The 71,735-nt window shown below is 38.4% G+C and overlaps 4 protein-coding genes across 10 annotated transcripts; 1 reads left to right on the plus strand and 3 right to left on the minus strand.

Moving 5' to 3' along the window:
- Positions 1-17,962: 17,962 nt before the first annotated feature.
- Positions 17,963-19,036, plus strand: LOC132277494 (uncharacterized). Its single transcript, XM_059779350.1, has one exon. It carries the CDS (start codon positions 17,963-17,965, stop codon positions 19,034-19,036), a length of 1,074 nt encoding a protein of 357 aa, XP_059635333.1.
- Positions 19,037-26,651: 7,615 nt separating this feature from the next.
- LOC132306599 (equilibrative nucleotide transporter 3-like) lies at positions 26,652-29,745 on the minus strand. Of its 4 annotated transcripts, none has more exons than XM_059804070.1 (10): positions 29,594-29,745; positions 29,223-29,278; positions 29,041-29,145; positions 28,659-28,817; positions 28,348-28,510; positions 28,181-28,258; positions 27,933-28,096; positions 27,668-27,831; positions 27,122-27,380; positions 26,652-27,027 (listed from the first exon to the last, which is right to left on the minus strand). In XM_059804070.1, exons 2-10 carry the CDS (start codon positions 29,262-29,264, stop codon positions 26,917-26,919), a joined length of 1,245 nt encoding a protein of 414 aa, XP_059660053.1. In that variant the 5' UTR covers positions 29,265-29,278; positions 29,594-29,745; the 3' UTR covers positions 26,652-26,916. The 4 variants fall into 4 exon arrangements, with proteins under 4 accessions (XP_059660053.1, XP_059660045.1, XP_059660038.1 ...); XM_059804062.1 differs by having other exon boundaries at positions 28,181-28,286; positions 28,367-28,510; positions 28,659-28,814; positions 29,594-29,744; XM_059804055.1 differs by having other exon boundaries at positions 28,181-28,286; positions 28,367-28,510; positions 29,594-29,743.
- Positions 29,746-42,224: 12,479 nt separating this feature from the next.
- On the minus strand, positions 42,225-45,332 carry LOC132306577 (equilibrative nucleotide transporter 3-like). 4 transcript variants are annotated; one of them, XM_059804034.1, is made up of 9 exons: positions 45,170-45,332; positions 44,618-44,722; positions 44,236-44,394; positions 43,941-44,084; positions 43,754-43,859; positions 43,506-43,669; positions 43,241-43,404; positions 42,695-42,953; positions 42,225-42,600 (listed from the first exon to the last, which is right to left on the minus strand). In XM_059804034.1, exons 2-9 carry the CDS (start codon positions 44,705-44,707, stop codon positions 42,490-42,492), a joined length of 1,197 nt encoding a protein of 398 aa, XP_059660017.1. In that variant the 5' UTR covers positions 44,708-44,722; positions 45,170-45,332; the 3' UTR covers positions 42,225-42,489. The 4 variants fall into 4 exon arrangements, with proteins under 4 accessions (XP_059660017.1, XP_059660008.1, XP_059659999.1 ...); XM_059804025.1 differs by lacking the exon at positions 45,170-45,332 and adding an exon at positions 44,800-45,163 and having other exon boundaries at positions 44,236-44,391; XM_059804016.1 differs by lacking the exon at positions 45,170-45,332 and adding an exon at positions 44,800-45,163.
- Positions 45,333-57,701: 12,369 nt separating this feature from the next.
- On the minus strand, positions 57,702-59,366 carry LOC132277505 (uncharacterized). Its single transcript, XM_059779360.1, has 2 exons — positions 58,842-59,366; positions 57,702-58,760 (listed from the first exon to the last, which is right to left on the minus strand). The coding sequence occupies exons 1-2, from the start codon at positions 59,364-59,366 to the stop codon at positions 57,702-57,704; spliced, it is 1,584 nt and encodes a 527-aa protein (XP_059635343.1).
- Positions 59,367-71,735: the final 12,369 nt, after the last annotated feature.

Consider the following 71,735-nt stretch of genomic DNA (forward strand, 5'->3'; position numbering starts at 1 on the left):
CGCTTAAGGGGTTTAAATGTGCACTTTTCAGTGCTCATCACACCCCCAAACTTAAATATTGCTAGTCCCTAACAATGAACTACAAAGTAAAGGAATGAAATGAACAACTAACTAACTATGAACTAGAAAGTAATAAATTGATAACACCATTTTTGTAGGGAACAGGATTGCATTTAGCACATGCAACAAGCCATTTAAACCCCTAGGTTACCCCTAGTGGACGAGTGAAGTCTCGTGAGGGTTTCCAGTAATGATACCCATAAACATTAAACTCATTATCACAAAAGATGCACCAATATTGCAAACAAGTATTGGGAGAAAACTACCTCAAGTATGCAATTTTTCAACCATTTCCAAGCAATCTCCCAAAATTTCAACATCAAGCAAACAAGTATGGTCCTTCACACATCAAGACAATAATAATGCAAATCAAAACAACTCTAGAATTCTTTTTGAGTGGACCGGCATCAAATATGTTGTTATCTTAGCCAACTAAAGAAATGATCACATCCTTACCCTCAAACTAGCACACAAATCTAGTACCGATCATCAAGACAAAAAGTGAACCTTTTATTAAAGCTTTATTGTTCTAGGTGCACTTATTTTTTTCACTTGATTTTTTTTTTTTTTTTTTTTTTACGATCAAAGATGGAAGCATGGTGCAATGTGTTGATCTATTAAGCTTTCTAGCGATCCATGAGGTCGAGCGTTAGGTCAATGACTCCCAAACCAGACGGCTTTAGGGCATTAGGTGTTCAAACACCCCTACGGACTTACAAGCTCAAATCAACTAGGCTACAAATCAAGATAACCTCCATCTAATCATTTCCCACTTCTCACATTTTGGGAGAAATCCTTACTTTTTTATTGCTTTTGTAACTTTTTTTTTTTTTAGTTTAACTATTAACCTAGAGTTTGGGCCTTCCACCTTTCGGCGTGAGAAATTCAGTGCTTGATGAGGCTAGAATCCCGGCTACTTAGTGAAAAGGGGTTGTTATCCACCTTTATCAAGAATGAAAGCTTTCAATGCACTATTAGCCCAATTGGGATATAACCAATTCAATAATCAACAAAGCATGTACCCCACAAATCAATGATAATGTGCGTTTGTGCTAGTGTAGAATCCTGGAGCGAATCTCAAAACAATCACAAGATCAAGATGATGTGGACCACAAGTGCAAACAAGATATCAATCTTTTGAAAAATTTACTCCTAAATGGCATCCACGAGGCATACAATAAGTATTGGACTCTCAAGTCAAGTAATTTTTAAATTTTAAATAATATAGTCCTCAAAAGATCAAAATCATTGCAAACATCGATCCCAAATCTCTATCATGCAATTAAAGCTCAATTTTAAGTAGAATGCAACAAGACACCTTACCCCCAAACTTAAACCGCACATTGTCCTCAATGTGCAATGAAAACAATGGAAATGATGGAAAGAGTATACCGTGGTGGCAAAAGCATGAAGCCCCGTAGTGATCCACTTCGAAAGACGTCTCCCCCAAACTTGGAATCAACAACCTACTTGAATAACCACACTAGCAAACTCACATCAAATATCAAATGGGATAAGAATAATCAAGCATTCTAAGGCAATATATCACAAGATGAAAGAGAGATATGAGATCAAGCCCTACCTAAAGCATAAAGTATGCATGACTACACATAAGGGCACAATGGTGAAATTTTTTTATATTTTCTTTTTATGAAAGCAAGTATATACAAAATGCAAGAAAAATAAAGAATAAAATGCAAAAACAAAATGCAAAAAGAAAAATAAAGAAGACAAAATGCAATGAAAGAATATGTACAATGCAAGAAATGAAAAATAATATGTACAATGTAAGTATATACAAAATTTTCTTACATTTAGTTTTTCATTTTTTTTTATTTTTTTATTTTTTTATTTTTATGGCATAACAAGTATGCACACACATACAAAAATAAAACAATAAACATGCAAGAAATGAAAATGTAAGGAAATAAGGGATGCAAAAATTTGTTTTTATTTATTTAAGAAAGTATGTATAATGAAATAAAATGCAAGAAAAATAAAGAAATAAAAATGCAAACGAACATGAACTATACAAGATATAAAAGACACAATGTGTCATGTGGGTGCTAAGCTTAACGTCTCTAGCAAGACAGAATGCTACATTGAAAAACTGTTTTTTTTTATTAATATTATTATTTTTTTGTTATTTTTTATTTGAAATTAAAAATTAAGAAAAATTAAAAATTAAAGTTAAACAAAATATTTTTGGATTTTTTTGGAAATAAGATAAAAGGAAAAAAAATAAAATAAAAGAAAAAAAATATATTTTTGGGATTTTTTTTTTAAAAAAAAAAAAAAGTTTGAAATAAAAATAAATCTTGAAATTAAAAATGAAAATAAAATAAAATAAAAATCTTTTTGGAGTTTTCAAAAATAAAATAAAATAAACAAAAATATTTTGTATTTTTAACAAATTTTAAAACTTTTTTTTTTTTTTTTTTTGTTTTTATAAGAGAAAAGAGAGTAAATAAAATAAAAGAACTAACAAAAGTCAAAGGAGTTGAAAAATAAAATAAAATAAAAATAGAAAGAAGAAAAAATCAAAAATTCAAAGTAGCAAAGCTGTGATCGATCTTGACTTGGATCGATCATACTATGATCGATCTATGCTCGCACGATGGGATAGATAGTATGAAATTTGCAGTGCTTTGAAATTTTTTCTAAATATGGAATCTCGATCGATCATGAGGGCTCTTGGATTGATCGAACATAAAGTTCAAACGATCAGACAGAGAGCTGAAATATGCAAGTTTTCTTCGAACGATGGAACAGAGAGGTAAAAATATGCAGAGATGATGTTCGATCAATCGAAGGTGCTCTTGTGATCGATCGAACTGGCACCAAATGCCTTATTTTGAGATGAAAGTGCATAAAATCCTATGTTAAGCCCCAATGATGGTAACAAAAATAGAGATTGAAAAATGGATGGAAGAATGTACACAAGAACGAAAAATAAAAATAAATAATAAAAAGAAATGGGAGAGGAATAGAGTTGAAAACTCTACGAATACTAGTGTTTAACGTCTCTGACAAAACGGTGGGTCAACTCACTAATCAAAAGAATCAAAAATCGGATATGAAACATCCTTATTGATCCTCTTTTCACTTTTCTCATTTAATGTCCTACTTACAACAATGAAATCATCCTCCAAAAGAATGACTTGAAAAGAAATGAAAGAGATGATATTGTTTCTTTCATCTACGGTCTTGAAAACAAAATCAATCATGGTTAGCCTTGCCTCAATTTTGTGCTCTTGAAGTGTATTCAAAGAATCACTTCCTTTGTGAATTAGCAAGTCAATGTCTTTCAAAGACTCATTTGGAATATCAAGGAACACCTTCTCTTTATCATTTTTCTCCTCCTCAAAAATCACCATCTCCTCACCTTCCAAATTAGCTAAGGAGTCCATTAGAGAGTTCACTTCATTTTTAGAGCTTTCAAAGTCAAAACCACAATTTTCATACATTTCCAAAAGACATGTCTCAAAAGGGTCATTAGAGATAATAGAAGGAAGGCTCTCTTTTACGAGTTCCTCCTCCTTCTCTCCTACCTCAAGTGTGGTCAATATCTCCTCACTCTCTAAAGTAGCAATGTCAGAGATAAAATCATAATCAAAACAAGGAAAGTCCTCATTTATCATGTTATGCACTATTGGATTAGCCACTAACTCACTTGCCACTTCCTCCTCTATATAAGATAGAGTGCTAGGCATTAGCTCACTTACCTCATCCTCCTCTTCACTCTTATCATCCTCATCTATATACATTGAAGTTCTTGCCATTTTTTCATTTGCCCCTTCCTCCTCCTCTTGATGAGAAAGAGTACTTGCAATTTGCTCAACTTGAGCTTCAAGATTGGCTAAAGTTTGAGAATGAGAATTAATAAGTGGAGTTTGTGAAATATGCACATCAAGTAAAGCTAACACTTTTTCTTCAAATCCGGGTGAGTACCTAGAAGGTGATGAATTTGGTTCTTCATAAAATGGTAGGGGAGGGTAATAGTCATAAGAAGGATTAAATGAGTGATCAAGTCCATAATAAGATGATGCATGAAATGAATTGGACTCAATCTCAAAAGGATTAAAATATGATGGAGGAGCATAAGGTGAAGGGATATAATTTCCCCTCAAACTTGGGTCAAACAATTCCTCCATTCACAATCAAAATCCAAATGCAAGAAAAAAATTGGCCTCCACAAGGGCCTATTCTTGGACTTAAAATAAAGCAATGGAATAAGCCTCAACAAGGGCTATCACAAACATGCAAAGAAGTGCACAATTAAACTACGAGATTTTTAAGAAATGCTCACAAAGGTCCTTAAGCAACATCAAATCCAATCCTAGCTTTAAGCTCCAATAATTGCTTCAAGTTCTAAAGTTTGCCTTTCTTGTAATCAAGTACCTAATTGACAAATATTAATGAGAAATAGAGAAAAGAATATACGATGGAAAATAAAATAAAAATAGCAGCAATCAAATGAACACTATTGTCTAGTTTAATTCCAACAAAATCGTTAATACCACCACTACTACTAACGTAGCAAGAGTGAGTAGGGATCATCCCAAGAGATTATACGTGTTGGAATTTAACTTCAACTCCAGCGTATCAAAAAATTGCAAAGAGAGATATTGGTTTGATTAAACTAAGGTGCAATGAAATTAAAATGCAATTAAGGTAAAACTAAGTTGAGATAAGGATTTAAGAGATATGAAGAGAGGTCTTAGGGTGCTGGAATCATCACTAAGCTCATGTAATTAACCACTTGCTTTCCATTAATGGGGAATACATTGTTGTGAAAAAAATGTGACTACCAATTGCAATATTAAGCATGGACCATCAAATTAAAGAATGAATTGTCTACTTAAACTAAGTGTAGTACAACCCATCAATTCTAAGTATGACCCATCAAACTAGTTACAATTGTAGCACACATCAATCTAGAGAATCATGGAATTTGTAATAATAAGCCATGAAATATCAAATCAAGTATAGATTGTCTACCTACCTACAAGCATGAATTAAATTGTAGAACAACCCATCAAACATAAGAATAATCCATCAAATTAATTGACAAACCCATCTAATAAAAATCATGTCTAGCTATCACTAGATCCTTAATTAATTACACATAGACATGCAACCAACATGGAGAAACTAGTGTAGAGATTAATTCCCAAATAATCACACATAAGACAACATGTAATCAAATAGAGAATCAATAGAAAGAATTAATCCATATGAATAATGTGAGACATAATTCCTAATTTAATCACATATAGACATGTAAATAAACTAGAGAATTAATAGGAAGAATTAAATCATAAAAATCATAGAAATATACCAAGATTTATGAAATTTACAAGGCTAGAACACTAATCACAACAATATATGTAAATCCCCAAAAATAGAAATACAAGGGTTTAGATTACACAAGACTTAGGGCTCATCCAAGCCCTAAGTTTAGATCTAGCCAATTATGGAGGAGGTAGAAGTGGTCATAAAACCCTCAAGGGCAAGCTCCAAACATGGCTCCATATTCTTCTTCCTCTTCTTTTTCTTCTTCTTTGAAGCGAGAGAGAGAGAGAGAGAGTGGATCTAGAGATGGGTTCTTGAGATATGCCTCCACTTCCCTCTTTTCTTCTAAACCTAATCTCTAACTTTTCTAGAGAGAGAAATTAAAATTACAATGTAAAAGTATGGATCTCTCAACAAAAATGATTTAATTTCTCATAAATACAAGGCTTTGGGAGCCCAAAAATGTGAGAACTCAGCCCTAGAATCGCCCCCTTGAAGCTCTGCTTGAGTTGGAGCGAAATGAGATTCAGATCTATTTTTTAATAACTTTCGCGAACAGTTCGATCGATCCAACTTTTATTTTCGATCGATTAGAGAAAATTCGATTGATCCAACTTTTGATCGATATGGTTCGATCGATCCAACTTTGATCGATCTCAGAAATAAGTTGGATGGATCCAACTTGGCAGTTTTTCAGCATCAGCCTCCTTTCGCTCCAAATTCTCACTAAAGCTTAGTTTGACTTCAAAAAGGTTGTAAGAAGCCATTTTTAGCCCGTTTTAACATTATTGACCTGAAATAGACAAAAACACAAATAAGTACTAAAATGGGTAAATAAAGATACATGAATAGACTAAAATACCCTCGCTTAAGGGGTTTAAATGCGCACTTTTCAGCGCTCATCAATATGAATCTGAACGGTCAAGTAATTTAATACCTTAGCATGCAAAATATTATATAGTTATTTTATCTTTAATAATAGGTAAACATGTGTAATCTTATAACTACAGTTAAATATTAACTTCCTCGAAGTGCTCATCTAGAATGAAATAACAGTCCACAAATATCGACTCAATCCAAATCTTCCATAGTCATTGTGTCATAAGTACAAAATAATTACACTACAAATACTAAGGATTAAACAATCTTAGTACTAGAATCATTTTCTGCTTCTTTAATTCAGACTTATGCAATGTTATTCTGTGTCCTTGACCAGACCATTGACCATGTTTAAATCTAATCATAAATGACTACAACAGTACTAACATCACAGGCTTCATATATAGGTCCAATTCACGGTTGATGACTCTACTCCGATCAGGAACGATGATAGGAGGTGAGAGTTCTAATCCACAGGAGAATGACCAGCAAACAAAGCTCGACGAATTGATGAGCATGATCGAAGCTCTGAGAAGAAAGAATGCGGAATTGAGAGCTAGAATGGATCGTCAGGAAATTTCGGCTATTTCACGACTACCTCCGGCAGGAGAGAAAATTCTGCAACTGAATATTGCTCACCAGGGAGAGCAGGAAAGAAATGCTCACTTGAATCTTCACCGCGAAGATATCCAGCCAAAAGATTTACCGCTAAATGTTCATCATGTGGAAAATCAAGAGGGATCTGTCCATTTGGATCCACATCATAAACGGATCAGGCAAGAAGAAGCCATAGAGATCGATCCGCACCGTGAACGGATCTGGCGAGAAAAAGCCACGTTGTTCAATCCTTATCACAAGAAGTTTAGGCGAGAAGAGGCAATAGAGTTCAATCGCAGTAAAGAAACGTCGCCATGGCAGAGGGAGTTAACGGAAGAAAGGTCATTCGATCCTCCTTACCAACCGTCAATGGCCACGTATGCATTTTGTGTTTGTCTTGACTACGTACATCTTTCTCCCTTATTAGAACCCGTTTTTAGCCATTTTTTGAGTTCGTTTGAGGTCAAGTTAGGATTTTGGTAGGTCCTCCTTGGAGTTTTATGTTCACGGTGTTGTCCCCGACAAAACTCCGAAATATTGTCGGATTCGGAACCGTTTCATTTTGGTGGCTTTTGAGATTTTCATTTCAAATTGAGATAGGGGATGTCTTAGGTTTATATTTATGTTGTATTGATTGTTATATAAGCATATACAACTTGTAAGCATGCCTTTGTTCAAGTTTTAGAATTTAATTTAATTATTTTCTATATTTAAGATTTAATTCTCATGAAGGTGTGTACCTTAGAATTAAATTGTGACGTGCTAGTAAATTAGGCCTTGGTATGTATATCAACATATATTAAATTGGGAGCATTTGAATAAGAAATGCAAATTTTATTTAATATTTATCTTTTATGAAAGATTAATTCACATAGTTGTAACAAATATAAAATCAACTTGTAATGTGATTTTAAAATAGGCCTTGGTATGTTCTTCAACCTATGTAAAATTGAGGACATTTGGAGTTATTTGGAAATCTAGAGAAAATTAATTAATGAGTTTCACTAATTTTATTTTAAGTGTTTTAATCCCTTGATTCGATATTTGATGTGATATATGTGAAGACTATGCTATGTCCCTTAACATATATTAATTTGAGATTATTTAAGATTGATTTGAAATCTAGGGAATTTAATTATTTTAGTTAATTAAATTCTATCTACTTGTTTCATGGATTTAACTATGTCTTTGAAATTGGTTCTATGTTTAAATCAAGGAATTGGACTTACCATGATATAGGATATCATTGTCTTGCATGACTTGTTTAAATATATCTTGTGTAGGTATATAACTTGTTAGAATATTACAATTGTTTACCTTGAAAGCTAGTTACTAAATTGTAGCTTATTTAGTACTTGTTTCTTAGGATGGTAATTTGGTTCGATTGTTGTAAAATATTCTTATTTTGGGTATAAATTGCATATTGAGGACATGACATGTCATATGCTATATAGACTTGAATTCTAGAATATGGTTTGTATGGATTCAACCTTACTTGTGCATGGAATGTGGTAACTTGCATTTGATTTTGTATAAGTTTTGAACTTATTGATTTTGGAAAGCTTATAAGGACACAATTTATATGATGGTTAGGTTTTGGCTCTAGTACGTGGACAAGTGTCCTCTAAGTCATAAGTGCGTACTAGGTGGTACCTTATGGGTCGTAATTACCTGAAAATACTTGCTTGGTCTAGGGACCGCATGTCCTAGTCTTTCCACTATTTGATTTCGCATTTAAATTCAAGTTGTTAATCATGGATTACTTATAGCTTGAGAATTGATGCTTGCTTTGGATATTTGAATCCTATTTAGTATACTTGAACTTGTATACTTGCTCCGTGAGTTTAAATTTCATTTAGTATACTTGTGCCGTGTATACTTGTCTTATGTGTATTTTGTTTAGCTTAGTATACTTGTGTTTGTATACTTGATTTACAAGTACTCTATATATGTCGAATACTTATGTATGTGTGTTAGATATTGCTTATCTTGTTTAACATGATTTAAGGTACTTTAACATGTATTTTTGTATGTCGTGTATTATGTTTTAATACGGTTTAGTGTACTTGAGCATGTGTACTTGTATGCCATAGTTCATTTTGATTACATGAGTAGTTCAGGATGATCCCCGAAGTCTCACTTGACATAGACGTTAGGTGGCATGAGCCCCTTTAACATGTTTCACCTTAAGGTGATAGAATTGTAAAATGCTAGGTCGATGCATGCTCATTTTCTACGAGTAACTTTATGTTACTCACCCCGAAGTTACTGGGGATTTGTTTCAGGTACGAAGGCTTGGTTCGTGATGCTCATCATTCCTTGGATGACTTGTAGTTTTTAAAATTCCCATTTCATGCAAATGTTAGCATGAAATGTCATTTTGTAGTTTTATATATCAAAACTTGTATCATTGATTTCAAATATGTAATGTGTACCTTAGTATACTTTTTGAATGCTTATTTTGTATATATGACATGAAGCCAAGGGCCATTAATTCTAAAGTTTACAGATATGTTTTTAAAACTTGAAATTTTAGTACTTGGTACTATTCATCGACTTTTTTTTGAAAAATGTGTTGATCGATCCGAAACTTCCTAGGGTCTTATGGGTGTATTTTAAGATTGCATTTTCAATTTAGGCAATTTAAAAAGCTCCCGAAGCCCCATTTCCTTTCCTTTGGCAGCAGTTCGGAAAGATTTTAAACTTCTTGACCTGATTTTCTTGGGGGTATTCTGGGCATTTTACAGTGTATTTTCTTTGTTTCCGTCATAATGTCGGGTAGAAAACTTGATTTTTGGGGGGGTTTCTTCTTCGTGTTTTTCCAGAAAAATTCGTTTGATGACCCGTTTTTGCTCTCAGTTTTGGACAGATCTTGTAGTAACTTTTTGACCCTCTTGATCTCTTCAGATCTAGGGGCATTTTGGGTATTTCATAGTGAGTTTTTTTTTTCTTTTTCCTCCACACGGTCGGGTAGAAAACTCAATTTTAGTGAGGGTTTCTTCTTCGTGTTTTTTCAGAAAAAGTCATTTCGGAACCTCGTTTCGACTCTCAGTTCTGGATGGAACTTTTCTTCCCCTAACATGTCATAGTGTTTGTTGGGGTGCTCGTGGGGTGCTCGTAGGGTGCTCATCTCGACGTCTTTACGTCAACTTTGTTTTCGCTCGTTCTCCTTTGTCCGGACTCCAAATCGAGTGAACTTATTTTTGAACTTGACTAATTTTTTGCTATCTTTCTAACGGTGTGCTCGGTTTCACCCAGATCATCCTGGATAATTACCAGTTTACCCTTTTAGCCTTAAGTGCTCGTTTTTCTTTGTTTTGCCCTTTTTCCTTTGCCCGGACTCCGAATCATGCGATTCTTGAGTCCATCTTGATTATTTTTTTGTTTTCTTTCTAGCGGTATGCTTGATTGCATCAGAATCCATAGTTTTAGAAATGACTATTTTGCCCTTAGGGCTATTTTTGCTCAGTTTTTCTTGCTTTCCGCTTCCGCTACTTTTTTTGAGTTCCGTGACTTCATGGGAAGTCATGGATGTGTTTCGGGAATGATATACATTCTAGGGACGTCATTTCCATGTAAAATGACCATTTTACCCTTGGGGGCTTAATTGTTATTTTTCTGATCTTTTACTTTCGCGTCAATTCTCATTGAGTTCCACGACCTCATGGAAAGTTATCAAAGTGTCTTAGAGGTATGTTGTGCCTCGAGATACTGTTGTCTTGTTTCTTGCTTCTGTATTCTGGATTTGTTATCAGATCTACGTTCGGTTCATCACAGGACGTGTTGGCCTAAAAACTAGGGCCGCCACATGAAGCTTTATGTCAGATCTCTTTCAGTAGCTCGTACTGACAATTCTACCATACCAATGTGCTCTACCCACTTCCTATTGAACCCCAACAGTGGATTTTTGGTGGCTTTGAGCTTTTCTAGCTTTATCTCAAGCCAATCAAACGTTATTCTTAGCATAATGTTCGCGCTGCACCCCGGATCAATTAAGACTCTTCGCACCAGGCACTCTGCCACTGTCAAGCTAACGACCAGAGGATATTCATGAGGGATCTGAACTCGCAGTACATCCGTTCTGTCAAACTTTATTTGAAGTGATGTGCTCTACTGGTGCTGAGCATTTACACTACATATCATTTTTTTCATTTGTGCTTGACGGAGGCACATTTGGAGCAGTTCTTCTGACTCCTCGGTCGGCTGAGGTAAGCCATGAATTGCATTTATTATCTGAACAAGCTTAAAATATCTACCATACTCTTGACGAGGTTGAACCTGGTGAGGAAAGCTTAGAGATGTTCATCTTCGTGCTATTTCATTATAAACAGGCTTAAAATATCTTTGGCCAGACGTTTGTTCCCATAATACTGGCTTATGAATCTGTCACACAGGTCTCGAAAGCTATCCACTGAGCCTCTTGGCAAATTCTTGAACCAATTGAATGCCGGTCCGGTCGGGCTTGTAAGAAAGCACTTACACATTAAAGGATCATTCTCCGTGTTAAGAGCCATTTTCAATTGAATATGGTAAACGTGATCGATCGGATCGCTCGTTCCATCAAACAAAATGAAATTTGGCATGGAAAAAATCCTCGGATTCGGAGCATTCAGGATCTCGTCTGTAAACAGTGAATTAACTGTTTGTGCTACAGAGCGGAGGGCTTTATTCTCCCTCAAAACCTTGGGAGTGTTTTTGATTAACAGACTTCTTGTCCGAGCTCTTATAGTCATACAGGGGAGGAAGTTTTAATTAAGAGAAGAAGGGAGGCAACCCCCCTTGGGCTGCCATGGCAGCTGCTGGTTGTGTATGAAGAGAGGAGAAGGTCAAAAATGAAATGCCTTACCCCACTTTTATAGGGAAACCCTAAAAGTGCCCCGAAAGGGCCTTACTGGGTCCGAAAAAGTAGAATTTGAGCAGACGCACTCAAATGACAACACTCCATGAACAAAAAAGAACTAAAATGAGAAAATATAAATAACGAAAGAAACGGTGTCGAAAACCGAGTCCCGAGCAGAGAGATATGTCCCGAACAAGTTCGACGGCAATTAGGGTCTGAAACCCTAAAACTGGGGAAAAACGACCAGAAGGCAATTCTAAGAGTACACGACTCGACAAAAAGTGAAAATGAATCCCGTACGAGTTTCCAGGTTCAAAACAAGGCATTTTTGTAATACTTTCATTAATTACACAATGGCCCCTCCAAAAAGTGAAAACTGCACTAATGACCCAGAATAAAAATATCTTGCAAAAATATTTTGTTAAAAACCCTAAAATAAAATATCTTTAAAATATATTTATGAAAAACACCCCAAGAAAAGAAAAAGATTTTGAAAAACTATGCATCCATGCCCCTATGGACACCGGGAGCAACTAGAGTACTTTACTCCAAAAGTAAAGATACGTATTTCATGGAAACCACTTAGAATGAAGATACGTGAAGTCAAAAACCAACTCCAAATATAGAAATTTAGGTTCTGCCAACAAAGTAACAAACGGGGAAAAGACAAAATAGGGAAAAGGACGAAAAGTTAATAGTGTCGAAAAACGAAAAATGTGAAAATGACTCGGTCCTTAAAGGAAGTTGTCCATCCAAAGGAAAGAGTCTCAGAAATCATTTCCGAGCACTTGAGACAACACTAAGTGACAAGAAACTGAACTCAAAAAAGAAATTTTCATGAAAAAAAATTCATCCGTAAAATTCTAAGGAAAAAGGAAATAACTGGGGCATTACAACCTACCCTCCGTAAAGAGATTTCGTCCCTGAAATCAGGAACATTCTCAGAAGAACTGAACAAGGACCATACACAAGGTCACACCGAGGAATAGATCATAAAGTACCCAAGGACAATTCCAAAGGTCTCAAGGTTAACGAAAAAACATGAAACCACGAACCGTGAGACACCTCTCCAACGAATTGACTTACTAACCCAATGTCAACCACCCAAAAGAGATCGAGACAACTACATAATGAAACAAGGAACACAACCAAAAGCAACATGGCAGCACGAATAGTGACTAGAACCCGCCCACAATGTACCCAAGGTGCGGTAGCATCGACAGCATCAAGTGCCCGCCCACACTCACATTACTAGCTAAGTAATGCGAGGTAGCATCGACGGCAACTAACACTCACCCACACACAACCTGTATGGTAGCATAACAGTATAAAGCCCTAATTCGTCATTTGCCCCCAACAAGCTTACCCGTGAAACCTATCGATACAAATGACATCAATGTCAAACAATCATTACCAAAAGCACCACGGGAACCAGGCATTCTGTGAGAGTTGCGATATGGTCCAAAATGTCCAGCTGGACCATTCTGGCTAATCCAAAACTCTGACAACAATGTCTAGGCGCCACTACACTTAAGGCCTTAAATCCTCAATACTGGAAAAGTAATAATCCCAAGTCTCAAAACATCGTTGCCAACCACACCAATCAAGAATCCAAAACCTAACGAGTCTATACCCTCAAGCCAATGGATTGGACTTTACAAAATTAAACAACATCACCTCCACCCTAGTCACAATAACTCCTAACAAGACAATGCACCCAAAATCCTCCACGTCATCCTAAAGCTGACCTACTACAAGGCTACGACTAGGAATTAAGACATTGAATTAAGCTCACACACACAATCCCGATAACCAAGGTCATACAACCCCAAGCACAGTGCGGAATGAGAAAAAGGAATAAACTAATAAAGGAATTAGTCATGAAACATATATATACGTATGCAAGTATACATTCACAAGTATACTAAGAAATATCAAAATGGAAATACAATATATGTGTAAAAGTATACATCCCCAGGTATACTAAGCAGTACTAAATCCATGGTAGACAAGTATATAGGCTCAGGTATACTAAACCAAAATGAACTGAAATAAACAACGTGCAAGCATACTAGGTACAAGTATACTAAATGTAAATAAAAGTCCACACACCATACAACTAAACACATAGTGTACAAGGGCAATCAAGTATGTTACCTATCACATAGAGGTCCAGTATTAGAGACACGCTACACATCACCTATGACGCTAGCATGACAAGCAGATATAGTAAATAGTCACATCCCCTAACATATTTCTAAGGCATGCGCAAAACAACAAGGCATATAAACATATAGGAATGACTATACAAATAACAATCCCATAAAATCAGAAGCAAGAAGGGACAAAATGCCTCTCAAAAGGATGAATTTTCCAAAAAGAAATCTCAAAAACCCGGATGAGTCCAATCCCTCACCGCGAGGAAATGAATCATCTTCCAGAATGGATACGATGGTCCCTGAAACAAAAGTCTACAAGTCTTTCTCAAGACTGGCTCAAACACAAGGTGGAATCCTAATGCCACACAAAACAAACAACGATGTAAGGGATAGTTCCAACACTAACCATTAAGAGACACCAACAAGAGAACTCACCTCAAGATGCCAATGAGTTCGATGAGAACTCCACAGGATCCTATCGGGACCCTAAACACAAAATTCCAAGTCTACAAGGACGAGGGAGAGTAATTAATTGCACCAATGCAATTAATTACACGAAACCACTCACACCCCAACCTTAACTCGTAAGAGCTATCCAAGGCAAGACAAGAAGATATCCTAGGTCAACGCACCTATCAAATCCCTAACCATCACTTTAAAAAGAAAAGACATGAGGACCTCACCATCGAGGCTCATGAAAACAAATATCCCAATTCCCAAGGAAGGACTCGAGTCAATCCGACCTATCGTCCCATGACGCTAGAAATAAGACCCCAATGATATCATCACATCAAGGTCACCACGAAACTTCAAGAAATGATGCCCTAGCATCAATCTCAATCAACCAAGCTAGGACAACCCGTAATGCCTAAACAAGACACAAAAGTAAGCAGTTGACACGTAACATACCAATAAACTACATATTCACACAAGTAGTAAGGCCACATAAGGCAAGTCAATGTATGCATCATACAATCAAGCTAAGGATGACAAACACATGCAATACGCTAAGGCAAATAAGCATAACCCACATGCTAAGTAGACAAGCGTAGATTGAGATACTAAAACAGACAGCTGACAAGCATATATAGTATGCCAAGGCAGACAAGTACATACAATAAGCTAAAACTTACAAGTATATATATAATGTACTAAAGTAAATAAACACATGTATCATGCTGAGACAGTTACAGTAAACTTCTAAACATACGTCCATATAAGCACGTAAACATGTTATCAAGAAGTAACTAAAAACATAGAGTATGGCAACACAAGCATAATATGCACCCAAAACCTATCATCCTAAGGTTTTTGAACCTAGGAGCTCTGATACCACCTGTAGCAGCCCTATAATGAACCGAACGTAGATCCGATAATAAATCCAGAATGCGGAAGCAAGAAACAAGACAACGGTCTTCTAAGGCACAACACACCTCTAAGACACTTTGATGACCTTCCATGAGGTCGTGGAACTCAATGAGAACAGACGCGAAAACAAAAGATCAGAAAAATAACAATTAAGCCCCCAGGGGCAAAATAGTCATTTTACATGAAAATGACGTCCCTAGAATGTATATCATTCCCGAAACACATTCATGACTTTCCATGAAGTCATGGAACTAAAAAAAAAAGTAGCGAAAACGGAAAGCAAGAAAAACTAAGCAAAAATAGCCCCAAGGGCAAAATAGTCATTTCTAAAACTATGGATTCGGGTGCCATCGAGTACACCACTGAAAAGATAATGAAAAACTAATCAAGATGGACTCAAGAATCGCATGATTCGGAGTTCGGACGAAGAAGAAACGGCATGACAAAGAAAAACGAGCACTTAAGGCTAAAAAGGTAAACTGGTAATTATCCAGGAAGATCTGGGTGTAACCGAGCACACCGTTGGAACAATAGAAAAAAATTAGTCAAGTTCAATGGAAGAAACGGCGTCGAAAATCTAGTCCCGAGCAGAGAGATATGCCCCGAACAAGTTCGGCGGCAACCGGGGCCAGAAACCCTAAAACTGGGGGAAAACGACCAGAAGACAATTCTAAGAGTACACGACTCGATGAAAAGTGAAAATAAATCCCGTACGAGTATCCAGGTTCAAAACAAGGCATTTTTGTAATACTTTCATTAATTGCACAAAAGCCCCTCCAAAAAGTGAAAACTGCACTAATGACCCAGAATGAAAATATCTTCCAAAAATATTTTCTTAAAAATCCCTAAAATAAAATATCTTCAAAAGATATTTATGAAAAAACCCCAAGCAAAGAAAAAGATTTTGAAAAACTATGTATCCATGCCCCTATGGACACCGGGAACAACCAAAGTACTTTACTCCAAAAGTAAAGATACGTATTTCATGGAAACCACTTAGAATGAAGATATGTGAAGTCAAAAACCAACTCCGAATACAGAAAGTAAGGTTCTGCCAACCAAGTGACAAATAGGGAAAAGGACGAAAAGTGAATAGTATCAAAAAACGAAAAATGTGAAAATGACTCGGTCCTTAAAGGAAGTTGTCAATCCAAAGGAAAGAGTCTCGGAAACTATTTTCGAGTACCTGAGATGACACTAAGTGACAAAAAACCGAACTCAGAAAAGAAATTTCAACCAAAAAAAATTCATCCGTATAATTCTGAGGAAAAAGGAAAGGAAAGAAATGACCGGGTCATTACAGCTTTGAGGTCGTCGAGATCCATCCATCTTACAATCCCTTGATGGGAAGAGGGCAGATTCACAGGTCCAGGGTGTCCCGTCGACTTTGCACCAGGTGATGAGATGCTTGAGCCCGAATGGGAGTAAGGTAATTGACATCCATGGGGACCAGGTCGCGGCCAAAGAGTGTTATTCTGTAACGCTAAAAGTTACTGGGAAGGGAAAAGCTCCAGCCTAATCTGATTGCCCAAGATAACAATTACAGGGGCCTCTACCCAAAAAGGCTGGGGAGGAGGAAGAGCCTTTGGTTCTTACCGAAGAGCCCCTCGTTGATATGCAGATAGATCCTTACAGGCCGAAAAAAATTACAAGGGTAGGGTTAAGGCTTACAAAGGAGGAGGATAGCAGTTAATTAATTTCCTATCCCAGAACGCAGATGTGTTTACCTTAAGCCATTCAGATATACCTAGAATCAATCCCTCTGCATCTTGTCATTCCTTCAATATTAATCCGAAAGCCAAATCTGTAAAACAAAAGCAGAGGAGGTTCGACCCAGAACACAATCAAGTCATAGCTGATGAAATTGACAGATTGTTAGAGGCAGGATTCATCAGAGATAGAGAGTTTGATAGAAAGCACTTGGCTCTCAAATGTGGTTATAGTGTAGAAGAAGAATGGGAAATAGAGAGTTTGTATTGATTTTACCAATCTGAACAAAGCTTGTCTAAATGATAGTTTTCTGTTACAAAAGATTGATCAAATGGTGGATGCCACTACTGGGTACGAATGGTTAACTTTTTTGTACGCCTATTCAGGCTATAATCAAATCCCTATAGATCCGAATGATGAGGACAAAACTTCCTTTGTCACCAAACGAGGGATTTACTGCTACAGAGTCATGCCGTTCGGATTAAAAAATGCTTGAGCCACTTACCAAAGGCTAGTCAGCAAAATTTTTAAAAATCAAATAAGTATAAAGAGCAAGAAGGAGGACCATCATTTGAAACATTTGCAAAATGTGTTCGGAGTATTGAGGAAGTATGGTATGAAGCTTAATTAACCAAATGCTCGTTCAGTGTGGGTTCTGGGCAGTTCCTTGGACATGTGGTAAACAACAGAGGGATTGAAGTTAGCCCAGCCCAAGCAGAAGCTCTAATAAAAAATGCAGAACCAAGAATAGTTAAGGAGGTGCAAGCGCTCACCGGATGAATAGCCACACTGAGTCGATTTATTTCTAAGCTGTTAGATCACTGTAAACTATTTTTCGATACAATAACAGGCCATGGAAGGCAAGCCTAGGGGAAGAGCAGCAACATGCACTAACCAGTTTGAAAAAATATATGTGGAACCTTCCAGTCTTATCTACCCCAGAACCAAGTGAAAAACTTTTCATGTACCTTAACATATCTAGTACTGCAACAAGTGTCGTTTTGGTGTAGTGTGAAAGGGTAAGCAGTTCTCAGTGTTTTATGTTAGCAAAACAATGGTTGAGCCGGAAAGAAGATACTCAAAGGCTGAACGAGTGTTACTATCATTGGTGAATACGAAAAAGAAACTCAGGCATTATTTTGAATCCCATCCTATCATTGTTCTGACCACTTTTCCTATAAAGGTGATCTTGCATAAGTTAGATCTGTTTAGGAGAATGACAAAATGGGCCATAGAGTTGAGTTCATTTGACATAACGTATGAACCCAGAACGGGAATAAAAAGACAAGCCGTGGCTGATTTCCTGCTCAAATATGATGTGGAAGATATAGAAGAAGACCTTGAAAGCTTTTCATGGAAGCTTCTCGTTGATGGCTTCTCAAATCAAATGGGTGCAGGAATTGGGATCAAACTGCAGACACCAGAAGGCATCACGCTGAGTCAAGCAATTAGACTTGAGTTCCAAGCAACCAATAATGAAGTAGAGTATGAAGCATTGCTGGTAGGATTGAAGTTTGCCAAAGAACTGAAGATCAAAAGGCTAGTTGCTTTTAGTGATTCACAACTGATCATTCGGCAGGTGATAAGGGAGTATGGTACCAAAGATAAGACAACAGATGCATATCGTTCTGCGGTTATGCATGAAGCAAAAGACTTTGATCAAATCAAGTTCATCCAGTTGCGGAGGGAATGTAATGAGGATTCCGATCGGTTAGCTTGTAGAGCGTTAAGTTCTGGAAAAACATTGGCAAGAATGATTCCAATTGATGTGTTGTGCCAACCATCTATCTTCGAGGAATCATCTAGCTCAGATCCTCGGCAAGTAATTGTCATACCATATGACCTGAGATGGATTAATCCAATCATGACTTTTATACAAGATGGCGTGTTGCCCGAACGGAAAGATGAGGCAAGAAAAATCAGATCAAATACTGCAAAGTATGCAATTGTGCATAACCAGTTGTATAGAAGGTCTTTCTTAGGACCATACTTGAAATGTGTTACCCCCTCAGAAGTTAGGCATATCCAGCGAACGATCCATGAGGGTGTGTGTGGCAATCATTTAGGAGGGATATCTCTGGCGCACAAGGCGATGACGCAAGGGTATTTCGCCGAACATGTCGCGTGATGCAGCAGAATTTTATAGAAGATGCGATAAGTGCCAAAGGTTCGGACCACTGATTCACCAACCACCTGAAGACTTGCACGTAATGGCCAAACCATGGCCTTTCGCGCAATGGGGGATGGATGTGGTTGGTCCTTTGCCGACCGCAAGATCACAGAACAAATACGTTCTACTTGCAACAGATTATTTTACCAAATAGGTAGAGGCAGACCATATCCCAGTGTAACCCAGACTCAAGTAAAGTGCTTTATTTGGAGTAATATTATTTGTCATTTTGGCGTGCTGAGATCGATTGTTATGGACAATAGGACAAATCTTGACAGTAAGCAAGTGAGGGAGTTACTAGAAGAATATAGAATTAATCAAAAGTTAGCAGCGATTAGCCATCCACAGTCAAATGGTCAAGCTGAAATCACAAACAGAACAATTTTTGTTTGTATTAAGAAGAAGCTTGAAGACGAAAATGGTAAATGGTTGGACGAGCATCTGAACGTCTTGTGGGCTTATAGAATAACCCCAAGACAATCGACCGGAGAAAGCACAGTCGCTATGGCGTACGGTACCGAGGCGGTAATACTGGTTGAGTACTTAGTTCCGACTGTTTGAAGTTTGGCATGGAATCAAGAGCAGAATGATAGTATATTGAAATTTAACCTCAATTTGTTGGAAGAGAAAAGAGATGCAGCAGCATTAAGGCTGCTTCATATTAGCAAACGAAGGTAAAGATTTTGCACCTGGTGATTTAGTCCTGAAAAAGAAGGTAGGAATTGTCAAAAAAAATGATGTCACCGTGGGAGGGTCTATACAGAGTTGCAGAAGCCATAGGAAAGGGGGCATACAATTTAGAGACCCTAGCTGGAAGATTGGTCAACAAACCATGGAATGCCACATCTCTAAAAAGGTACTACCAATAAAAGATTGAATTTCATTCTGAACAATTTTCATTTAGAATTACATTCTTACACATATATAAACTCTTCAAGATTTATAAAAAGCGTTCATTTTGTTTCAAAAGTTAATTGAGTAAAAAACACTTAGCCAAGTAAGTGGCAAATGGCACTACAAGTCAAACGCCAAACACTTGTGAAAAGTCAAGTGGCAAGGGGCATTCTAGCCGAGCGCTAAGCACTTAGTCAAATAAGTGGCAACTGGCACTATGAGACAAACGCCAAACACTTGTACAAAAAAAAAAAGTCATGTGGCAAATGGCATTATAGATGAGATCTAAACACTTAACCAAGTAAGTAGCAAATGGCACTACGAGCCGAACGCCAAACACTTGTGAAAAGTCAAGTGGCAAGTGGCATTCTAGTCGAGCGCTAAGCACTTAACCAAGTAAGTGGCGAATGGCACTATGAGTAGAACGCCAAACACTTGTGAAAAGTCAAGTGGCAAGTGGCATTCTAGCCGAGTGCCAAGCACTTAACCAAGTAAATGGCAAATGGCATTACAAGCCAAACGTCAAACACTTGTGAAATGTCAAGTGGCAAGTGACATTCTAGCCGAGCGCCAAGCACTTAGCCAAGTAAGTGGCAAATGACACTACGAGCCAAACGCTAAACAAAAAAAAAAAAAAAAAACCAAATGGCATTCAAGCTGAGCACCAAGCATTTAACAAATTAAGTGGCAAGTGGTACTGTGAGCCGAACGCCAAACACTTGTGCAAAACAAAACTCAATTGGAAAGATTAAACTATCAGTTCATTTAAAGCACAAGTTGAAGTATGGAGGTTCTGGAAAACAAAATTGTCATTTCATTTATTACCACAGAAAGGTCCTTGATTTACAAAAGGTGACACTGAAATGAGAGAAAATAAGTACAAAAGGCTAGCATAAATCTATTATGTCACATCTTCTCACGTGCCTGATCCATTGCCCATTCTACCATCGTTGGATGCCTCGTCACCACCAGTTGGTTCATTGTCTTTTTCTTTATCATTGATTGTTTCCTCGCCCCTAGAGGAGGAGTCAAGATGGATGACATCCTTAGCTGGTAAGGTTCTCTCAGTGGCAACGATGGCGGAAGGAATAATCGTGGTTATGGGAGAGATGCTCAGGGGACGAATAGAAGGGATGATCCCAGAAGCTGCAATCTCACAGCATTCAATGAATATGTTCTCGACCGGAACAGGAAGATGATCCTTGTAAACGCTCGGCGGATCAATGCCCAGAGAAGTGTCAAGGTCATCTGGACCTGCATAGAAGCTTGACTCACCTTCGGGAGGGGATCGGTCAATAAAACCATCCCTGTACCCTTTCGCATATCTGAGCGCCCCAATTCGAGAAAAACGGGCGTGAAGAGCCTTCATGCCACCATCAACTCTGCCTATGACATTGAGTAGAGCGGTGCATTCATTTGAGAATTTTTCTTCTAAAATGGAATTGGTCAATCGTTCAGCAACAAAAGTGCGCTGAAGGTCCCCATTCTCAACTTTTAGAGCATCTCTCTCGGTCTGCATGACATTTTTTTCTATTTTTAGGATCTCAAGCTCATTGTGAAGAGAGTCTCGCTCATTCTTCAGAGTATCCTCTCAGCTTTCAGAACATCCCTCTCCTTCTCTGATTAATTCAATTTGGCCAGCAACTCTGAGTTTTTAGCTTCAGTTGTCCTTTCTGCTTGGACAGATCTATTAAGGCCGAGAGAGAGCCTTAATCCTCCTATTTTCCATTTCAAGGTTTTTCTGAAAGGTGATCATCCCAAACAGAGTCTGCACAAAGATACAAGCATACTGGTAAGTACAAGTAAAAAAAAAAAATGGATGAAAGATGATGTAAAAGAAAAGAGATCTACCTTAACAGTGGTTGCAGGGAAACGTTGAAACATTTCACTACAAGTTATCTTCTCCTAGGTCTAAAGGTCCTGAGGGGTCCAGATACCCCTATAGAAGGCAAATGAGGTGGCAGGATCTTTAAACACACTATCTGTGGAGGCCACAATTGATCCATCCTCCCACTTGAGTAAGGGACACCATGGAACCACTGATGGGGAAGAGCCAGAGGTTCTGGCTAACTCACTATCTGGAATGGTTGCATGAGGAGAAGGGATAGGAGTGATGACCCCGAAAGTCCGGGCCTTTCTAGCTGGGGGAAGGTCATTTTGGTTGGAACCACCCTCAGGCTGGGGTCTTTTACCCAGGTTTTTCTCTAAAATATTAGCTCGAATAGGGGAAGATTCCTCAATGTTCTGAGCAGCCGGTGGAAAAGTTTCATTTGGAGTGTCAGAGGGCCCGTCGTTCGGCAAAGAGGGTTAAACTTTAGCTGAAGTAGATGTAGAGGGTTCAGTGGTATGTTACTTAACGTTCTGACCGTAACCTGGACGGTTGGAATGGCCACAGAGGTGGCCGGGGTAATTGGAGGAGCAACTATAGAGGAGGGTTTTCTTCTTCTGCTGAACGAAGGGATCTGAATATGTTCCATGGAGGCACCAAGAATGGATATGTCAGAAAGGTTATCCGGTGTGAGCAGGTTTATGGCCGAGGGGATGCCGTTCAAAACTTTCTCCTCCAGACGATCGATTCTAGCCCCGTAAACGCTGTAAACCAATTCGTCATGAGGAATGCGAAGGCAATCACAAAGAAAAGTGCAGAAACGGGGAAGGCAAATTTCACAGGGGCAATCGGTCGGATGTTTCTTATATTTCTTGTATAAAGGGAAAAACACTCTCCGAAAATGATCGGGATAGGGAAAGACAGAGCAAATGGAGTTCGCCAATTTCCACTGACCCCAATTAAGTTTTTCCTCTAACCCTTTTCAGATGAGAGTTTGTTCGTACAAATAAATTGCTTCTCAATAAGAAAGAGGTTAAAGTACATGTCGTCAGTTCTGATCCTGATAACTTAGTAACAGAGAAGAAGATCTATGATATTTAGGTCAAGATTCCTGTCACGATTCAAAATCAAGAGATCGGATATAACCCTAAGGAAGTTAGGGTTAACCTGAAGAGGGGAAAGCCCTAATTTGCTAAGGGCATAACAAAAGAACGGGTGTAAAGGAAATCTAATTACATTCAAATGAAAAGCAGAGAAGTAGACCTCCCCTGGAAGAAGACCTTCACCAGATCTCTCATCCAAGTCCTTGGGATAAACCCTAAGGGAGACGTCGTTAAGGATTTCATTCCTTGAACGAAGAACCTCTAAATCAGGAGCCATAATAATGGCGAAGGAGATTCTCAATTTTAGATTTTCTATCTTTCAAGAAAATTAGTAAAGAATAAAGTTTTCGAAAAAACAGCAAGGAAGTGAAACTGACCTTAGAAAGAAGATTCGCAGAATATACCGTAGCGAAATGGGAGACGAAGAATTGCAAAGGAAGAACTCACCGGAGAGGTTAAGGAAAAGTCACCGGAGAAAACTGGTTGTTGGCAGAGACGATAAAAAGAGACGATGCTTGAAGGCGAACATGACTAAGGCATAGTAGAAACAAGAACTTGAGGTTTGGGGTTTTAAAAAGAGAATGTCTCGATACCCAAGGAGTTACAGCAATGATGGTGCTTCAAATCTCAAAACATGGGTCTTTAAACCAACTACTCGCCTCCCCACGTCATTACCTAGAGCAGTCTCATCATGATTGAGTCATTTCGATAATCTCACCCTAATTAATTAGGTTGAAATTATGGGGCCAGATGAGGATACCAAAAATGACCTGGGCCGGGTGCAACGTAGATCACTGGGAACGGGTCTGGAAAGAACACTTTGTTCAATCGAACCATTGCTTATTGGGCCCAAGACCGGAAGATCAGTCTGGAAGCCCAGTCTCAAAGCAAAGGGAATGGGCCTATATCCATAGTGAGCCCAAAGGATCAGCCCAGCATGAAGAGTTAGTTAGGAAGCTTCTAGAATGTTTGTAGAAGTCTATAAATAGACTGAAAAGAGAGGGCAAAGAAGTTGAAATATTTTTGAAGTGTAGAACTATTCTTTCTAAATCGAGAAAGTATATTTCTTGCCTCTTCAGTATAACTAAAAAGGTTATGTTATATCCAGAAAGAACAACGACAAAAGTTAACTTGCCTGAAAATTTCACGCTTAGCAATCACTTTCCCCCGTCATACCTCCTCTGAAACTCTCACGCACTTCCTTGCACTATGTTTCTGAGCGTGCCGTATATCTTTGAAGAAGTCTTTACCGAATAACAAACATAAACTCTTATATAACTTTCACCGAAGGTAACAAATTACGTGATCATAATAGTTACTCTCTTCAAAAACTTAAATTATAATTGAAATATCTTATCCGATTATTAACTATAGGATAAATCAAACATATTCCTTGTTTATCGTACTTTAAATGATAACAACCATTTAAACTCAAAACTTAATATATATATACATATATAACATGAGTTCTAAAAAATCATGATTGTTACATTCTATTTCTTTTCTTTTCTAGCTTATTTTCATCTAACCAAACAGATTAACAAATACACAATATGATACAGAGGAAAAGTGAAGGCATCCCTCCACCAAGAAGAACAAAAACAAAACTAAAAAATAAACTACAACAGTTCAGTCCAGCGAGACCCAGAAGCATCGACTGTATATATGTGTGTGTGTGTGTGTGGAGAGAGAGGGGAAGATGGGTGGTGGTGGTGGCGCAATGAACGCCGTGTATATATATAGAGAGAAAGAGAGGGGAAGAGCGTGGTGGTGGTAGAGGCGGCGGCGGTGGGGCAGTGAACGCCGAGAGAGAGGGGAAGAATGTGGTTTGGTCATATAATTAATGGAAGGGGTTACAGATTAGGGAAATGGAACGGGTTAGTTGGAGTAGGTGGGATGGGTGAAATAAACTGAAGGTAATTGTGTCTTTTTACTACATATGATTTTTTATATTAAATCTGAATTTAATATTGAGGGGTAGATTTAAGGCCTCGTTTGGTTGGAGTTTCGTATAAGCGGTGTCTTTGTCCAAAAAACAAGTAAGCTTCATCTGTGTGCCATTTTGACAAACCTTAGAGGGGTAAGATAAATCAAACCAATCGATCGAAGTTTTTTTTAAGTACTCTTTATTTTGACCAAATTACAATATTAATTTAAAGAAAAATGAAGACTTTGAATGGAAAAAAATTACACTTTGACTGAAGAATGAAAATTTAACTTTTGTTTTAAGGAAATTAAAAGAATTTTAAGGTTTCAAGAGAAAAAGAAAGAAAACTTTAGAAGATAATTTTAAAAATTAAAAATTTTAAGAGAGATATTATATAGAAATTTTCTTACAAATGTACAAATAAAATAAAAAATAACCAAATTTTAAACTTGATAAGGTCAGGGGGCATGTGCCCCTTGAGCACACACTGGCAGTGCCACGAGAGAGCTCATAGTAGCATTTACTTTAATATATATAGAGAGAGAGAGTTACAAGGTATAATGAGATATGATAGAGTCTAATGAGAATTATTTGTCATTAAAGATAAACTATCTTCTCTTAAGTTGTTTCAATAAGTACTTTACGCATTAGGTAATTAAAAAAATTAAGTTTACTCTCTTTTTTCATGCTATCATGAGCAGTGAGGAACTCAGAAAATTTTATAATAAATGTAATATCTTTTTATAGTAAGACAAACTTTGGGAGTGAGCCATTCTAGTTACAAAAAAATGTAATATATTTTTAAATTAATTTTTGAAATATTATACAGGTGATTGGTGTTTGAATTTGAAGAGGTGTATATTAACTCTATTCATACAAACACATATTTTTTAAAATTAATTGTTAGAAATATTATACAGGTGATTGGTGTTTGAATTTGAAGAGGTGTATATTGACCCTATTCATACCAACCCATATTTTTACGTCAATCATTCTGTTTGTTTTTAGAAAGGGATCACTTAGGGATGTACAAGATAGTCTTTTGTGCAAATTTCTTTTTCAACTCAATCAGTTTTTTATTTCGTCATTATGGTTTTTGCCTTTATTCATACAAATAAAGTTGTCTTATGGCAAAAATATTTTCAGAATCGTAATACGCTTTGTATCCTGTAATTCACTTAAAAGAAAGAGTAATTGCAATGATTTTTAAGTAAAAGTGAAAATTTTCTGCTATCTATCCTGCCACCAATACTATTCATTATTTCCACACGAGACATCAACTGCCTCCTATGTGTTAGTACAGTTTGACGTGCAGTGACTTGGGTGTTAGGTCACAAAAATCTGACCAACCAGAAAAATGAAATCTGATTGGACCGGACTGAATTCTCTAACGGTTCGGTTCTGAATTAAGGTCCTACGGATCGATTCGGACCGAACCGAACCATTATATTTAATAATATTTATATGTTATATTATATTATATATTTATAAATTTATAATTTATATGTTAGTTAATTAACAAAGACGTAGGTATTATCTAGTTGCCTAATTGGTGGAGCGTCCACCTCCCCAAGTGGGTGTGCGCGTGTTTGAGTCCCCTCCCCCTAATTATTCAGGATTAAACCGAACCATGCGCACCACCTGGTGTTGTTGTAGAGAGAAAAATGAGATGAGTCAGTCATGCTCAACCCTGTTTTTGCAACTTCTGCTTTAAAGTCCAGATTTCTTAAATATCTGTCTGACCTATTTCTCTGGTTTCATTAGCTGACTTAAATCTGTCTGTTATTGCCTCCAATAGTCCATAAAAGTTTCTGTTTCAAATGTTGCATAAGACATCAATTCTTGATCTTTATTTATCATCATGTTCACACAAACTACCATCAAGTATACATGAAAAAAGATCATCACATTTATACTACTTGGAAACACATTCTAGATCAAGGGTTGGATATATTTTATAAAATAAAAGCTCGCCCAGTAAGTTTTGCTACTACTCCAGTATGGGCTCTTGTTCTATCTCCATCCAGATTTGAAGTACTTTGTGTGGTGAATTGACTTTCTTTAACCAAGATCAGAACTATGCTCTTTAAAATTTTTCATTCCCAATTAGCCACAACCAATCTAGAGCAACCCCTGTAAATATGCCACCTAAAAGACATAATACTAGCAAATTGCCCAACGCATTCTGCTCCGGACCCTACAAAACAAAAACGAAAATTTTGAATTCATACACATTTTGGACTTTGATGCTATGTATCCGAAAAGATTTACGAAGAAAAATGTTAACTAACCTTGTAGCCTTTAGGAGCCACTGTAAGGACACAAACGGTAAGATAACCATTGGTTAGTCCCAAGATGGATACGAGCGTTATCATCCATCCCTGATCACCATATTTTGCAGTGAAGTAAAATGCAGGGATGAACAAGAAACGGGACAGTATTGCAAGCATAAGGCTCTTTCTTGACTCCAATTTCAGGCACTTCACGAGGGGAATGTATCTTGATATAAAATCCCAGACGTTGTACATTGCTATCAGAACAATTGGATACCTGAAAGATCACCAATGTGAAAATTTAAACAATGTATCTTGATATAAAACCCCTGTAATATATCAGAACATTGCTATCAGAACAAAAAATCTAAACAATGCTAGTTTCTTTTATATATATTTTTTAATTCTTAAATCGATGGAATTTCTGAATGCTATGAAAACATTATAACATCACATACTAACCATATGCTTTCAAAGAAATAGTGGTTTCACAGGACGAGACAAAAATGGCTGTTAAATAACCATTAAAGATGCTAACTATCATTGTCATAAATGAACACTTACCATGAAGGTCCTAGCTTGTGTGATCCGGTATTTTCATATAAAAACCCGGGGAAAATTGACAAAGTCAAGACATATATTAAATAAATGCATAACATGTAATCTACGTTCTGAAGGAACAACTGTTTGTTGCTCAACCGCTCCAGTGACTTCGCATCATCTTCAGTCTGTATAGATTCCAAAAATCATCTTAAAGTTTCGAAACTAAAAACTTATTGAACATTGAGTTTTACATGATTGAAATACATTTTATACTGTTTTAACTTGCCTGTGTTTGTATGCCAGCGGCAGCAAGGTCAGCTGAAACAGTTGTTGATCCTTCTGAGGCTGCCTTTGAGCGGTAGTGCTTCACAATCGGTAGTTTGGGGAAGACGATTGCATATAGTAATATGCATAGAAACTCAAGGAATGTAGAGATGGCAAGGAATAGCACTGCAAAACAAGTAATAACAGATATAGTTATCAACATAACTTTTGAAACTTCACGACAAAAATCTGAAATGGTTCCATACATACTAGCCCCCTTGCGTTCACCATTATCAGCTTTTTCGAAAGCTGCTTTTGTGATTAGCCTCAAAGCAGAGGTCAGAGCCCCTGATGCAGCCAAACCAGCAAGAAATGACTGCAACATCCAATAGCAGGAATATTCATAATTGTGGTAAAGGAACATATGAAAAAAATACATTTAACCACACGACTGACTTGGATGAACTCGGGGCTCATGAATGATAAGTCTCCAACCATTCCACCTTGAACATGGGCATCTGCAACCCCAAAAGCAGCAACTAAGACACATATACCAATAAAAGTTCCGATCCCTCCTTTTCCTGATGTAGCTAAATCCAACTGTCAAAGATGAAAAAAAATGGAGTCGAGTTGGTTGTAAGCATAATTCTGAGTTGAGGTTATTTGAAGTATGGATTTCTAAAACCAAATGGAGCAAATTCAAGAACATAGACAACAATCAAACAAATGGAGCAGTGGCAGTGCTTACAACTAAGAGCAACAAAGTACTCGAGAAGAAAAGGGTGTATCCCATTATGTTACGTCGCCTTGTATCAATCCTTGACTCATTGTATGAAAGTATTGCAATTGTTCCAAATGCAAACGGTTGATAAACGAGGGTGAGTACCCTAGCAGGATGGTATTTCTTCTATGCAAAAGAAACACATCACAAAAGAAATTGGTGCACAGGTCTAAAATCAAATCTAAAATCAATATTTTACATTGGATAAGTGTTTTGTGACATTCAATTTCTGGTGGTGGGAAATTTGTCCTTGATATTATGTTGGCAGGAAAGATGTCTAAAATGAATCAATTTAAAGGAAAGAGTCATAATCTGAAAAGAAGGATGAAAATAACTATGGGCTAATTACCGGGAACAAATTATAGTAGTAGTCTCCAATCGTCAGCATGCTGTTCCATGACACAAGGGAGCCGAGTCCAAGAATCCAACATACTACCATTGCTCTAAACCTTCCCTGAAATTGAAGAGAAAAACACAAGTTAGTTATCTTCTTGTATAATTCCTCTGCATAAATCGATTTGAATCACAAACCTCAAGCCTGGTTGGAGCTCTATTTACTTCAGCAATAGTCATGTCTTCGATCTTTTCTATTAACAAAAGTAAATTGGAATGTTTTGTTATAACAGAAATTCCATGAAGTTCCTATTGAAAAATATTAATGATGGACACGAAAACTATCATGCCGGGATTAAATTAAAACCAAAATAATTCAATTCACATAAATATGCAGTATGAAATATCCAACAGAAAAGCTCAAATATTCTTAGAAGTTAAATATGAAAATTTTCAATATGGTTTTCCTTCAACAAGTAACTAGCAGCTTCCAAGAACAATATATGGAAAAAACAATGCAATAACTATGCACCAAGTTCAAAACTTCTCTAAGGAAAAAGAGTGAATACCTTATCTGCCTAAAATATCAAATTAGTGAAGCAGAATAATGGAAAGTAACATGAACTGCCTATAGTATTCATTTACATGATATATATATACACACACACACACACACACACACATATTAAATAATGAATGAAGACCAGAAACCTTATCAAAAAGTAGAGAAGAGATGAGCTTACCTTTGCAAGTATGGGCGTGGACTCTATCGACTTTAAAGTCTAAAAGAAAGAGTGAATTAAAGATTCATTGTCTTTTAATGTGTATGGAATCTGTGTATAATGAACCAATTGAATGATTTGATTGATGACTTAAAGCTGTGGAAGATATTAGGAAAAGAATCTTACAAAACTTTCCAGAAAGAACCTACTCGTGGATGGTTGAAGAAACTGATGTTGAAATTTTGAGAGCATTTTATTTTATTTTATTTTATCTTTTTTTTTTGGTACACAACACATGCACCCTTTCAAGTCAGAAGTGTGATCCGAAAATAAAGTCTCAAAAACTTCCTCCCAAATCTCTACCAATGTCACTACACCCCTGGAGCCTCCTCTCTCCTGCTTATTCTAGAGAGTCAGTAAGAAATTATTATATAGTTCAGGACTTGCATTATGCCGGCAAGTTACATATGATTAAATAACCTAAAATTGCATCAGGCATCAGCTTGTTAGAGTTTTTTATAATTTTTTTTTGTTTGTAGATACTTAGAAAAATCTTAATTGGGTGGGGCATTTTTTATTTGATCGACGTACTAATAACGTATTATGTCTCCTAAATGTCCACGATTACGCTAAGCAATTAATAATACTAATTTGTTTGAAAATCGTAAAATGTCCAAATCATTGGCATAAACAATGGAATAAGTCCAAATATAAAAAATAAAGAGAACTGGTCCTATTGTAACGGTTACTTTCTAGTTGGAATGAAAAATAAATGCTTTAAAAAAGTTATGTTGTACAAACCAAGTTTTTAGTTGAACTCTTGGGCCGAAGCAACCACATGCGCTCACTTCGGCCCAACTATTTGGTTAAAGATTCATGCCTGGAAATAATTTATCCTTTTAGAAATTAATCTCTCTGGTCTCAATTTAAGTGATGCTTACGAGGATTAGTAAATTTGAAGGAGACAAGCGTTCTATATCTAAGAAATTACTAACTTGCCTTTTTAAGTTTTGAATATTCAAGTTTAAAATTTTAAACTCAAAAGATATATATAAAAAGATGTGTAATATATTGTTTGAAAAATAAAAGTGGACTATTATTTTGGGACAGACAAAAAAACGAAAGTATGATACTTATCTTGGGAGGGAGAAAATATTATACTAAGGAGTAAAAAATGAGATATTAGACTAAGGAGTAACAAAATTTTGCTTACTAGATGAGCAAGAAATTCATCCACATAATGATTATTGGATATGATTGTTATGTGTTTTTGGTAATTACATTTTTTAAATTTAGATTTCAGTCTACAGTCATTATGATTGATGTGGAGAAAGTTCTTACTCACGGTTGCACAAAAAATCATTTCAAAAAGATTAAAAATTTAATATTTATAGTTATAAATAATTTTAAAAAAACAAAGACTAAAAATTTAATATTTATCGTTATAAATAATTATTTTTAAAAAAAGGTTCTAATGTTCTTACTCACCGTTGCACAACAAATTATTTCTAAAAGATTAAAAATTTAATATTTATTGTTATAAATAAATTTTTTTTTTTTAAAAAGGTTCTAATGTTCAGAAATAGTAACTTGCTAATTAAATTAGTGTATCCATATATGCTTGAGCTCTATCATGACCTAATTATTATTTATTAACATATTTAAAATCTTGAATGCATCTTGATTGTAGTGTTGTTTGTTTTCCTGGAAAAAATAATAATAAAAATGCATCTTGATTTATATGCTGACCTCAGTTGATAGGAGTCAAAGGTTGTGGTTGATTCAGGAGCTCATCCAATCCAATTTATCTATGTGACTTACTGCGTGGTGGTTATGCATTTGGAGGTGTCTCTCAATTTATACACACACACACACACATGTATAATAGACAGAAACGGTACGAGAGAGTCACTCTCACCAAGTTAGTTGTTCAATGGACTATTGGGTGATGTTGATCGAATTGAAAAATATAGAACATGAAGCTTTTTAACACCGGTCCAAACTCCAAAAGCAAGGGTGTTTTAGATCACCTAAAATTTCTAAGGAATGGGATTAAGTCAACACATAAAAGGTGTTTACGATTTTTTGAGATCTATTAAAAGTCATACTAATCATCTAAAACATCGTCTAGTTAAATATGAAAAGCTCACACTCTTCTCACATAATCGAGCTTCTCTTAGTATTATTACTATGTCTAAAATATTTCAGAACTCATGTTAAATTGTGTAAATCTAATAAAAAAACACATTAATGACAAGTTGAAAAAGGATGGAGAGTAGAGAAAAAGCTAATAAGAGTCCGTTTTACAAATTCAAAGTGATGCAACGAAGGTGTAAGTACTTAACTATATGTATCATCAATCAATTTGAAAGTATGAGACTCTCAAAATACTAAAAACAAGAGAAATTAAGATGGGTACTTTCAATTAATGAAAAGGGAGTTTTGATACTTTTGATGGGTACCTTTAGTTACTGCTAAAGTGAATACATTTTTTTTGATATATATATATATATATAGAAAAGTAAAGAAGAGAGAAACTACTGTCAAGACCATTCAATCTTAAGCCATAGTCCTACTATCATATCATAGCCATGAGGCCCATGACACCTGAGAAGTATGACTTTATGAGAAGTGAAAAGCTGGAAATGCAAACGAAAATAAACTAATTAGGATAACACTACACTACATTTCTGCTCCAATAATCCAAACAAAAGTAGTTTTTTCCTTTATACAAATTAAAATTTATTACTATTTCTTTAATTGTCAAAAGATAGATATAGATAAGCATAACACTTTTGCTTTTATACCCTTTTAAGTATTTTCGGTAATTACCTTTTGCTTTTATACTTCTCATCAATTATAGGACCCATTTTTTTTTTTTTTTCTTTTCCCGCTTTGCAGAGGTCCTAGTCACCTCCCCATATATGCATGATAACCAACCTTCCTTCAAACAATCCCAACTTGCCGACAATTATGTACTATCTTCTTCATTATTATTATTATTTTTTTTTTTTGTAAATGTACTTTGAAAGATTTCAAAATCAGGGTTCCAAAATATCAATGAACTGTAAGACTTTTGTTTAAATAAGAAAACGAAATAAAAAAAAGAAAGACAAACAGATTTGTAAACCCACTAAGAGCATCTCTGTCAGCACTAACTGACCCGGGAATTTGTTTGAGGAGGCGCTTTTGAAGAATAAAAAATTGAATCATGAATATGGTAGGCAGTAAAGAGTGAAAAAGAGATTGATTATTTTTTAGATCCAAAAAAATTAATGGGAGCAAGAATATAATCAGTGGGGGCAAGAATGTAAAGTACGGCTCGGGGTGTGCTAATTGTGTTTGTTAAATTTTGTTTAGTTAAAATGTATTTTTTATTCTAATATTTCATCAATGTAATAATGACAAATATTTATCATGAATCAAAGTAATCATATTTTTGTTTTTCAAAAATCCAAACAATTGTTGAATAAAATTTAATTATTGAACATTTTTTTTTTTTTCTCTTTTTTTGCTTTTTTCCTTTTTCATAATTACTTAATTAGGTTTATTTTTCTTTTGGATTTTTCTCAATATATATACCAGTAAGATTAATATTATAAAGAAATTATATTATGATTGATTTTTAAAAAAAATCAATTTTTAAGTATACTGTACTAGTTCGGCCCTGCAATGACAAGAGTCCCATGGAGTGACCTTTTTTTTTGGCCTTCCAAATTAAATTTCTGGCTTTGCCTGGTTGATCATCCCCAAATTTTGATTTCCTTCTATGGTTAGATCTTTAAGCGATAAATCATTTTTGTTAAATCAAATGCCTGAAGGTTTGTTATATTCTTCGCTTGATCAGTGCATGTATGTACTGACCTTTGCTTCTCATGGTTTTGTAGGTATAGATCTCTCTGTTTTCCATACAAGGTCTTTCGTAGTGATTTTGATAGATGGGTCATGACCCACTAACTCGACCATATCTGTCCATTTTAAAATGGATATGGGTAAATCATTTTAAAATATAGATCAAAATAAGTGATCCACATATTTAACTTATTTTTATAGAGGGTTAAACACATTGAATATAGGTCACTCATTTTGACCCATATTTCACCAATTATATAAGAGACCAAGTTTCACTTCCTTTATTTGACTCAAACTCACCTCTTTTTTCTCACTAAAATTCTCTCACATGATTCCAAATTCATCTCCCGCTCTCTTTTTCTCTCTTAAATTCTCTCTAAGATTCTCTCTGCATCATTCTCTCTCTCTCTGAAATTTAATGTAGTACTATAGTATTAGTCTGCTACATTCACACATGTACGGATCTGTGAAGGGCTCAGTGGGGGCATCCACCCCCACTGCAATTTTTTATTATTGCATTTTATGCCCATAAATTTATACTTTTTTGCATTTATATCTATAATATTTTGAAATTGCCCCAATTGAAATTATGAAAAAACCCTTCTATATAAATTTTGCCCCCACTCATGAATTCCTAGATTCGTCCGTGCATCCATAGCACATATAAAATGTATTCATGTATGCATTTAATTATTTATTCTATAAAAAGCTTAACAATTGATTTCATATAATATATATATATATTATCTTCATGCATGTCTAGTCATAAAATAAAATAATATAAATTTAAAAAAAATTAAAAAGAAATTGAAGGATTTATTATTATACATACACCTTTTTACAAGTATTTATCCATCTAAAATAAAAAATATATAATTATGAGATTATCCAAAATAATGACATTTTTTTCCCTTAAAACGAGTTAATGGGTCATGATGGGTCGACCCAGTCCATTTTGATCAAACCTAGCGGGTTGAATATGGTTCACAACCCATATTTGACATGCCATGTTTGATCCGACCCAACTCACCATTTTGCTAGCTCTAGTTAATGGCCAAACCATGGCCTTTCGCGCAATGGGGGATGAATGTGGTTAGTCCTCTGCCGACCGCGAGATCACAGAACAAATACGTTCTACTTGCAACAGATTATTTTACCAAATAGGTAGAGGCAGACCATATCCTAGTGTAACCAAGACTCAAGTAAAGCGCTTTATTTGGAGTAATATCATTTGTCGCTTTGGCGTGCTGAGATCGATTGTTATGGACAATGGGACAAATATTGACAGTAAGTAAATGAGGGAGTTAGTAGAAGAATATAGAATCAATCAAAAGTTAGCAGCGGTTAGCCATCCACAATCAAATGGTCAAGCTGAAATCACAAACAGAACAATTTTTGTTTGTATTAAGAAGAAGCTTGAAGACGAAAATGGTAAATGGTTGGACGAGCTTCTGAACGTCTTGTGGGCTTATAGAACAACTCCTAGACGATCGACCGGAGAAAGCCCATTCGCTATGGCGTACGGCACCGAGGTGGTAATACCGGTTGAGTACTTAGTTCCGACTGTTTGAAGTTTGGCATGGAATTAAGAGCAGAATGATAGTATATTGAAATTTAACCTTGATTTGTTGGAAGAGAAAAAAGATGCAACAGCATTAAGGCTGCTTCATATCAGCAAACGAAGGTAGAGATTTTGAACCTGTGTGTTTAGTCCTGAAAAAGAAGGTAGGAATTGTCAAAAAGATGATGTCACCGTGGGAGGGTCCATACAGAGTTGCAGAAGCCATAGGAAAGGGGGCATACAATTTAAAGACCCTGGCTGGAAGATTGGTCAACAAACCATGGAATGCCACATCTCTAAAAAGGTACTACCAATAAAAGATTGAATTTCATTCTAAACAATGTTCATTTAGAATTACAATCTTACACATATATAAACTCTTCAAGATTTATAAAAAGCGTTCATTTTGTTTCAAAAGTTAATTGAGCAAAAAATACTTAGCCAAGTAAGTGGCAAATGGCACTACGAGCCAAACGCCAAACACTTGTGAAAAGTCAAGTGGCAAGGGGTATTCTAGCCGAGCGCTAAGCACTTAGTCAAGTAAGTGGCAACTGGCACTATGAGCCAAATGCCAAACACTTGCACAAAATAAAAAAGTCATGTCGCAAATGGCGTTATAGATGAGATCTAAGCACTTAACCAAGTAAGTGGCAAATGGCACTACGAGCCGAACGCTAAACAATTGTGAAAAGTCAAGTGGCAAGTGACATTCTAGTCGAGCACCAAGCACTTAACTAAGTAAATGGCGAATGGCACTACGAGCTGAACGCCAAACACTTGTGAAAAGTCAAGTGGCAAATGGCATTCTAGCCGAGTGCCAAGCACTTAACCAAGTAAGTGGCAAATGGCACTACAAGCCAAACGTCAAACACTTATGAAATGTCAAGTGGCAAGTAGCATTCTAGCCGAGCGCCAAGCACTTGGCCAAGTAAGTGGCAAATGACACTACAAGCCAAACGCGAAACAAACAAAAAAAAAAAAAAAAAAAAAAAAAAAAAAAAAAAAAAAAAAAATCCAAATGGCATTCAAGCTGCAAGTAAGTGGCAAGTGGTACTGTGAGCCGAACGCCAAACACTTGTGCAAAACAAAACTCAATTGGAAAGATTAAATTGTCAGTTCATTTAAAGCACAAGTTGAAGTATGGAGATTCTGGAAAACAAAATTATCATTTCATTCATTACCACAGAAAGGTCCTTGATTTACAAAAGGTGACACTGAAATGAGAGAAAATAAGTACAAAAGGCTAGCATAAATCTATTCTGTCACATCTTCTCATGTGCCTGATCCATTGCCCGTTCTACCATCGTTAGATGCCTCGTCACCACCAGTTGGTTCATTGTCTTCTTCTTTATCGTTGATTGTTTCCTCGCCCCTAGAGGGGGAGTCAAGATGGATGACATCCTTAGCTGGTAAAGTTCTCAGTGGCAACGATGGTGGAAGGAATAATCGTGGTTATGGGAGAGATGCTTAGGGGACGAATAGGAGGGATAACCCCAGAAGCTGCAATCTCACAGCATTCAATGAATATATTTTCGACCAGAACAGGAAGATGATCCTTGAAAACGCTTGGCGGATCAATGCCAAGAGAAGTGTCAAGGTCATCTGGACCTGCATAGGAGCTTGACTCACCTTCGGGAGGGAATCGGTCAATAAAACCATCCCTGTACCCTTTCGTATATCTGAGCGCCCCAATTCGAGAAAAACGGGCGTGAAGAGCCTTCATGCCACCATCAACTCTGCCTATGACATTGAGTAGAGCGGTGCATTCATTTGACAATTTTTCTTCTAAAATGGAATGGGTCAATCGTTCAGCAACAAGAGTGTGCTGAAGGTCCCTATTCCTAACTTTTAGAGCATCTCTCTCGGTCTGCATGACATTTTTCTCTATTTTCAGGATGTCAAGCTCATTGTGAAGAGAGTCTCGCTCATTCTTTAGAGTATCCCTCTCAGCTTTCAGAACATCCCTCTCATTCTCTAATTAATTCAGTTTGCCAGCAACTCTGAGTTTTTGACTTCAGTTGTCCTTTCTGCTTGGACAGATCTGTTAAGGCCGAGAAAGAGCCTTAATCCTCATATTTTCCATTTCAAGGTTTCTCTGAAAGGTGATCATCCCAAACAGAGTCTGCACAAAGATACAAGCATTCTGGTAAGTACAAGTAAAAAAAAAAAAATTGGATGAAAGATGGTGTAAAAGAAAAGAGATCTACCTCAACAGCGGCTGCAAGGAAACGTTGAAACATTTCACTGCAAGTTATCTTCTCCTGGGTCTGAAGGTCCTGAGGGGTCCAGATACCCCTATAGAAGGCAAATGAGGTGGCAAGATCTTTAAACACACTATCTGTGGAGGCCACAATTGATCCATCCTCCCACTTGAGTAAGGGGCGCTATGGAACCACTGATGGGGAAGAGCCAGAGGTTCTGGCTAACTCACCATCTGGAATGGTTGCATGAGGAGAAGGGATAAGAGTGATGACCCTGAAAGTCCGAGCCTTTCTAACTGGGGGAAGGTCATTTTGGTTGGAACCACCCTCAGGCTGGGGTCTTTTACCTAAGTTTTTCTCTAAAATATTAGCTCGGATAGGGGAAGATTCCTCAACGTTCTGAGCAGCTGGTGGAAAAGTTTCATTTGGAGTGTCAGAGGGCCCGTCGTTCGGCAAAGAGGGTTGAACTTTAGCTGAAGTAGATGTAGAGGGTTCAGTGGTATGTTGCTTAACGTTCTGACCGTAACCTGGACGGTTGGAATGGCCACAAAGGTGGCCGGGGTAATTGCAAAACCAGCTATAGTGGAGGGTTTTCTTCTTCTGCTAAACGAAGGGATCTGAATATGTTCCATGGTGGCACCAAGAATGGATATATCAGAAAGGTTATCCGGTGTGAGCAGGTCTATGGCCGAGGGGATGCCGTTCAGAACTTTCTACTCTAGACGATCGATTCTAGCCCTGTAAATGCTGTAAACCAATTCGTCATGAGGAATGCGAAGGCAATCACAAAGAAACGGGGAATGCAAATTTCACAGGGGCAATCGGTCGGATGTTTCTTATATTTCTTGTATAAAGGGACAAAACACTCTCCGAAAATGGTCGGGATAGGGAAAGACTGAGCAAATGGAGTTCGCCAATTTCCACTGACCCCAATTAAGTTTTTCCTCCAACCCTTTTCAGATGAGAGTTTGTTCGTACAAATAAATCGCTTCTCAATAGGAAAGAGATTAAAGTACATGTCGTTGGTTCTGATCCTGGTAACTCAGTAACAGAGAAGAAGATCTATGATATTTAGGTCAAGATTCCTGTCACGATTCAAAATCAAGAGAACGGATATAACCCTAAGGAAGTTAGGGTTAACCTGAAGAGGGGAAAGCCCTAATTTGCTGAGTGCATAACAAAAGAACGGGTGTAAAGGAAATCTAATTACATTCAAATGAAGAGCAGAGAAGTAGACCTCCCCTGGAAGAAGACCTTTACCAGATCTCTCATCCAAGTCCTTGGGATAAACCCTAAGGGAGACGTCGTTAAGGATTTCATTCCTTGAACGAAGAACCTCTAAATCGGGAGCCATAATAATGGCGAAGGAAATTCTTAATTTTAGATTTTCTATCTTTCAAGAAAATTAGGAAAGAATAAAGTTTTCGAAAAAACAGCAAGGAAGTGAAACTGACCTTAGAAAGAAGATTCGTAGAATATACCGTAACGAAATGGGAGACGAAGAATTGCAAAGGAAGAACTCACCGGAGAGGTTAAGGAAAAGTCACCGGAGAAAACTGGTTGTTGGCAGAGACGATAAAGAGAGACGATGCTTGAAGGTGAAGATGACTAAGGCAGAGTAAGGACAGGAACTTGAGGTTTGGGGTTTTAAAAAGAGAATGGCTCGATACCCAAGGAGTTACGGCAATGATGGTGCTTCAAATCTCAAAACATGGGTCTTTAAACCAACCACTCGCCTCCCCACGTCATTACCTCAAGCAGTCTCATCATGATTGACTCATTTCGATAATCTCACCCTAATTAATTAGGGAGAGATTATGGGGCCAGATGGGGATACCAAAAATGACCTGGGCCGGGTATAACCTAGATCATTGGAAACGGGTCTGGAAAGAACACTTTGTTCAATCGACCCATTACTTATTGGGCCCAAGACCGGAAGATCAGTCTGGAAGCCCAGTCTTAAAGCAAAGGGAATGGGCCTATATCCATAGTGAGCCCAAAGGATCAGCCCAGCATGAAGAGTTAGTTAGGAAGCTTCTAAAATGTTTGTAGAAGTCTATAAATAGACTGAAAAGAGAGGAAAAAGAGGTTGAAATATTTTTGAAGTGTAGAACTATTCTTTCTAAATCGAGAGAGTATATTTCTTGCCTCTTCAGTATAACTAAAAAGGTTATGTTATATCCAGAAAGAACAACGATAAGAGTTAACTTGCCTAAAAATTTCATGCTTAACAATCACTTTGCCACGTCATACCTCCTCTGAAACTCTCACGCACTTCCTTGCACTGTGTTTCTGAGCGTGCCGTATATCTTTGAAGAAGTCTTTACCGAATAACAAACATAAACTCTTATATCACTCTCACCGAAGGTAACAAATTACGTGATCATAATAGTTACTCTCTTCAAAAACTTAAATTATAATTGAAATATCTTATTCGATTATTAACTATAGGATAAATCAAACATATTCCTTGTTTATCGTACTTTAAATGATAACAACCATTTAGAATAGAAACTTAATATATATATATATATATATATATATATATATATATATATATATATATAACATGAGTTCTAAAAAATCATGGTTGTTACATTCTATTTCTTTTCTTTTCTAGCTTATTTTCATCTAACCAAACAGATTAACAAATACACAATATGATACAGAGGAAAAGTGAAGGCATCCCTCCACCAAGAAGAACAAAAACAAAACTAAAAAATAAACTACAACAGTTCAGTCCAGCGAGACCTAGAAGCATCGACTGTATATATGTATGTGTGTGTGTGTGGAGAAAGAGGGGAAGATGGGTGGTGGTGGTGGCGCAATGAACGCCGTGTATATATATAGAGAGAAAGAGAGGGGAAGAGCGTGGTAGTGGTAGAGGCCGCGGCGGTGGGGTAGTGAACGCCGAGAGAGAGGGGAAAAATGTGGTTTGGTCATATAATTAATGGAAGGGGTTACAGATTAGGGAAATGGAACGGGTTAGTTGGAGTAGGTGGGATGGGTGAAATAAACTGAAGGTAATTGTGTCTTTTTACTATATATGATTTTTTATATTAAATCTGAATTTAATATTGAGGGGTAGATTTAAGGCCTCGGTTGGAGTTTCATATAAGTGGTGTCTTTGTCCAAAAAACAAGTAAGCTTAATCTGTGTGCAATTTTGACAAACCTTAGAGGGGTAAGATAAATCAAACCAATCGATCAAAGTTTTTTTTTAAGTACTCTTTATTTTGACCAAATTGCAATATTAATTTAAAGAAAAATGAAGACTTTGAAAGGAAAAAAATTACACTTTGACTGAAGAATGAAAATTTAACTTTTGTTTTAAGGAAATTAAAAGAATTTTAAGGTTTCGAGAGAAAAAGAAAGAAAACTTTAGAAGATAATTTTAAAAATTAAAAATTTTAAGAGAGATATTATATAGAAATTTTCTTACAAATGTACAAATAAAAAAAAAAATAACCAAATTTTAAACTTGATAAGGTCAGGGGGCATGTGCCCCTTGAGCACACACTGGCAGTGCCACGAGAGAGCTCATAGTAGCATTTACTTTAATATATATAGAGAGAGAGAGTTACAAGGTATAATGAGATATGAAAGAGTCTAATGAGAATTATTTGTCATTAAAGATAAACTATCTTCTCTTAAGTTGTTTCAATAAGTACTTTACGCATTAGGTAATAAAAAAAATTAAGTTTACTCTCTTTTTTCATGCTATCATGAGCAGTGAGAAACTCAGAAAAATTTATAATAAATGTAATATCTTTTTATAGTAGACAAACTTTGGGAGTGAGCCATTCTAGTTAGAAAAAAATGTAATATATTTTTAAATTAATTTTTGAAATATTATACAGGTGATTGGTGTTTGAATTTGAAGTGGTGTATATTAACTCTATTCATACAAACACATATTTTTTAAAATTAATTGTTAGAAATATTATACAGGTGATTGGTGTTTGAATTTGAAGAGGTGTATATTGACTCTATTCATACAAACCCATATTTTTACGTCAATCATTATGTTTGTTTTTAGAAAGGGATCACTTAGGGATGTACAAAATAGTATTTTGTGCAAATTTCTTTTTCAACTCAATCAGTTTTTTATTTCGTCATTATGGTTTTTGCCTTTATTCATACAAATAAAGTTGTCTTATGGCAAAAATATTTTCAGAATCGTAATACGCTTTGTATCCTGTAATTCACTTAAAAGAAAGAGTAATTGCAATGATTTTTAAGTAAAAGTGAAAATTTTCTGCTATCAATCCTGCCACCAATACTATTCATTATTTCCACACGAGACATCAACTGCCTCCTATGTGTTAGTACAGTTTGACGTGCAGTGACTTGGGTGTTAGGTCACAAAAATCTGACCAACCAGAAAAATGAAATCTGATTGGACCGGACTGAAAAGTTCAGTCCGATTCTCTAACGGTTCGGTTCCGAATTGAGATCCTACGGATCGATTCGGACTGAACCGAACCATTATATTTAATAATATATATATGTTATATTATATTATATATTTATAAATTTATAATTTATATGTTAGTTAATTAACAAAGACGTAGGTATTATCTAGTTGCCTAATTGGTGGAGCGTCCACCTCCTCAAGTGGGTATGCGCGTGTTTGAGTCCCCTCCCCCTAATTATTCAGGATTAAACCGAACCATGCGCACCACCTGGTGTTGTTGTAGAGAGAAAAATGAGATGAGTCAGTCATGCTCAACCCTGTTTTTGCAACTTCTGCTTTAAAGTCCAGATTTCTTAAATATCTGTCTGACCTATTTCTCTGGTTTCATTAGCTGACTTAAATCTGTCTGTTATTGCCTCCAATAGTCCATAAAAGTTTCTGTTTCAAATGTTGCATAAGACATCAATTCTTGATCTTTATTTATCATCATGTTCACACAAACTACCATCAAGTATACATGAAAAAAGATCATCACATTTATACTACTTGGAAACACATTCTAGATCAAGGGTTGGATATATTTTATAAAATAAAAGCTCGCCCAGTAAGTTTTGCTACTACTCCAGTATGGGCTCTTGTTCTATCTCCATCCAGATTTGAAGTACTTTGTGTGGTGAATTGACTTTCTTTAACCAAGATCAGAACTATGCTCTTTAAAATTTTTCATTCCCAATTAGCCACAACCAATCTAGAGCAACCCCTGTAAATATGCCACCTAAAAGACATAATACTAGCAAATTGCCCAACGCATTCTGCTCCGGACCCTACAAAACAAAAACGAAAATTTTGAATTCATACACATTTTGGACTTTGATGCTATGTATCCGAAAAGATTTACGAAGAAAAATGTTAACTAACCTTGTAGCCTTTAGGAGCCACTGTAAGGACACAAACGGTAAGATAACCATTGGTTAGTCCCAAGATGGATACGAGCGTTATCATCCATCCCTGATCACCATATTTTGCAGTGAAGTAAAATGCAGGGATGAACAAGAAACGGGACAGTATTGCAAGCATAAGGCCCTTTCTTGACTCCAATTTCAGGCACTTCACGAGGGGAATGTATCTTGATATAAAATCCCAGACATTGTACATTGCTATCAGAACAATTGGATACCTGAAAGATCACCAATGTGAAAATTTAAACAATGTATCTTGATATAAAACCCCTATAATATATCAGAACATTGCTATCAGAACAAAAAATCTAAACAATGCTAGTTTCTTTTATATATATTTTTTAATTCTTAAATTGATGGAATTTCTGAATGCTATGAAAACATTATAACATCACATACTAACCATATGCTTTCAAAGAAATAGTGGTTTCACAGGACGAGACAAAAATGGCTGTTAAATAACCATTAAAGATGCTAACTAGCATTGTCATTAATGAACACTTACCATGAAGGTCCTAGCTTGTGTGATCCGGTATTTTCATAAAAGAACCCGGGGCAAATTGACAAAGTCAAGACATATATTAAATAAATGCATAACATGTAATCTACGTTCTGAAGGAACAACTGTTTGTTGCTCAACCGCTCCAGTAGCTTAGCATCATCTTCAGTCTGTATAGATTCCAAAAATCATCTTAAAGTTTCGAAACTAAAAACTTACTGAACATTGAGTTTTACATGATTGAAATACATTTTATACTGTTTTAACTTGCCTGTGTTTGTATGCCTGCGGCAGCAAGGTCAGCCGAAACAGTTGTTGATCCTTCTGAGGCTGCCTTTGAGCGGTAGTGCTTCACAATCGGTAGTTTGGGGAAGACGATTGCATATAGTAATATGCATAGAAACTCAAGGAATGTAGAGATGGCAAGGAATAGCACTGCAAAAGAAGTAATAACAGATATAGTTATCAACATAACTTTTGAAACTTCACGACAAAAATCTGAAATGGTTCCATACATACTAGCCCCCTTGCGTTCACCATTATCAGATTTTTCGAAAGCTGCTTTTGTGATTAGCCTCAAAGCAGAGGTCAGAGCCCCTGATGCACCCAAACCAGCGAGAAATGACTGCAACATCCATAGCAGGAATATTCATAAAAGTGGTCAAGGAACAAAAGAAAAAAAAATACATTTAACCACAAGACTGACTTGGATGAACTCGGGGCTCATGAATGATAAGTCTCCAACCATTCCACCTTGAACATGGGCATCTGCAACCCCAAAAGCAGCAACTAAGACACATATACCAATAAAAGTTCCGATCCCTCCTTTTCCTGTTGTAGCTAAATCCAACTGTCAAAGATGAAAAAAAAATGGAGTCGAGTTGGTTGTAAGCATAATTCTGAGTTGAGGTTATTTGAAGTATGGATTTCTAAAACCAAATGGAGCAAATTCAAGAACATAGACAACAACATCAAACAAATGGAGCAGTGGCAGTGCTTACAACTAAGAGCAACAAAGTACTCGAGAAGAAAAGGGTGTATCCCATTATGTTACGTCGCCTTGTATCAATCCTTGACTCATTGTATGAAAGTATTGCAATTGTTCCAAATGCAAACGGTTGATAAACGAGGGTGATTACCCTGGCAGGATGGTATTTCTTCTATGCAAAAGAAACACATCACAAAAGAAATTGGTGCACAGGTCTAAAAGCAAGTCTAAAATCAAAATTTTACACTGGATAAGTGTTTTGTGACATTCAATTTCTGTTGGTGGGAAATTTGTCCTTGATATTATGTTGGCAGGAAAGATGTCTAAAATGAATCAATTTAAAGGAAAGAGCCATAATCTGAAAAGAAGGATGAAAATAACTATGGGCTAATTACCGGGAACAAATTGTAGAAGTAGTCTCCAATCGTCAGCATGCTGTGCCATGACACGAGGGAGCCGAGTCCAAGAATCCAACATACTACCATTGCTCTAAACCTTCCCTGAAATTGAAGAGAAAAACACAAGTTAGTTATCTTCTTGTATAATTCCTCTGCATAAATCGATTTGAATCACAAACCTCAAGCCTGGTTGGAGCTCTATTTACTTCAGCAATAGTCATGTCTTCGATCTTTTCTATTAACAAATGTAAATTGGAATGTTTTTGTTATAACAGAAATTCCATGAAGTTCCTATTGAAAAATATTAAAGATGGACACAAACTATCATGGCGTGATTAAATTAAAACCAAAATAATTCAATTCACATAAATATGCAGTATGAAATATCCAACAGAAAAGCTCAAATATTCTTAGAAGTTAAATATGAAAATCTTCAATATGGTTTTCCTTCAACAAGTAACTAGCAGCTTCCAAGAACAATATATGGAAAAAACAATGCAATAACTATGCACCAAGTTCAAAACTTCTCTAAGGAAAAAGAGTGAATACCTTATCTGCCTAAGATATCAAATTAGTGAAGCAGAATAATGGAAAGTAACATGAACTGCCTATAGTATTCATTTACATGACATATATATATATATACACACACACACACACACATTAAATAATGAATGAAGACCAGAAACCTTATCAAAAAGTAGAGAAGAGATGAGCTTACCTTTGCAAGTATGGGCGTGGACTCTATCGACTTTAAAGTCTAAAAGAAAAAGTGAATTAAAGATTCATTGTCTTTTAATATGCGTATGGAATCTGTGTATAACGAACCAATTGAATGATTTGATTAATGACCAAAAGAATCTTACATATCTTTCCAGAAAGAACCTACTCGTGGATGGGTGAGGAAACTGATGTTGAAATTTTGACAGAAAATGCAAAAAAAAATAAATATAAAAATAAAAATAAAATGAAGAAGAAGAAGATGAAGCCAGAGTCCCCCAATTCTGATGTCACACCCCTCCTTTTCTTTTCTTTTTATTATTATTATTATTTTTTCTCTCTGTATCGGTCTGCTCACAACATATGCACCATTCATGTCAGAAGTTCGATTCGAAAGCGAAATCTCAAAAAAATTTCCTCCTGAATCTCTGTCAATGTCGTTACGCCCCTGAAGTCTCCTCTCTCCCTGCTTATTCTAGAGAGTCAAGTGAGAAATTATTATATAATTTAGGACTTACATTATGCAGGGAATTACATATGATTACATACCCAAAAATTGCATCAGGCATCAGCTTGTTAGAGTTTTTTATAATTTTTTTGGTTGGATATACTTAGAAAAATCTTAATTGGGTGGTGCATTTTTTATTTGATCAACTTACTAATAACGTATTATGTCTCCTAAATGTCCACGATTACGCTAAGCAATTAATAATACTAATTTGTTTGAAAATCGTAAAGTGTCCAAATCATTGGGCATAAACAATGGAATAAATCCAAATATAAAAAATAAAGAGAACTGGTCCTATTGGAACGGTTACTTTCTAGTTGGAATGAAAAATAAATGCTTTAAAAAAGAGTTATGTTGTACAAACCAAGTTTTTAGTTGAACTCTTGGGCCGAATCAACCACATGCGCTTACTTCGGCCCAACTATTTGGTTAAAGATTTGGGCCTGAAAATAATTATCCTTTCAGAAATTATTCTCACTGGTCTCAATTCAAGTGATGCTTACGAGGACTAGTAATTTTTAAAGAGACATGCATTTTCTGTCTAAGAAATTACTAACTTTTCTTTTTAAGTTTTGAATATTCAGGACATATATAGAAAGTTGTGAAATATGTTGTTTAAAAAATAAAAGTGGACTATTATTTTGGAACAGACAAAAAAAGAAAGTATGATACTTATCTTGGGAGAAAGAAAATATTACACTAAGGAGTAAAAAATGAGATAATAGACTAAGGAGTAACAAAATTTCGCTTACTAGATGAGCAAGAAATTCATCCACATAATGATTATTGGATATGATTATTATGTATTTTTGGTAATTACATTTTTTAAATTTAGATTTCAGTCTACCGTCATTATGATTGATGTGGAGAAAGTTTCTTACTCACGGCTGCACAAAAAATTATTTCAAAAAGATTAAAAATTTAATATTTATAGTTATAAATAATTTTTAAAAAATGACTAAAAATTTAATATTTATAGTTATTAATAATTAAAAAAAAAAGACTAAAAATTTAATATTTATCGTTATAAATAATTGTCTTAAAAAAAAGGTTCTAATGTTCTTACTCACCGTTGCACAACAAATTATTTCTAAAAGATTAACAATTTAATATTTATCGTTATAAATAATTTTTTTTAAAAAAAAGGTTCTAATGTTCAGAAATAGTAACTTGCTAATTAAATTAGTGTATCCATATATGCTTGAGCTCTATCATAACCTCATTATTATTTATTAACATATTTAAAATCTTGAATGCATCTTGATTGTAGTGTTGTTTGCTTTCCTGGAAAAAAAATAATAAAAATGCATCTTGATTTATATGCTGACCTCAGCTGATAGGAGTCAAAGGCTGTGGTTGATTCAGGAGCTCATCCAATCCAATTTATCTATGTGACTTACTGCGTGGTGGTTATGCATTTGGAGGTGTCTCTCAATTCACACACACACACACACACACACACACACATAATAGACAGAAACGGTACGAGAGAGTCACTCTCACCAAGTTAGTTGTTCAATGGACTATTGGGTGATGTTGATCGAATTGAAAAATATAGAACATGAAGCTTTTTAACACTGGTCCAAACTCCAAAAGCAAGGGTACTTTAGATCACCTAAATTTCTAAGGAATGGGATTAAGTCAACACATAAAAGGTGTTTACGATATTTGTGAGATCTATTAAAAGTCATACTAATCATCTAAAATATCGTCTAGTTAAATATGAAAAGCTCACACTCTTCTCACGTAATCGAGCTTCTCTTAATATTATTACTATGTCTAAAATATTTCAAAACTCATGTTAAATAGTGTGAATCTAGTAAAAAAACACATTAATTACAAGTTGAAAAGGGATGGAAAGTAGAGAAAATGCTGATAAGAGTCCATTTTACAAATTCAAAGTGATGCAATGAAGGTGTAAGTACTTAACTATATGTATCATCAATCAATTTGAAAGTATGATTGTAGGTGCAAAATTTCGCTCAACCAATTACGATCGAGAGAAAATAATACAACACACTCAACAAACAATAAGAATAAACAAGAACAGTGTCTATTGAAGAATTGAATTGCTTGCCCCTTTATTGGAGGTCTAGGCATCTATTTATACACAAAAGTTGGTAGAATTATGGTAGGACTCGCGTTACTTGTCCTCCAATTCTTTCCATATATGACTTTCTTTACAAATAGAGTTCTTTCCATTGTATGATATTTCCTATGTAGAATTTGTTTTGTATAAAAACTTTCCATCCTAGTTGACTCATTTGTTAAATAGGACTAAGCCATATTTAATTATACTTGGGCCGGACGCGGTTTGGTGTAAGTGACCTTACTAATGGATCAAAACTTCAACAGCGGTGATGTTGGGCTGATCAGTACTTTTGTCTGGCTTTGGAGGCCCAACATAAATGATGATGGGTTAAAGCTCAACGTAACTTGGGCTTGATCTGGATGGGCTTATGAGATCTCTTAACTGCAGATCTGTATAATGGTGATGTGTCTCATTCTTATTGGAGGGAAATTTTTCCCTCCACACTTTGCCCCCAATTCCACTTTAATTGGGTTACGGCTCCTAATTAAAGGAGAATTGAAGTCGTGTAGTTGCCATTCTTGCACGAGGCGTTTCCATTCGAGTCATTGTTATTCTGACCCAAAGGCTTCTTCAAGACTCGCTTTTGTTCTCAATGTGCTCATTCTGTCTACTGCGTTCTTCATACTTTCATATCTCCAGGTTAGTTCTTCTTTCCCTTCTTCCAATCTTACATTATGAGTACTTCAACTATTCCTGAGCGTATAGAGATCGTAGATTCTGAGTCCACACCCTCGTCTTCCCCTAATCTCATTAGGGTTCCCCCTTCTAGGGTTTCGAACTTCCCTAAACCTGCAAATGACTCGGTTAATCAGCCGAATGCTTCCCCGATCCAGGCTGATACATCCACCTCTGGGTCAGACTATATTTTCACTAAGGAAGAAAGGAATGCAATTTTATCCATTCGTCGTATCCCGTTTTCCATTGAATACGTAATGGAAGAGTTTAAGATTCCTGAGGGAGTAGAAATTGCGGAATACCCCAAATGCGCCTATTTTTGCGCCCGCGAGGGCGTCGGAGAGGACGAGTTGCTCCTCTCTGTTGGGCATCTCAACGCTCTTAAGTTCCCCCTTCATCCTTTCTACCACCTAGTCTTTAACAAATTAGGGATTGCACCCCTGCAAGTAAACCCTAACTTCCTTCGAGTAATCTCGACACTCCTCATCCGTCGATGACTAGAGAGTCTTGACCTGACTCTGGCTAACTTGCTGATTACTTATTCCATTTCTAAGCACGGGACCGAACCTGGTCGTTTATTTTTCACCTCCCTCTTGCACCAAATGATATGTACAGACCTCCCTACTTCTGAGAAGAAGTGGAAAGAGAAGATGATAATCGTTAAAGGGAGATAGGCCGTGCCCCAATCGAGCAAACTCCCAATCCCTCGCAAGTTCGGGAAGTTAGGTATAGAATATCCCCCCTTTCTTCATGAAGATTGTTCTGGCTGTTTCCCATGTCGAGTCTTATTCTTTAGATATATTTACAAGTTTCTTGGTGTTTTTTCAGCGATATTTCCTTCTTCGGCTTCCAAGAAGAGGCTTTCCTTCCTGGAAGGACAGGTTTAAAACGACCGTCCTTCGGTTGAGAACTTGCTTACTTCTGCAAATCTTAAAGCAGATGCTTCTAGAGCTGTAGCTGCTGATCTCATGGACCTCTCACTTCCATCATTCGACAGCTTCCCCATGACTGAAGAAGAAAAACAGAGGGCTGAAGCCTTAAAGAAGAAGGCTGCAGAGAGTGCCCCGTTGACTATATTGCGCTCAAACGAACAGGAGAAAGAGATTGACGAAGTCCCCTTGAACAAAAAGGCGAGGCTGAACCCTTCTTCAACCACGAAAACCCAAAGGTGCTTCCAACCCAAAAAGCAAAGGGAAGAAAGCTGAAGAGATTAACCCTGAAGATGAGGTCAGTGCTTACGTCCTTGCTGAGGCTGGGGCACCTTGGACTCCTTCTTTCTCGAGGGCTGACAAATCTATCATCCATGTTGGTGATTCTATGATCACTGACCCATCTGCAGCGCTGGCCGTCACTCGGGGAATGTGGCTCCCCAAGGATGAAGAAATTATCGGCAGAATGGGATTGGAACAGCTACTCCAATCTGCCCCTGTTCGCGCCATAGAGGTTTACTCCTTCCTTCGTTTCCATTGTCATAATTGTCTTACAAATTTTCTTACATTGTTATTGTCTCATGATGCAGGGCTTGTATTACACTATGGCCCTCTGTACCACTGCTGAGGCTCAGTCTCTTTCTCTTAAGAAGCTAGAGAAAGACCTCAGCAATTCTGAGAAGAAGGCATCCCATGCTATTGCCAATGCACAAATTGCATATTAAGCTCGGGATGTTTATAAGAAGCGTCTGACTGTTTCTGATGCAATAGTTGAATCACTGGAGGCTGAAGTCCAGCGTTTGAATGATGCCCTTAGCACCTGCATCATTGACGGGAGGCAGATGCAAGGTCGTTACTCCAGTTTGGTGCGCTTGTCGAGTGCAAAAGCTTACCGGTCCGGCTTTAATCAAGGCTCAGGCCCCAAAACGATGGATCCTGATGCCTTTAATGTGAACATGGGGGTGTCTTTCCCTTACAACGAGGGTCCGAAGGCTCAGGAGGCTGAGGTGCTTTTTGCTAAAATGGTGAAGGCTCATCCGGAAGATCCTCCAAGCTCATCAACTCCTGTAACTCTTGGTCCTTCAATTCCTCCACCTGCAAGTCCAGCTGTGGTAGATGCTTTCGAATCTGCCCCGTTTGATCCGAAGAGGAAGTAGGATCGAGTAACTTTTTTCCTTTTTTCTTTTGTAATGAAACAACATTGATAATGATAAACATGAATGATATAACCTTATTTCTTAAGCTGTGTTACTTTTATTCTGCTTCGACTGAGTATGCTTGTATGCCTCTGATATTGCACACACTCTGTTGGATGAGATTTTTTTTTTTTTTTTTTAAGGAAAGTACCCTGCCTGAAGGTTCCTTATCTGTTTTAGTCCGAAGCAAAATAAATAAGATATAAAGAGGAGATCTCTTTTAACGGTTTATCTGATAATAGAGGATTACTTTTTCCTTTGGTGATTTAACCGTTGAGGGAACCCTTCTTAAAATAGATTTGTGTGAAGCAAGTATATTTATACTTGTTTCTTCTTATAGTTTTTTGATGTGGGACAACCTCGTGGCTTATATTACTGAACTTAGAATCAGTGAATATAAGCGTGAGAGTAAGGTTTGTTGAGCCGGACACTTTGGGTCCGAGGCATAGTTGTTAAAAGCGCCGAAGGCGCGCGCCTGAGGCGCAAGGCGCCTACAGGCGCAAGTCATGCGCCTTTGTATGCATAAGGCGTTGCCCTTTGAACAAGCGTGCGCCTTTACATAAGAGGCGAGAGGCCTTAGGCGTAAAAAAAGTGCGCCTCCTTTTATTTGTTAGTATTTTGTTATTAGTTTATTATTTGCTGTTTGTTTATTATTTATTATTTGTTTATTATACTTTTTAGACAACTTTACTAAAAGAAAAGAATAAAATAAAAGCAAAAGGAAAGTGTAAAAGTGAAGTGAATCAGCCAGAGAAACTTTGAAGCAAAGAGAAAGACAAAGGCGCGATTTGAAGGCTTGAAGCAAAGACACAATCTGAATCTGCCGACTTTCTCTCACGAATCACGATCCGAATCCAGGTAAGTCACTGTTCTCTTCTTCTTCTCTCTCTTTTTTTTCTCCTCCTTCTCTCTTCTTTTCTCTCTCTTCGGCAGATTCTTCTCTCTTCTTTTACAGATTATTCTCTCCTTTTTTCTCTCTTCTATCTTTTTCTTCCCTTTTTTTCTTCTCTCTTTTTTTCTCTCTTCTTCAGCAGATTCTTCGATCTTCTTCTTCTTCTCCTCCCTTTTTTTTTCCTCTCTCTTTTTTTCTCTCTTCTTCGGCAAATTCTTCTCTCTTCTTAGGCAGATTCTTCTCTCTCTTCGGCAAATTCTTCTCTCTTCTTCTTCTTTTCTCTCTCTTCTTTATAGCAAACTTTCTCTGTGCACAGTCTTTTTTTTTCTTTTTTGAACTGAACTAGAAGTTTGGAACTGGACTGCCGCTCTGTGTCTTCTTTTTTTTTTTTTTTTTTTATGAACTGAACTGGAAGTTTGGAATTGGATTGCAGCTCTGTGTCTTCTTTTCTTTCTCTTTTTTTTATGAACTGAACTGGAAGTTTGGAATTGGACTGCAGCTCTGTATTTTTTTTTAAAAAAATTGAAATGTTAATATTGCTTTGAAATTGAAATCTGGTTTGGAACTGGACTGCAGACATTTTTTTTTTTTATGAACTGAACTGGAAGTTTGGAATTGGACTGCAGCTCTGTATTTTTTTTTTTAAATTGAAATGTTAATATTGCTTTGAAATTGAAATCTGGTTTTGCTAATTCACATGAAATCTGGTTTTGCTAATTAAAATCTGGTTTTTTTTGCTAATTGAAATCTGGTTTATTTTGTTACAACACCAATAATTGACATGAATTTATTTTGTTATCTTGAATTTGAATGTAATTTGTATTTTAAAATATGCCTAGTATTTTGTTGTCTATGTTTGTTTAAGTTTTATCTCATAATTCTCATTAGTTGACTTTTGCATCTTTATATTAATATGTTTAATTATTTACTGTTGAACTCAAGTACTTGATTTAGTTGGCTTTGGTATCAATATGTTGAATATTGAACTTAAGTAATTGATTTAGTTGACTTTTGCATCTTTATATATAGATTTTTTTTTTTTTTTTCAATGTGCACCTTGCTTCAGTCGGGCGCCCGCCTCGCCTTGCGCCTCAGGCTCCAAGAGGCCTTTGCGCTTTTGTGCGCCTTGAGCCTTTAATAACTATGGTCCGAGGCGAATGAATTACTCCCCGGCGCTAAGCCTGAGGGAGGTTTTTCGAGCCGGACACTTAGGGTCCGAGGCGAATGAATTACTCCCCGGCGCTGAGTCTAAGGGAGGTTTTGCGAGCCGGACACTTAGGGTCCGAGGCGAATGAATTACTCCCCGGCGCTGAGCCTGAGGGAGGTTTTGCTGAGCCAGACATTTAGGGTCCGAGGCAAGTGAATTACTCTCTGGCGCTGAACCTGAGGGAGGTTTTGCTGAGCCGGACACTTAGGGTCCGAGGTAAGTGAATTACTCCCCGACGCTGAGCATGAGAGAGGTTTTACCGAGTCGGACATTTAGGGTTCGAGGCGAGTGAATTACTCCCCGGCGCTGAGCCTGAGGGAGGTTTTACCGAGCCGGACACTTAGGGTCCGAGGCGAGTGAATTACTCCCCGGCGCTGAGCCTGAGGGAGGTTTTGCGAGCCGAACACTTAGGGTCCGAGGCGAATAAATTACTCCTCGGCGCTGAGCCTAAGGGAGGTTTTGCCTAGCCGGACATTTAGGATCCGAGGCGAGTGAATTTCTCCCCGGCGTTGAGCCTGAGGGAGATTTTGCCGAGCTGGACACTTAGGATCTGAGGCAGGTTGGTTTCTCCTCGGCGTTGGGCCTTAGGAGAAGTTTGCATATATATATATATATATATATATTCTTTTTTTTCTTTTTCTTTTTTTAAACAACTTATCATGACGCCGAGGACTCAAAAATGATAGGAGGCCAAGAAAGCGAGTAACAGTGGCTGGGAAGTTTCCTATTTGTTTACTTTGGAGACTTTCCTCCATTGATACTCCCTTCTTGGCAACCAAATGTAATGGATTACGCATATATTAACCACATTTCCTTTCTATTTTTATCCGATGTGGGACATAAACTATATTTTGTCAACAAAAAGGTTGGTGTAAGGAATGCCTCTGGTATTGAGCTTGACAGCCTTTAATACCAGTGGGCCCTCCTTACACCGCAATCAACTATTTAAATATTCCCATATATAACAGAATGCAACTCATACTTTTTTGCCGATGTGGGACAGAGAATTTTAACCATAGGTCAAAACGCATGCTTTTTAATAACTTGCTTCTAACATTGCTTTGCATAAAAGCATAAAATTACATAATCACAGTGTAGTATGAAAATTTCTTTGCATAAAAATTGCTAATGCATAATGCGACGCAAAATTGCATAATCATAGAATGGTGGTATGGCCCCCATTTTTATGGAAAGAAACAAATGGAATAGAAGCAAAATAAAGAAAACTTGGCTGACTGTGGGCTTACGCTGCCTTATTTGTGAAAAATTCTTAATAAAATTGACAAACTTATCTAATGGAAATACCTTTTAAGGTGTATTGCATTCCAAGGACGCGCAATGGGACGTCCGTCAACTTCGGCCAAACGATATGCTCCCTTCCCCACTACTTCGGTAACCCTGTAGGGTCCGGTCCAATTAGGTTCCAGTTTCTTTACATGAGCTGTCTCTTGCTTCAGAACTCAATCGCCTACCGCAAAGCTCCTAAATCTGACACGTTTGTTATAATTGTTGCGCAGCTGCTGCTGATATGAAGCGAGCCTAATTGCTACAGCATCCCTTTTTTCATCCAGGAGATCGAGACTTTGCTCGAGCTGCTGACTATTATTTCCTTCAAGCAATAAGGATGTCCGAAGGGTTGGAACTGCCGCTTCGGTTAGGATCACAGCTTCGGATCCATAAGCCATGGCAAAAGGACTCTCCCCCGTGGGCCGCCGTGGTGTGGTTCAGTACGCCCAAAACACCTGAGGGAGATTCTCATACCATTTTGTTTTGAGCTTCTCCAGCTTCTTCTTTAAACAACTGAAAATGGTTCGATTAGTTATTTCAGCCTGTCCATTCCCTTGTGGATGACTGACTGCAGCTAGCTTTTGTACAATTCCATGCTCAGCGAAGAATTTTCTTGTATTTTTATTGTCGATGTTCTTACCATTGTCCATCATAATAACTTTTGGGACCCCAAACCGGCAAATGATGTTGTTCCAAAGGAAACTTTTTACCTGCTCATGGGTCACACTTGAGTAGGCCTCGGCTTCTACCCATTTAGTGAAATAATCTGTAGCCAGTAGCACGTACTCTTTTTGTTCCACAGTCTTAGGTAAAGGGCCCACCATATCAATCCCCCATTGTGCGAATAGCCATGGATTTGCCATTGCATGCAAATCTTCGGCAAGTTGATGCTTCATGGGACCGTGACGTTGACGTTTGTCACATCTCCGAGTATACTCTTCTGCATTCCGGGCCAAGTATGGCCAGAAGTAGCCTTGAGTTAGAACTTTATGTGCAAGGGATCTACCCCCAGAATGGTTGCCACAATCTCCATCATGGATTTGTTTCAACACCACAAGAGCCTCAGTAGGGCTTAAACATTTCAGGTAAAGACCTGAGAATGACTTCCGGTATAACTGGTTGTTGATGATAGCATATTTAGCTGCGGTGAGTCGGAGCTTCCGTGCTTCGGGCTTTTGGTTTGGAAGAATTCCATGGTTGAGGTAGGCTTCCAATGGATTAATCCAGCATGGTTCTCGAGGAATAACTGGAATCACCATTACTTCTTGCTGAGGATTAATGGTAGGCTCGTCTAAGACATCAATCGACACAATCCTAGTCAGATCTTCATTTGAGGATGACGCTGCTGTGGCCAATTGATCTGCTTCGGCATTCTCAACACGAGGTACCTGACAGAATTCGATTTAATCAAATCCCCGTGTAGTATTCTCTACAGCTTCTTTATATGCTTTCATTCTTTCCTCTTTGGGATGGTACTGTCCTGTCACTTGATTTATAACAAGCTGTGAGTCATTAAAAACCTTTAAACAACGTACCTGGAGGCTGCTGGCCAATCGAAGACCAGCCCGTAACGCCTCATACTCGGCCTCATTGTTCGTAGCAGGGAATTTTAAGCAAATAGACTGTTGCAACTTGGTGCCTTCGGGTGTTGACATAACCACCCCTACTTCTGCACTTGTTTGATTCGAGGAACCATCGACCTGAAGCTCCCACTGTGGTTCAGGGGGTTCCGGCTCTTCGGGAGTGTCTTCATATTTGAGAAGAAAGTCTGCTACAGCTTGTCCTTTGTGCGACACCTTCGGCTCATAAGTTATGTCGAAGGAGCTGAGCTCGATAGCCCATTTGGTAATTCTCCCAGATAGATCGGGCTTAAAAAGTATACCCCGTATAGGATAATTGGTGAGTACCACAATGCTGTGAGATTCAAAATAATGCCGAAGCTTCCTCTTGGCATAGACCAAGGCTAAGATGATTTTCTTTACTCTGCTATATCGTGTCTCCGCATCCGTCATTGTCTTACTTGTGTAAAAGACTGGATATTGCCTTTTTCCTTCCTTTCTAATCAATGCTGCACTTGTCGCTATACTAGAAATTGCCAAGTACATAATAAGAATCTCCCCGGGTTTTGGAGTGGATAGAATTGGTGGTTCGGCCATGTAACCTTTCAACTGATTGAGGGCCTCCTGCTGCTGAGGTCCCCATATATCTTTATTCTTAGATCTTATAGCATCAAAGAATGGTTTGCACTTATCTGACAATCGGGATATAAACCGGTTGAGGGCTGCGATCCGACTGGTAAGAACTTGTACCTCCCTGTGATTTTTTAGTTCCTGATTCTGGATGAGGGCCTTAGCCTGAGCCGGACTTACCTCTATCCCTCTTTTATTCACTATGTGGCCGAGGAATTGACCTGATGATACCGCAAAGGAGCACTTTGATGGATTCAACTTCATGTTGTACTTCTTCAAGGTATTAAAAACTTCCTGGAGATGCTTCGGATGGTCTTCCTTCTTCACACTTTTGACCACCATGTCATCTATATATGCTTCAACTGTCTTTTCCAATAGATTATCAAAGATCTTGTTAACAAGAAGTTGATAAGTAGCTCCAGCGTTCTTCAGTCCGAAGGGCATGACCCTGTAACAATAAGTCCTCTTTTCTGTAATAAAAGCCGTTTTTTCTTCATCTTCAGGGTTCATAGGAATTTGATTGTATCCCGAGTATGCATCAAGGAATGTTAGCCTCTCGTAGCCGGTGGTAGCATCAACCATCTGATCTATCTTTGGCAGAGGGAAGCTATCTTTAAAGCAGGCTCTGTTAAGGTTAGTATAGTCTACACAAACCCCACACTTTCCATTCTTCTTCTGTATGACCACCACGTTTGACAGCCACTGTGGATATTGCACTTCTCGAATGAAACCTGCTTGCAACAACTTGTTTACTTCTTTAGCTATAAAGCGATTGCGTTCGGGGGCAAACCTTCGGTGTTTCTGCTTAATCGGTTTGAACTCTGAATCCACCTTCAGACTATGGCAGGAAACTAAAGGATCGATCCCTACCATGTCCGAGTGATCCCCATGCAAAAGCATCTGCATTGCTCCGGATAACATCAATTAACGCCTCATTTTCTTCAGACGTGGAGGAAGAGCCTAAATAAGTGACCTTCTGAGGGTCGCCGAGGATAACTTCCACAGTTTCAAGGGTCTCCACGGTGGGCTTCGAAATATCCTCTTCCTCCTCTACCTTAAGATACTTGGGTAGAGGGCTCTGTAATTGCTATTTGGGTATATTTTTGGAAGCCACACCTAGCTGTTACTGAGTAGGCACCTTCTTTGCTTCAGCCTGTGTCAACATATAGCATTCCTTCACAGTGACTTGATCGCCCCATAGATTAATCACTTCTTTTCCATCCGGTGATAAACACCGCATTACCTGGTGAAGGGTGGACGGAACTCCTCTCATCCGGTGCGTCCAGCCTCTTCCCATGATGAGATTATAAGAAGGATGAATCTCTATTAAAATAAAGTTCTCCTTCAGAGTCCTCTTCGCCGCAGTCACGAACAAGTCTATTACCCTCAGGGATTTACTCTTATGCCATCGAATCCCATCAACGGGCTGGAGGTAGGTCGAATAGATGATGACGGGATCTCTAGCTGCTCAAAGACCGTCTTTATGATAATGTTGGCGCTACTTCCTGGATCTATCAAAACCCTCTTGATCATACAATTGGCTACTAAAAGACTGATGACCAATAGATCCTTGTGGGGGAGTTGAACTCTAGATAGGTCGCCATCTCCGAATCCTATACTGATGCTATCCGAAGCGATAACATTGATCGAGGATATCTTCCTGAGCTTGTGGGCTGCCCTCAATCTGGACCTGTAGACCCCCTCGGATTCTTGATCATCTTCAAACCTGCCATGTATTGCATGAATGACTTTTACTTGCTGCGTACCTTCCACTTTACGGGGGTAGACCTCGCGGGGCTTTGCATACTTTTTTGTTATGAGGTAATCTGCCAACTCACCTCTGGCGATCATATTCTCCACCTGTCGCCTAAGGGATCTGCAATCATTGGTTGAATGCCCAAAATCTCGATGATAAACGCAATGTTTGCTTTTGTCCCTTTGCTCCAGGGGTTGTTTTATTGGCTGCGGAGTTGTGAACTTCATCTTATTCTCTTGGAAGAGCCGAGCCAAGGTAGTTTGGAGGGGTGTAAATCCTTCCTCTACCCTTTGCCTCTTCTCAGGTGCCTGGGTGATCGGCGTTGAGGAACGTTGGCTTTTCTGAATCTTTGAAGTTGGAATTCTTTCTCGAGGCTTGTTCTCCACCGTTATGAGGGTGGCGTGCTGCACTCGGTGGGCTATATGTTCCTCGAGCCGAATGTAGATCTGGGCCCTGGCATTGAAAGTCTGCATGTCGGGAGGAGAATATTTGACCAAGGAAGTGTGGAACTTCGTCCCCTGAATCACCGCAAGTTTAAATGTCTCTATAGCAGTCGCGGGATGACAATCTGATATTTCTGAGGCTTCCATGTTGAATCTTGATAAGAAATCCTGCAATGTTTCCCCCTTCTTTTGCCTTACAGTGAAGAAGCTGGCAATGCTCTTCTTTTGCTTCTTATTTTCGCAATACTATGCCAGGAACATGGTGCACAGAGTCACGTAATCCAGGATGGACTTGTGCGGTCTATTCCTAAACCACTCTAGTGCTACTCCTGTCAAGCTGGTAAGAAAAACTCTGCACATCCAAGGGTCATTACGATCATCCAAAGCCATCTTTTGAGCGTAATGATATAGGTGCCGAGAAGGATCCCCCGTTCCATCAAACTGGGTGAAAGAAGGCATGGTAAATTTCTTGGGCCTCTCAACCAGATACACATCGTCAGTAAAAGGAGTTTTAACCAAGGAATTTTTGTGTTCTTTAGCCATCTCCGCAGGTGTCTGAATCTTCAGGAGTCTTTTCTCATCAAAGGCATCCTGAACACCTACACCATCTGGGAATCCATTGGACCACATCGTGAGCTTATAGCTGGATTCGACTTGTTCATCCTGTGTGCGACGAGGGACGTTGCCTGAAGCCGCAGCCTCGGATCTTGCCCTCCGTTGTTGCTGAACCTCATTCGGCTGAGCCTCATTGGGTCGTGCCCCATTAGGTGGAAGTCCGGTAATCGGAGGAATATTCTGATTAGGGGGTGCTACTGTGTCACCCACTGGTGGCGGTGGTGCCAACTGAGCCATCGTCGTTTGCAGAGTGTTATTCTGCTGTTGAAGCAAGGCGATCTGAGCCACGCTTGCTTCGTTTGCCTGACGAAGTACGTGAAATTGGGGTAGAAACTCTTCATGCATCTTCTGCATCAACTCCGTCTATTGATCCGTTAAAGATCCTCCGTTCGACATTCTGGATGGTAATTGCAGGATTCACCTGTGAAACAAGAGTAGGAATATGTTTGCACACGATTCCCACAGACGACGCCAAAGTGTAGGTGCAAAATTTCGCTCAACTAATTACGATCGAGAGAAAATAATACAACACTAATAAGCGCCGAATACTGTATATTCAAGCGCCCTAAATTACATTAACAAAGTCCATTAATTGATTATTTTATGTAGATTATCTCCATTTGCATGTTTTTGTACATTTTCAGGTTAAATTGCAAAAAGGAAGCAAAAATGATGCCTTGTGGAATTTTGAACAAAAAGGGTGCCAATTCTGAATTTCTGGCAGCAGTAGAACCTGACTTTTGTCGCCATTTTCGACCGAGCAAACTCAAGAACTGGACTTCCATCATAACATGAAAGATTTAGAGCCCTGAATCAGCCTTCTAAATCTTCAAGCGGTTCATCATTCGGAGTTCGGAGCAGAGAGTTATGATCTTCTTAACAGAGGTGCGCAGAACTGCCTGGCAGCACTGAAGTACTGCCTTTCTCCCCATTTTCGACCAACCAGACTTGAGAATTGGGTCTCATCAAAACATAAAGTTTTTAAAGCACTGAATCATCTCTCCAAATCTTCAAACAGATCGTCATTTGGAGTTCGGGGCACAAAGTTATAGCCATTTTACCAAAATAGGTCAGTGCTGAGCAAGAAGAGCATGTTGCACATTACACTAATTTAGAGTGCTCGAGACCACCCTTTAAGTGCTCGAAATTCTGGCAGATTGCACTTGAAAATGGCTCAATTTTAGCCACTTGCACATTGGTTTCCTCAATGCCATCTTCCTTCTTTATGAAGTGGTTGGAGGTGTTCCTTGGAGGAGGGAGAAGAGAGCAAGAAAATGAGGGGTTCTTCAAGCTCCAAGAAGGTTGCACGAAAATGGCCATGAAGATGGAGCTTCTTCCTTTTTCTAGCTTAGCAATGGGTAACTAACTCTTTCTCTAGGGAGGTGATGAAGTCCCTCCCTTGTAAGCATGTCCTAGGATAGTCTATTTTGGGGATTTGCCATGTGTATTTTATGGTCTTTTCATAACCAAGAGCACCTCATTTGTTGTAATGAATGTTGATACATGTATGGATGATTTCTTTAAGTTGATTATCTTGTTTTAGATGATGTCTTAGAATAATCATATTGCTTGAGTTTTCATGGTGAGAGTGGAAGTAAGGTTATGAAATGGTTTCATGGCATGTTGATAGGTGACTTTGATAGACCATTGCTTAGGAAATCCTTTGATGGTGTATGTTTAATCTCTAACTCCATGTGCTTTATCATTTTGTCAAGAACTTGATAGTCTCTCATTTAAGTAAATGTGTATAAGCTACACCTTCGTTAGGTAATCTAAGCATGTTTGTCTTTTGATGGATTATACTTATTTTTGACCTAATGTACCTCTTGATTACTTACATGGCAACCATGTGTTGCTATGTAAGTCTTGACCATCATATGTTGTTTTTCCCCCAATTTAGGTCTAATCTAGCATATGTATAGGGATGGAGACGGATTCACTTCCCTAGTCTCCTCTTCTTCATGTTTTCATCCTAAATTCCTTGCAAATTATTGTTTTATACATTCTGAATTTGTAGTTTAGTGACAAACAAAACAAACCCTCTATGAACACCCCTTATCACTCTAAAATGACTCTAGACACTTAGGTTGCCATAGATTAGCGCAGTCCCAGTGGTTCGACTTACCCAACCAATAGCCCTATTTTACAATGATTCGTGCTATTGCGAAGGTTGATGTTTAATTGACCAACCGATCAATTTTTGGCGCCGTTGCCGGGGACTGCAAACGGTTTAGCAACCGAAGTTTAGGGTTAAATTTAGTTTGATTGTGTATACTGTGTTTTGTGAATATTTTTTGTGTGTTTTAACAATCTTTGTGTTGTAAGTGAGATCCTAGGGACTCGAAGCTCGTCGTGGGAATGTTAGCAAATTGTGAGTCTAGAGGACCCCAGGTAAGTCTCGTGACTTCTAGTTTCGAATTGTGGATATTGTGCATGTGTTAAGCTTAGAAGTAGTTAAATTGCAAGACCTTGTCGAGGCTATTTCAATTGTGTATTTTCAATTCCGAGCATCGGTCCTTGTCGTGGCCATTTATTTTTGTCTTGATAATTGAGGAGAAACGGAACATCGTATGTGGAGTATTGATGATGAATTGTGTTGTTGAATATATGCTTTGTTGTTGATGTTTGGCCGTAGGTCACTCTCTCTACCCACACTTGACTCGCCTATTGATATAAATTCACTTGAAAGAACTCTTAGACGGAACCTTAGGGAACCCACTCTTACAAGGGATCTTGAAACTGAATTTAATACAATGGGAGATAACGTAGGAAATCCGGGGAATGAAAGGGCTGAAATTCCTAATGTAGAACCAATAACTCTTAGAGATCATTTCATCCCTACCACCTATGCTTCTCCTTCTTGTATAGTAATGCCAAACATCGATGCAGCTCAATATGAGATCAAATCAAGCACCATCCAAATGCTTCCATCATTTCATGGCTTTGATAATGAAGATCCATATAAGTATCTTGATAAGTTCCTTGAAATCTGTTCGACCATCCGGTTGAGAGGTTTTTCGAACAATGCACTCCATTTCCATCTTTTCCCATTGCTCCCAATTCCATTACTTCTTGGGCTCAATTGCAATAAGAATTCCTTAAGAAGTATTATCCGGTGAGTAAAACCAACCAAATGAGGCGTTCCATTCTAAGCTTTTCTCAAGTTGATGGAGAACAACTCCATGAGACTTGGGAAAGGATACAAGATCTTCTTCAGAAATGTCCTCATCATTTGATCCCAAAATGGCAATTAGTGCAAGCTTTCTATGCCGCCTTGACCGAAACCCATAGATTCATGGTTGATTCTTCTTGTGGTGGGATGTTCATGTCCAAGAATGCGGATGAGGCTTGGACCCTACTTGAGAATTTAAGCGAAAATTCACTTCAACATAATTCTTGTAGGGCTCCGACCTCAACCATTGCAAAGAACACCAACCCTTGTCAACCAAAATCAATAAAGGAGGAATCATCTCAAGTGGATGCCATCGCTCATAAATTCTACCAATTGATGGCACCACATCTTCCTCCTTCATTGTCTCAAAATTCGGCAAGTTCAGTTTGTGCTTCATGTACTAGTCCATTCCATCTCTCGGAAGATTGCCCCACACCGGAGCAATTTCCCAATCCCAACCAAGAACAAGCTAATGTCATGTTCTCACGGCCCGGGAACAATCCATATTCCAACACCAACAATCCGGGTTGGCGAGATCATCCGAATTTCTCGTGGCGGCAACAAGCCCCACAAAATTCCCAATTCCAAAACCAAGGGCATCAAAATCAGCCCTCTTCTCAATATCAAGGTAGGCCTTTCCTAGCCTCTTCAAGCTACCGTCCTCCTTATAATCCAAATGTCTCCAATCAACCTCCTGTGTGTCCAACTGACGAGATAGTAGCTGCAAACAAGCAAATGATGGAATCATTAAATAAGCAAATAATGGATGCCAACAAGCAACTATTGACATCCTTGCAGCCTACTCTCAAAATGGTTCACTCTCATACTCAATCCATAGCTAATCTCGAAAATCAAGTGGGCCAAATAGCTAACTCGGTGAATCAATTGCTTTAAAAGGACAAGGGCAAGCTTCCCTCTCAACCTATTGAAAATCCTAGAGGAATGCATGTGATTGATGAAACCCCTCCTCCGAGTGGGCCGACTCATGAACAAGTTCAAGCTATCACCACCCTTCGGAGTGGTAGAGTGGTTGACAACAAGGTTGATGGAGACACAAATGAAAAATATCCTCCTTTAAAAAATCCAAATCCAAGCTCTTCAAATCCAAATTCCAGCTCTTCTAATCCAAATTCTTGTCCAAATACCATTCACGGAAATCCCACACATGTCACCCCAAATGTGGAAACTACTTATGAGCCAAAAGCTCCGTTTCCTCAACGTCTTCAAGAGTCGACACATTTTGGGAACAAGAATTGTAAAATTCAAGACATGTGGGAAGTTTTCAAGCAAGTGAAGATTAACTTGCCCCTCTTGGATGCTATCAAGCAAATCCCTCCCTATGCAAAATTTCTCAAAGATTTGTGCACTCAAAAGCGCACTTCTAAAAATCATTCAGCACAGCACTCCTCCAAAGTATAAGGATCCGGGTGCCCCCACAATCTCTTGCGTCATTGGTGACAGCAAAATCGAGAGGGCCCTCCTTGACTTAGGAGCTAGTGTAAATTTAATTCCATATTCAGTTTACCTACAACTTGGTTTGGGAGATCTTAAGCCGACTTCCGTTGTTTTGCAACTTGCCGATAGATCAGTCAAGCATCCACGAGGCATTCTTGAGGATGTTATCATTAAAGTGGACAAATTCTACTTCCCAATAGACTTTGTGGTTCTTGATACGGAATCGGTCCATGACCCAAAAAAGCACATTCCCGTGATCCTTGGTAAGCCATTTTTAGCCACGGCTAATGCATCAATTAATTGCCGAACCGGGGTGATGGACATTGCTTTTGGAAACATGCAAGTCAAACTCCACATCTTTCATGCAACTCAACATCCCTCCAATGAGGATGATTGTTTTCTTGTGGATGTCATTGATGAAGTGGTCGAAGAATCTCTCCCCTTCATTCTAAGTAAAGATCCTCTTGAAACTTGCATGTCCCATTTTGACTTCTCAAACTTTGATGTTGATCAAGCCATTCAAGAAGTCAATTCCTTACTTGATATTAATGTTATCATGGATGTACCTCCTTGAAAAATTCCAAAAGAACCACTTCCCCAACTTTCCACCACTCCTCCGGTCCCATCATTGTTATCTCCGCCACAACTTGAGCTTAAGCCACTCCCGGCCTATCTCAAGTATGTGTTCCTTGGTCCAAAGCAAACCATTCCGGTCATCATTGCCTCGGACCTTCAAAAAGTCCAAGAGACCAACCTTTTAGCGATGCTCCAAGAGCATAAAGAAGCTATTGGTTGGACAGTGGCAGATTTGAAAGGAATTGACCCCTCCATTTATATGCACCGCATTCATATGGAGGATGACGCAAAGCCTACTAGAGAGGTCCAGCGCCGGTTAAATCCAAATATGAAGGAAGTGGTCATGAAAGAGGTGATCAAATTGCTAGATGCAGGAATCATCTACCCTATCTCTGATAGCAAGTGGGTGAGCCCCACACAAGTTGTCCCCAAGAAATCCGGTCTCACCGTTATTGAAAATTCAGCGGGTGAGCTCGTGCCACAACGGACTACCACCGGGTGGCGTGTGTGCATTGATTACCGGAAACTCAATTCGTCAACTAGGAAGGATCATTTTCCACTTCCATTCATAGATCAAATCCTAGAAAAGTTAGCCGGCCAAAGCTTCTATTATTTTCTTGATGGTTATTCCGGCTATAACCAAGTGGCAATCGCCCCCCAAGATCAAGAGAAAACAACATTCACATATCCCTTTGGTACTTTTGCCTATCGACGCATGCCTTTTGGTCTATGCAATGCACCGGAAACGTTCCAAAGGTGCATGATGTCCATATTCTCTGATATGGTTGAAAAGTTCTTGGAAGTTTTCATGGACGATTTTTCCGTATTTGGCTCCTCCTTTGACTCGTGTCTCAAAAATTTATCTCTTGTGCTCCAAAGATGCAAAGAGACGAATCTCATTCTAAGTTGGGAGAAAGCCACTTCATGGTCCAAGAAGGCATTGTTTTAGGACATGTCATTTCTAAGCGGGGAATCGAGGTAGACAAGGCGAAAGTTGAGTTAATCTCTAATCTTCCTCCTCCGAATTCAGTCCGTCAAATTCGTTCTTTTCTTGGCCATGCCGGATTCTATCGTCGCTTCATCAAAGATTTTAGCAAAATCTTACGGCCCTTGTGTAATCTCTTAGCCAAGGATGTTCCGTTCAATTTTGATGACGCTTGCATGGAAGCTTTTATCAAACTTCGCACACTCCTCTCATCCGCCCCAATCATGAAACCCCCTAATTGGTCTCTTCCCTTTGAGATCATGTGTGATGCATCCAACTATGCATTAGGGACGGTTTTGGGCCAACGTGTGGATAAACTTCCGCATGTCATTTATTACGCTAGCAAAACTCTCTGCGATGCCCAATTGAACTACACCACCACTGAAAAAGAATTGCTAGCTGTGGTGTACGCCTTGGATAAATTTCGCTCTTATCTTCTTGGTTCCAAGGTCATCGTCTTTTCGGATCATGCCGCTCTTAGGCATTTGTTAACGAAAAAAGAGACAAAACCCCGTTTAATTCGATGGATCCTCTTACTTCAAGAGTTTGACATTGACATCCGGGATATAAAAAAGGGACCGACAATGTTGTCGCCGATCATCTCTCTCGCTTGCTTATTGAAAAATCTTCCGAATTCGCAGCCATCCGTGATTCTTTTCCGGATGAGCAACTTCTTCAAGTTTCACATTCCAATCTTCCATGGTTTACGGATATTGTCAACTATCTTGCGATTGGCAAATTTCTAACTCATTGGTCCAAAAAAGAGAAGGACTGGTTTTTCTCCCAAGTCAAGCATTTCTTTTGGGAAGATCCGGAACTATTCAAATATTGCCCGGACCAAATCATCCGGCGATGCATTCCTGAAACCGAGGCCACAAGCATTCCAAATTTTTGCCATACTCTTGCTTGTGGAGGCCATTTCAGTGCCAAAAAGACCACTAACAAAGTCCTTCAAAGCGGATTCTTTTGGCCTACTTTGTTTCGGGATGCATACAATTTTTGTAAATCGTGTGAACGATGTCAAAAACTTGGATCCATGTCCCGAAGAGACATGATGCCCCTCACTAACATTTTAATTGTTGAAATTTTTGATGTATGGGGGATTGACTTCATGGGACCATTTCCATCTTCTTATGGCTATGAGTACATCCTTGTAGCGGTGGATTATGTGTCTAAATGGGTTGAAGCCGAGGCTACCAAAACCGATGATCATAAAGTCGTGATCCAATTCATTCAGTCCCATATCTTAAGTCGTTTTGGTACGCCCCGAGCAATCATTAGTGATGGCGGATCTCATTTCTGAAATCGTTATCTCAAATCCGTCCTTACCAAGTATTCCGTCATTCATAAGGTTGCTACACCTTACCACCCTCAAACGAGTGGTCAAGTAGAGATTTCTAACTGGGAGATTAAGCACATTTTGGAAAAAACGGTTAGACCGGACCGCAAAGATTGGTCATTAAGGCTAAACGATGCGCTTTGGGCTTACCAGACAGCTTATAAGACACCCATTGGCATGTCACCATATCGACTTGTCTTTGGCAAAGCATGTCATCTCCCGGTAGAATTAGAGCACCGTGCTTATTGGGCCATAAAAAGGTTCAATTTTGATCTTAAACAAGCCGGCTCTAATCGTGCGTTGCAATTAAATGAACTTGAGGAATTACGTAATGACGCGTATGAAAGTGCAAAAATCTACAAGGCAAAGACTAAAGCTTTTCATGACAAACACATCGTCAAGAAGTCTTTTGCCCCCGGACAAAAGGTTTGGTTTTTCAATTCCCGCTTGAAACTCTTTCCCAGTAAACTCCGGTCAAGATGGGATGGTCCATACATTGTCACTACTGTCTTTCCTCATAGAGCAATCGAACTTCATGATCCTGCAAAAGGATCATTCTTCAAGGTTAATGGCCAACGGCTTAAGCCTTGCATTGATGGCACAATCCCAACCCGAAAAGTTGAGGAAATCCTCTTGACGGACCCAATTTTTGAGGATTAGTGCCAACTCTAACTTCGTCTAGCTATCGACATTAAATTTAGCAAAGTAAGGGAATAAATTCTTTCAATTTCCAAGCTTCCCTCCTTTCAATTGCCTGAGCCTTGAAATTTTCCGGGAAATGGTTTCGAAAAGCCAAAAATTTGATTTCTCTGGAATGCTCTTCAATTGTGTTTCACAATTTTAGACCGGCTTATTAGACCTTCTCAACTCCTGTTTTCATTCCCGCAAGTTTCCAGCTCTATCAGGCAATTTTCTTAGACTTTCGACTTGGCCCTCACATGCATAGCCTCTTCTCTTCCTGCATTGTTGGATCATGATTCCTAAAAATCATCCATACATTACATTGATGTTGCAAAAAGTTGCAAGGTCTCAAAATTTTCCCAAATTTCATTCATACATTCATTGGAGGAAAATTGCACAGTTTGCAAAAATTTCTAATTTTTCCATGCATTGCAATGAGGTATAGAGTTGAATTTTTCATCCTTGCATTCGAATGACATGATGTTGCAAAGTTTAAATTTTGTTGCAATGTTTCAAGTTAAAAAAAAAAAAAATTTTTTACGTTCATGTCAACTTATTATTATTATTATTGTTAATAATAATAATAATGCAAAATTTTTAAGGTTCCAGTTCAAAGTTTTCTTGCATGCATTGCATTCATGCATCATGATCCATGCATTCAACTTTCATCACATAATCAAATGCATTGATTTTTAATGAGCATGCAAGACTGCTAATGAATTGCAATTGCATGGAATGCTTTTGCCACGTTTTCCCAATGTTTCCATTCATGCAATTGTAGTGCCAAGTGTGAGCATAGGACTCAATGTTACATGGCATGCCCACTGTTGTCAATTGCTCACTGGTATGCTCGCTGTCCCTCCATGGTTCTATGGTATCAAGAACCTGCTTCATCCTCATGCCACACTCTCCCTCTGCTATCATTTTAGTCCTCACAGCCCAGCTCACTGCCACACTCTCGAGCACTCCAACCACCCATCCGAGTGCTCAAACTGCTAGCCGAGCCCTCACTCAAGCATTCTCACCCTTCCATCTTTCAACCTCACCCACTGCTCAAATTTCGAGCACTCGAAGCCCAAGCTTCGAGTGCTCGACCTCTTCATGCCCTTCGCCCGACCTCTCTGCCAAAATGTCGAGCACTCGAAAAGGCATTTCGAGTGCTCCAACTTCCTTGCGCCAACCATCTTGCTCTCTGCCCCAAGCTCGAGCACTCCAGCTCCCACTTTGAAGTGCTCGAATTTTGCTCCAACTTCCTTCCTAACCAACCTCTCTCTCCATCAAACCATCACTCTCGGCATCAACCTCACACACACATCTCACACATCATGCAAACCATGCATGAACCTCTCAGCACACTCTCAACCATGCCACTATGCAAGCTAACTCCAACACAAACCCACTTCACACACCACCAAACTCTCGACATGCACCCACAACCCACCCACACACCATGCAGCCTTGCCTGCATCCCACCCACAAGCCTCACCTTCTCACTCTCGGCTTCAACCTCATCAACCAACTTCCTTCCAACCATCGAGCCAACACCCTACACCATCATCAACCCACAGCACCCATCTCTCTCTCCCGCAGCCTTAACCATCACCCACCACCTCAACCCCTCTCTCTCTCCACAACACAAACACCCTTACTCATCTCCAACCAAACAACCCACTTCAACCAACCCACCACCCCACAACCATGCAACCAACTCGCATGCACACCCCATACATGCATGCCACCTCACACAATACCAACTTCCCTCCACCAACCTTCCTTCTCCTTCTTTCAACCCCAATCACCACCTGCACTCTCAGCCACCATGCAGCCATGCATGCAACACACCATGCACCCACAACCCACCACACCAACCCAAACCAAACCATCTCTACCGGTTTCTAGAGCACTCGAAGCCAAGCTTCGAGTGCTCGCCATTGCCCGAGCTCTCTCACCCAAGCCAACTGAGCTCACTGCCCCATTCTAGAGCATTCGAAGTCCAACTTCGAGTGCTCGAACCAAGCCCCCCCCCCCCCCCCTCTTTTAAAAACCAACTCACCCCAACCACAAACCAACCCCCACCCAACCACCTTCCCCCTCTCGGCTGCAAGCCACACCAAGCCCTCACTCTCCTTCCCCAACTCTTCCACCACCCTAGGCCACAAACCCCACACCACCTTAACCCACCATCACCACCACCCCCCTACCTAGGATAAAGTCATTCTTGCTCTAGGATACACTCTCACTCAAGGTATGCCTCTGCTATCTTTTCTTTTCACTTTCTTAGTTAAGTTGTTGTGATCATATTGAGGAGTATGGGAAATACCTTTAAGGAGGTTTTGTTGTGTTGTTGATGTTGCTCTATGCTAGAGCCTTGTTTGTGCAAAAAATTTTTGGGTTTTGATCCTCCATCCCACTCCTCTTCACATTCTCTCTTTTGTGGTGCACGCCAGGTACTCGCTGAAATTCCTCAACCAAGTCCACCTCTCTAAATGTCTCGTGCCGGTCCTTCTCGCCCTCCTAGACCCTCTGTAGGTGCCCGTGTTGTCAATCGTGAGCGACCACGTGATCCTTGGGATCCCAAACAACTCAACTACGAGCTTTCTTTTTCGCTCACGGATGCCTTTGACATTCTACCCACTACTTCGTGGGCTGTAGCCGAATTGACTAACCGGCGTCTGCAGCACATTTGCGTGCCCCTTGCCAGGGTTGCCTACCCCCGTGTAGTGCGCCTCTTCTACCAGAATCTCCAATGCCCTGAAGAGCCACCCATTTCTCTCACTACATCCATTGATGGCACCACCTATGCTTTCACTATGACTAACATCATTCAGGTTTCTAGTTGCCCCATTGAGTGCCCTAATGACATTGTCAATCGTGAGAATCTCCCTTTATATGAGGAGTCGGATACATTAACTGTGGAGCAGATTGTCGCTGCCATTTGCAATGTTAACGATCCTAATAGGCCCCGGTCTTTTATCCGCAAAACCAATCTTCCAGAACGCCTCTGGTTCATTGACACTGTTTTCAAGCACAATGTCTGCCCTTTGGTGCATAGCACCGAGCGTAGGGGCCTCCTTTTGCAAGCCTTATATGCCATGGACCAAGGCCAATGGTTCTCCATCCCGGAGCTCATTTGGACAACATTTATGAAGTTTTGGCATGACGCTCATAATGCACGGGCTCCGCGAGTTGAAAATCGAAAATTGCCTTTGCAGTTTTTCATCACTCGGCTCCTAAAGCACAAGGGTTTCATTGTTCCTCCCCATGAACCAAAAGGCGAAAAGATTAAAACTTTTACCAAGCGCCGGTGGATCAGTGTTCTTAGCCATTCTAGTACCCCTCAGCCTGTTGCCCCCCTGTTCATCCAAGCTCCACCTCCTCCTCTTTCTGAGGATGCTTCCACGGCAGCAGCTGCTGCAAGGGTAGAGCCTCCGGTCGACTCTCAGCAGGACCAGGCTTTCATCCGGGCTAGCATTGCTGGTATTCATGAGCGGATGGATCGTTTTGAGAATTCGTTGTCCGCGTACACTCGGACTATGTGTGCGACTTCTTCACGTGCCGAAGAAGATCGTCGTCTTGCTGCTAAAGACCGTCGTGCCGCAGCTGAGGAACGTCGTTTGGCTTCCGCCGAACGACATAAGACTCATTCTCTCCTCCATTCCATCCTCGCCCGTTTACCCTCTGGCCCGTAGCTTGTTGCGAGTGTTGGACCTTATCTTTTTGTTTCATATGTAAATATTTCTCTTGTATCTTTTGTTTTCCTTTTGAACTTTCAGAATTTGCTATGTATAGGTTGCTCTAGTAGACATGATCTATGTACAGCTCTTTTGTAATCATGTAAAAATTCCTTTTGAATGCCAATTCTCTCTTTTCTGTTAACTTTTTGTTCATTATTTTTTTTTGTATTTATACTTGTGCTATTAATGCTTTTTGTAGTTGTCTCTCTCTGTTTTTCATGATGCTCTCCAGGTTGCGCAGTCCAATTCAAGTTTGGGGGTTCTTCTCACCATGCCGTTTCCTCCCCCTGGGTATTTTTGTTCTTTTTTATTTTTCTGTCATTTTTTGTCGTTAACTTACATCCATGTCCCACATTGAGGACACTGTATCGTTCAAGTTTGGGGGTGCATCAAAGCATTCTTGGCATAGTTTTGGTATCGTATTTTTGTAAAGCAATGATAGTGTAACTTGGAACTTGTCGAAGACAAAGCATATGTTTAATACCTTGTGTATAGAAGCAATTGAGAAATTTTTGAAAATAAAGAAATTTGAATTTGAAGTGATCATGCAAATACAATGTAGTCTGTATAAATGCCTCAATTAGATTCTTGCTGGATTTACACTCTTATAAGCTTCACAATGCACAGATGCACATTGGAAACTTAACTGTGAGGCATGCAACTT

This window comes from Cornus florida, unplaced genomic scaffold, assembly GCF_030987335.1.
Source record: "Cornus florida cultivar Cherokee Brave unplaced genomic scaffold, ASM3098733v1 CherokeeBrave_3.0.0_Hap2_Chr01, whole genome shotgun sequence".
Taxonomy (NCBI): Eukaryota; Viridiplantae; Streptophyta; class Magnoliopsida; order Cornales; family Cornaceae; genus Cornus; species Cornus florida.

What these genes read in the sequence shown, in the direction of transcription:
- LOC132277494 (XM_059779350.1), top strand. Translation starts at nt 17,963, where the DNA reads ATGGTTGAGCCGGAAAGAAGATACTCAAAGGCTGAACGAGTGTTACTA.
- LOC132306599 (XM_059804055.1), bottom strand. Translation starts at nt 29,264, where the DNA reads ATGACTATTGCTGAAGTAAATAGAGCTCCAACCAGGCTTGAG. An exon ending in TGAGCCCCGAGTTCATCCAA is followed by an intron (nt 28,287 to 28,366) that starts GTCAGTCGTGTG and finishes TGGATGTTGCAG; the next exon opens with TCATTTCTTGCTGGTTTGGC. An exon ending in CCGCTGGCATACAAACACAG is followed by an intron (nt 27,832 to 27,932) that starts GCAAGTTAAAAC and finishes GAATCTATACAG; the next exon opens with ACTGAAGATGATGCGAAGTC.
- LOC132306577 (XM_059804016.1), bottom strand. Translation starts at nt 44,841, where the DNA reads ATGACTATTGCTGAAGTAAATAGAGCTCCAACCAGGCTTGAG. An exon ending in ACTTCTACAATTTGTTCCCG is followed by an intron (nt 44,395 to 44,617) that starts GTAATTAGCCCA and finishes TCTTTTGCATAG; the next exon opens with AAGAAATACCATCCTGCCAG. An exon ending in CACAAGCTAGGACCTTCATG is followed by an intron (nt 42,954 to 43,240) that starts GTAAGTGTTCAT and finishes GTGATCTTTCAG; the next exon opens with GTATCCAATTGTTCTGATAG.
- LOC132277505 (XM_059779360.1), bottom strand. Translation starts at nt 59,366, where the DNA reads ATGGCTCAGTTGGCACCACCGCCACCAGTGGGTGACACAGTAGCACCC. An exon ending in TTCTTACCAGCTTGACAGGA is followed by an intron (nt 58,761 to 58,841) that starts GTAGCACTAGAG and finishes TTCCTGGCATAG; the next exon opens with TATTGCGAAAATAAGAAGCA.